A 72,089-nucleotide genomic window follows, 5' to 3' on the forward strand; every position below is an offset into this window, starting at 1 on the left:
GCCCTTTATTGAAGCTTATTCACACTTGTATATTCTATGCTTATCGTCTACTAAAGCTACACACGTAAGGATTAATAACGTAAGTGCGCCCACCAGGACTGCACAAGTCATTAGTCCTTAACTCAAGGCAGAGGGTCCTAACGCATCACAACTCAAAGCCCGCTTGCGCCTAATACAACAGCTCTCTAACTTAGTTTTTTCTCACTCTAGTTTATGATTGCTACACCTCCAGGAAAGAAAATTTTCTGCTTCTCAATTCATCTTTATACCTGTGGAAGAAAAGCAGCAGGGGAACACTGCACTCCAACCACACCACGAACACAAAGCAGACAGAAAAAAGGCTTTTCTGGGGGTACTGACCCACTGAGAAAGTGGTGTGTTCCCCTGCACCAACATCTGAAGAGTAGCTGGCGATGTGCCTGGTTATGCTGGATGTTGTGTCTGTCAAATAAATCAGCAGGCCAGATGCAAAGCCCATGAGCCAGTAAGTAGGACATGGTGAAACATAAATATTGTGACTTTTAATCAAAGATGTTATTTTGGGTAGCTATGTTATTTAAAGGAAATGTGAGGCATTCAAAGTCTTTTTTTTATTATTATTTATTTTATTTTTCAGTTTTTTTTACAAGTGACTCTTAGAGGGGACCTCTCTGACAAACTGCAGAAAAAAAAAAATCTATCACTCACATGGCATTGACCCTCAAAATTTCATCTCCACACACTGACAAAGAGGAAACGAACACAGAACATGTAGGACATTTAAGACATGTATAGTGAAGGTACTGAAATGTAACCTGTTCCTTCTGAAGCAAAGGGACTGCATCATCCTACTGGCAGAATGTGCTGTGCAGTTAAGGCCCTGTCCCTCACCAGACCACTCCATGCAGGTGACCTACTGACCAAATGACTTCTGCAGTTTCATTGTATGGCTGTTTCAGCCCAAACCTGAGGAGTTGGCAACAAAAACTAGTGAAGGCTGTGTGAGCCTGGGCAGCAACACAGTCTTAGTGTGTCCATAACTACTCCATACTTACTGTAGCACACCCCATTCCCTAATGAGTTTATGATATCAATTGTGCTGATTTAGAACCCAAGATCCATCTGTGTTGGAAATATCCTTGAGATCACCATGTCCCAGTATTTGTACTGAACTGGTCTGCTTGATTCAGGGAAGGTTCCAAAATTAATTCATAATAAATTAGGTAACATTGCGAGGTTTGAGGTTTTATTTTTATAGCTTAATGAACTAAACACTTAGTGAATGTCTGTCATAATGGAGAATTTTGCATTAATGCAGTGTGTGTGTGCAAGGACAGCAAGAAAGAAATCTGCATTGCAAAGTGCACTGCATGCATACCACGCTGAAGAACACCTTTCCAGGGTGTCTTATCCTTGAACACAAGGATGGCACCCAGGTGAGACCAGCTGTGTTCTATCAAATGGAGCCATTTCCTACCAGTGGAAAAGGGTCTCCTGTGAATTTTTGTACAGTAATACAGCTCCATGCAGCACACCACAGCTTGTAACTAAGGGTAGCTCCAAGAAGCTTAACCTAGGGCCAATAGTCAGAACACAGTGGTCAGAACACTATGGGAAAGAAGTTGTTGGAGGCCCTGAAAAAGGTAAGAAGACCCTTGGGGTCTCCATGGACCTAATTCTTCCCCAGGTCCCTAATTAAACTTCAGGTTTAGGAAATGATGTGTGAGCTTCCTTCTCAGGGATATATTATACAAGGGAAGGTTAACTATAGATAACTCTTATAACCCAAGGTAACCTGACATTTTTAACCTAAAGTAAATTGAAGTTGTGGTCCTCCACTTTTTACAGACATTTCAGTGCCCATCTTTGCCTTTCATTCAGTCTTGGAGTCAAAGATTTAATATTCAGTGTTTGTTGCATCCAATTGAAACTTTTCAGCAAGAATACATCTTTGAGAAAAAAAAATAATAATATTACTGAGAACATTCAGTGTACAGTGGAGCTAATGAATGTACTCCACTGAGAATGGGATGGAAAATTATGTCTTGAATTTGCTCTCTGCAACTGCTCCCAGCTGTCCTGCGTCTTTAAAGAGTGGATTAATAAACACCCTTGCACACAGATATGCCAAGTTTAAACATTACTATCTAATGCAACAACTGCAGCTATGCGCTAGGCCAGCCTTCTACTGAACATTTTAGCCTTGATCATTTTCACTAAGTGCAGCACCTAACCATATTCTTCTTCTTTTTTTTTTTTTTCTTTTTTTTTTTTTCTGATTCCAAAGTAATTCTTATGTCATAGAAGCCTCAGTATGCTGGAGACTCAGTATTTGAAAACTGTATTAGTGAACTCATGTTATAGTCTTTAAAATAACACATTAAGTATTTTGAAGACCAGTTTCCCACCTTCATACACTTTTTCCACTATGATCTCAGTACAGCCTTCAAATTTTCAAAGCTGAGCAGTCCCTGAGACTTTAAATAGCAATATATTCCACATACTTTCCATCTCCCACATCTTAGAGTATGACCATAAAGTGTTAAGTGAAGCCTGGATAATTTTGGACTTGAATGAGGTTTCATGAAAAGTGAATCATAAAACATACAAGCAGCACTTTCTGTAAGGAGAAGGGAAGGGATTCTTTGCCAGGGAGAGCTACCCAAATGATTTCCTTCGTTATGGTTTTTCAATTCCAAGTGCTTCTTTTTAAGTAAAGGAAGACTAGGCAATTGCTATAATCAGCAACACATTTCAACAGTGCTAGACTAAAAGACATCAAGTAGTTTGACAGGAAAAAATAAAATCTGAAAAAGACTTAATGTTAAGATTTTGTTAAAAATGAGGATGGATGCTTTTTAGGCAGAAAAAGACACCAGCAATTTACTCTCCTTTCTGAAAATGCTTTCCCTTCTTCCTTCTTTAATAAACACAACAAAAAGTCTTCTGGACACTTAAAACTAAAACTTACTGCTTACAAAAACGTTTACACTTTATTTTACAGAATTCTGCAACTTTATATTGCCCGCTGAAGCTAACCTGGTAAAGCACACAGTTTGGAGGTGATGGGGCTGCATATAAGATTCTCTATTTTCCTGTTTTCAAGTATGTGCATGTAATTTGCTGCAAGCTATCAAAACACTGTTAGCCACCTCACACTCTGCAGAAGAGGCAGCACTTTGCCAGGTTTAAATGATTAGGGAGGTTAACTCACCAGACTGAGATATCCCTCTTAGCATCTGCTAGCATGTATTTGGTAAGCTTGGGGTCATAAATCTCAGAGCACACCTGTGCATGGAACACTTTTATTTTCTCACTCCTGCTGTCGCCACATGCAGCTAATCCATATGTTTCAAAATCTTTTAAAAGCCTTCGCTGTGGAATAAATAAATAACTTTCTTAGACTGAATGCTGAAACAAAGAAACAAATGCGTTGAAGAAAAGCACATTTAAAATAGTAATAGTAATAGTAATAGTAATAGTCTCGTGCGGGTTGGAAGGGACCTTAGAGATCATCGAGTCCAACCCCCGGGATTCGAGCCTCTGTGCTGCAGAGCGGCACTTCTACCACTTGCACCACAGGGGGGATTCAAACCCCGGGCCCTGGTGTTGCAAGGCGGCATTCCTACCACTTGTGCCACCGGGGCATGAAGATGTGCTAAAAGGTAGACACCCATTTTGGATTTATGAAGTACATAGGCTTGGAAAGTGAAATGAAGGAGGAAAAGAGCTGATGTGTTGTGCATCCCAGCACATCCAAACAGCCATAATGGCATCACCCTTTTTGTTGTTACAAAGAAGTGAAAGTTTACAAGGTTTACGGCACTTCTTCTTTTCAGCATTGTTCCTTCCTCATCACGTGTGTATTCACACACAAGTAGGAGCCACGTGAAAATTCAGGGGTGACAAAATTCTGCAGGACAGACTCCTGTTCATAATGGTAAATTACTGTTGAGCACCACAATGCGATGCTGGGACAGCTCTGGTGTGAAATCCTGCCAAATACACAGCGCAGGTCTTTGCCTGCATGTGCTGCTGCTGCGGACTATGCAGCACTGCAGGACCAGCATGGTGAGCTTCAGCAGAGGGCCTACTGAGCAGCTGAGTCATGTTCTGGTGAACCAGAGCCTGGTTTTACCTCCCTTTCTCCCTCCCCTCCTATTTTTTTTTTTTAATTCTGAGTCACCCCAGTCAGCCTTGACATACTCCTCTGCTGCAGATAATGGCGAGCAGCTGTTTCTAGCAGTCATATCCATAGCACGCGCGTCCTGGCTTCTCGCAGCTTCTCCAGAGGGAAGGAGCCAGAAGAAGCAATGCCCTCTCAAAGACCCTGATAGCATCACATTCACTAAGCAAAGACTCATCTGCCAAAGTCTGCATTTATTTATTTTTTAGCAGGATGCAGTAACTGCAGTTGCAACAGTGTACTACACTCACTTTGACGTTATTAAAGCCATGCCAGGCACAAATTATTTAACCCATCCTCAGAGCCATCCAATAAACAGATGAGTTATCTTCAGACTGCAGGTGGGGAGCACGTGACACATCACAAACTCAAACCATGGCTGAGCCCAGCGGTCAGAAGTGCTCCATTTTCATAACTTCCAGGGCTCTGTCAGTGCTGTAGACATGGCCAGGCTACCTGCTGAAGGAGGAACTGGCACGGGGGGCTGAGGCTGGACTGTGCTGTAGACTTAGCGTCACAGAATCAGAAAATACCCCAAATTTGAATGGGGAAGGGACCCACAAGGATTACTGAGTCCAAACCCTGGCTCCACACAGCACCACTCAAAATCCAAACCCCACATCTCAGAGCAGTGTCTAAGCATTCATTGATCTCTGGCACTCACGGCCGTGCCTACAGCCCTGTACAGCCCATTCCATGCCCACCACCCTGTGGTGCAGACCCTTTCCCTGACCCCCACCCGCCCCTCCCTGGCTCAGCTCCATGCTGTTCCCTCGGGCCCTGTTGCTGTCACACAGAGCAGAACTCAGTGCTGCCCTCCACTCCCTGCGAGGGGCTGCAACTGCCATGAAGGCTCCACTCAGCTCCCGCTGAGCACACCCAGAGACTTGTTTGAACACCCACAGCACAAGGCATCAAAGCTGGAAGGCAGGTGTGCTTTGTGATTCTCTTCTCCTTTCCCAGTAAAAGGAAAAAAAAAAAAAGAAAAAAAAAGAAAAATGTACAAATTTTATTTTCTGTTATTATGTCATCATGAGAAGGTCAGTTTTGTTCTATGGTTAAAATCATAACCCTTCTGCCTTTGGAAGCAAAAGATAACAGGAGAATCTTTACTTAAAAAACAAATACATGGCTAGAGTATTGTGGAGGGAGACTTGAAAACACAACCAGATTGCATTCTGACGTCAAAAACTTGATATTCACTACCCATACATAGCAAGTTCAAACTTCCTCTTTTTAAGAAAAATCCACTTTTGTAATTTCTTTGGAATGTCTGGAGTTGGCAATACTTTACCCTGTAACAGACAGGAACCATGAAGTGCTAATAGATGAGAGTATGAATTTCTGCACAATTAGCAAAAAGAACATGCTGCTTACAGGAAATAGTTGATGACAGATAATGGGAAGAACAGAGAGAAAGAGATGGAGAAGGAAATGAGAATGTTACAGAAGCTACACCTCCCTTAGCTTATTTTTTACACTTCACTTTATCACCATTTGTCTTTGACTTCATTACCCAGTTTTAACTGGGTAAAAGATAGGCAAAAAAGTCAGACAAAAAGAAATCAGTTTCTCCTTCTTGTTGATTTTTTCACTGCTAGCAGTGATAAGTATTTCATATTTTCATCCTTCTTGCCTTCCATCACAAGCAGCTGCCTAAGGCAGCTTCCTCTCTCAGCTGCCCTTAAAGCTGACCTCTTGCACTCTGAGATGCACAACATCAGGGTGAGGCCACACATTACAGATATGTTCATATGCTGAGAAGGGAGATGTCTGGCAGCTTCATCTGTAGTCCTTGGCAGTATTAAATGAGTTTTAATTAACATAGGAAAATCCATCAGTCTTCATTCTGAATTGGCTTGATCATCCACAAATGCTCTGCAGTGAGGGAATTCTGAAACAGCTGGGAAGAACAGCACTGTAGATGCCCAGAGCTAGGTCGTCCCCTCAGCTGTCTCTTTCAAACAAGGACAGGGTTATTCATTGCATTTGCTTAGGCAGCAGACATTTCCTTTTCAAGGTCAGTATTGGTCCCAAAGCCCATCATAGGATCACAGAATCTTTATGTCTCCAACATACTTCTACCCAGCCCCCAGCCCAAGAGGATTGTGGTTTTATGTCAATTCAGGACACACAATAATGAGAAGAGGACCCAGAGTTTTCCTCCGTCATGAGTTCAGCACCAAGGCTGTGCTACTCCCATGTTGTTTCACTGTTAGGTGCCATTACTTTTCTCAGCTGATGAACACAACCATGTTGTACACTGACTACTAAACACTTTTTCATATGTTGACAATCCTGTAACTCTGCTTCTGTAGAGAGAAACAGGGAAAACAATCAGCTTGGCACTTATTAAACTCCCTATTCACGAAAATATTCCCTTGGGTACCTACAATAAATATCTTTCCTTTAATCCTTCTGTTTGTCTTTCCTAGTGTCATAAATAACACTGCAAGCAATAAAACTCCTTATCTGTTAGGTAAATAAAGCTTAGCCCTGTTTATAAACTCCACAGTAGGATTTGCCTTCTAGAAGGAAACCTGAATGCAAAAGCAGACTTTGTCTTTCTTCAGAATGCCCCTGGGAGTCGATGTCAACCCCCCCCCCCCTGTCCAAAGCAGCCAACAAAAGCCGGGAAGCTTGCTGTCAGCAGCTGGAGCGGGGCTCCTGGTACTGAGCGTCCTAGCTTTTGCTGCTCTCCTTCCACATCTCCATCTCCCTCCAAGCCACGCAGATGGGAAAATGTATTTGCAGCAAGCATTTAATGCACAACAGCTGAACACAGAGAACCTGCTGATTGTGTCGTCTCTCTTCAGGAAAAGCCCTGAAGGAGTTTCTGTATCCCTGTAAGGATACAGAATAAAACAAGGTAGAGCAAAATCTAAGTCACAGTCTCAGGGCTGGGCTGGCATCTTAAGCGAGTGAGCCTTTAGTACCCAATACATCAATCATTACCGTTCTCTGAATTGCAAGCTATGCCATTAATTACCTCAATACACAAAAAGGAAAGTAATTCAGCCACAATATTCAGCCACTTCTGCCCTACTCAGTGAATGGGGAAAATGGTAAAAACAACACAGGGAAAAACGTAAGAGAAAGTTTTCTACCACTTGGGAAAAAAAATATATATATATATATATAGTATAGCAACATGTAGTTTATTACCTTGCAAAAAGCTTCAGATACTAAATTTACTTAGATGACCATAACTCTCTTTCCCCTCCTGGGACTGTCCATTTGCTCCATGGATTAGTTTAAAACTGTATAGGAAACACAAAGGCACACTTAAAAAAGATTAATTTTACAAACTGCAAACAGAAATTACATGAGTTCAGGAAATAAGTAAATAAATAAATAGTGAATAGCTAGGAAATAGCTCCCTTGAGAGCTAATCCTCCAACGAGAGGAAAAGGTGAAAAAAAAAAAGTGTATCCAAAATGTTCACATTAGTAGCAGGTAGTAATTGCATAGACCCATATATGCTGAGTAATTCCTCCACATTAATTTCTGAAGATAATGAACCATACTTAGGGGACCTTAAGAACTGAGAACAATATGTATAAATCAACCCACAAAAACATTTGAATGGAAATGGAGAAAATCGAAAATAAATCAGAAAGGCTGATTTTTAATATTATTTTAATATTATTTTAATATCTTAACAATACATCTAACAAAAATGCACCTCATTAAATTGAGCACATCTTTTTGTTAGGAAAACTGAACAAGAACCATTACACATCCTCAGTATAAGCTGTCTTGTCTGAATGGTGATTCCTATTAGTATAGGAATGAAATAATTCTTCCTTTGTTAGACATTTCTGTCATTACTTTCCCAATACCTTATTGCATTAAGAAATGTGAAAAAAGTAAATGAGGGGGGAATTACCTCATGAAATTCCAACATTTCAAAAATATTCCAAATATAATTTCAAAATCTTGTATCTTAGGCATGGCACAGGAAATATCATAAACAGGTATAGCCAGTTTTCGGTTGACTAATGTACCAGGGCTGGATACAGTAGGAAAAGGCACTGAGGGAAATCCCTACAACAGTTTGCTTATTGTCTACAGGGATGTGTATACATCTGCAAATTTTTAGAAGTCAGTTCATTTTAGTTAAAACAAACTTTAACATAAAACTTTCGGCAGTAACTGACATAAATGCTGAGCCGTAGTACAGCAAAGCACCCTAATTCTACCTAAAGCACTACCAATGCAGACTGAAGTCATAACACAGCTTAGAAAGTCTCAGGAAGAGGAAATTTTGACCAAGATATAAGGACAGCACTAAAAATAGCCATAGTTTTTTGTTTTTTGTTTTCTTTTTTTCTGACAAGCTGTCTTTTCCATCCTCAGCATCAGCTATGCTTCAGTCATTACTCAGAAGGGAGAGAGCATCCAGTGAATCATCACCCTGTATCCTGTAGTAATTCTATTTTGTTGGTGGTCTTCTGTAGCAGAAATGATGAGTCCCCGCCTCTGCATGTCAGAAAGATCCAGCTAGGAGCAAACACAATTTGGTGAGCAAGTAAAGTGTAAACCATACATTATACCACTTACAGTCCTCAGTCTTGACTGCATATAAATTTGTGCCTTCAAAAAACATATGTAAGCAATCATGCTGTAATTAATTAGATGATATCCATAGAATCATTAAATGGCTTAGCTTGGAAAGAACCTTGAAGCCTATCCAATCCCAGCCCCCTGCTATGATCAGGGTAACCACCCACAAGTCAGGCTACTCAGGGCCCATCCAACCTGGCCCCAAATGCCTTCAGGTATGGAACATCCAGAGTATCTCTGAGCAGCCTGTTCCAGGGCTTCACTACCATCTGAGTTAAAAAAAAAAAAAAAAAAAAAAAAAGCTTACACTTACATTCCAACTTTAGTCTTCCCTCTTTTAGTTTGCAGATATTCTTCCTTGTCCTATCCCCACCTATGTAAGAAGCTGATCCCACTTGTGTTCCCCTTGAGTACTAGAAGGCAACAAAGAGGTCTCCCCAGAGCTTTCTCTTCTCCAAGCTAAACGAGCCCAGTTCTCTCAAGCTTTCTTCATAGGAGAGGTGCTCCAGCCCTCTGATCAACTTTGTGGCTCCCTTCTGGTCCTGCTCCAGTGGTTCCATATATTTCTTGCATTGGGGTCCCCAGACTTGAATGCAGTGGGGCCTAATAAGGACAGAATAGAGGGAGACAATTACTTCCCTCAACCTGATTATGTAATATATTTGTTAAATCTTTAGAAAATAGGATAAGAGCACTCTTTAGAAACAATGAAACGTGTTGGTTTTTACCAGCTGGCTAAATGAGTCACTCGTGTGGAAGATATCTAACAGTGTTTTGGTTATTCGGATCACTTTCCACTTGCAATGCGCAGTCCTATAACACAGATAAATGTTTTTGTATGAAATTGGTATTTATGAGAAAAATGCTGGAACTCTAGTCAAATGGTAATAGTTGCAAATCTATAGGAAATATTAACATAGCATTTTATAACATCTGTTTTGAATGCATCCTTTCTTTTCATTAAAAGAAAATAATTTCTAAAGGCTAGGTTACAAATAACATGACTATGAGATGGTAAAATTACAATACATGAATAGAAGATCTAAGCTATGCAGGGATGCTTTATTTTGGTTAGTAACTTAAGACTGGAAGTCATGTATAGAAGGACAGTTTTCCCTATTCTGCTTTTCCTATTCCAAACTAAATTTCTTCTAGTGAGAAAAGGGGGTAGAAAAAACAACATCTGAGAGCTTGTACTTCTGCATAAAATGATAGTAAGCAGCTAAGTCAGTCAAATGATTGTCCTGCTCCGTTTTTACTTGTCTTCTTGTTTCATATAAAAGTGATGATGTTTTTGCAACATATAACCTCAGTTAGACAGCCTTTTCAAAACATACCACAGACTTGTAAGAGAAAGATCAGCTGGTTCCTGGGTTTAGGACTGTGCTGAAAATAATTCACAAACAATGTAAATTTTCTAAAGACAATAAAAGAAAAAAAACATTGGCAAAAGGATGCAACCCCTCCTGCCAAACATCACACAAAATCCATGAACAAAGATAAACTATATCTTTGCACTGCAGTGCTGGTTAAAAAGAAGTACATATTTTCACAGCCAGATTAAGTTATACTGTCTTTATTTTTATATGTTATTAGCATTAACATGGATACATAAGAGTTTATAGTAGACCTACTGGTATTCACCCTTTCAAATAGCATCATAGCATAAAATTGCAAACCAAGAAAATTAAGACACTTCCCATTAAAATAGATATGCATATATGCACACATATATGCATATGTATGTAGATAAACACACATATCCACATAAACAAAAGCTAGATAATTTTGCTTCATGTCATCCTCTATTTTATGTCCAAAGTATTGGCAAATGGGACTTACAAGTAGGGAAGAAAGTCATTTTTCATTGTAGGAGAAAGCTGTCAGCAAGACAGATTACTGTCAGTCATTCTACACAGAAAGAATTTAAAGATAAGAATCAATAGCAATATGACAGCAACCTCTGACAGCACAAAATCATCTGGAAGAATCAATGAAGCAAATTTTAAAATTCTACAGGAGGACCTCTAAATATTACGTTAGTGAACAGCAAAATGGGTGATGAGTTTTTATGCAAAACAATGTACATTTGGTACTCAAGAAAAAAAGAACTCAGTCTCACACAATAACTCATCTGTATCATCCATCCTGTGCTCCTGTATGGCCCTCCACCATAAGTGCCCAGACTACCTGAGCTTCTAAAGTTTTGAAAAATGGAAGCGTATGGAGGCTCCCAGTATCACGGGGTGGGTATAAAGGAAACATTTTACAGGACCCAAGAATACATATTCCTCCTTGCATAACATGTTTTATTTCCTATTTGTGAGCAATCATGACTTCTTTAAGCAACCTATGAATACTGGTTCAAACACTTCACATCCTTGACACTTAATGGTTAATAATTTTTCCCATTCTTAGACTCTTAAATGTCAGCTTTCTCACACTCATGATGATGTCTTCAGATGTTATGAAACCTCCTGAGGCTGAAAGGAAAGCCAATGATGCAACCTCCTGCTGCCAAATGAAATTTCACAATTTGTTCTTCAGTGTTTGCTTTGACTTCAAAAATACATACTACGTATTTCTACGTCCATCTTAAATGGAACTTAACGTTACTGAGAACCAAGTTACAAATCCTAAGAAAATATTCTCTGAAGGGATAGGGTGGGGGACTCTGTTGAGTCACTGCCAGCTGCTCTCCATTTTCTTTCATTCACTGTGTGTTTATCCTTGGCAGAGATGTTAATTTCAAGATCCAAACAAGCAACCCACCATTTCTGACCAGCAGAAGAGTAAAAGACCACTGAGTCTCAAGTCTCCTGACTCATTCCTCCCATGTCGTAGTGAGGATGACAATTGATGAAGAAACTATTGTCTTTCTCCAGCTCTCAGCCTGTGCACATATGCAAACAAAGACAGAATGTTAACCATCTAACAGCATGACATTTAACAGCATATAATACTGCTTTAATCATACTTTCTTCCTGTTTTCTCTACAGATTTCTTCTACTTGTCATTTTTCTGTAACTCATTTGGAAGCTGAAATAGCTGGAAAGCACACTGAACCCATGACCAAGAATCAAATAATTTGTGCAACACTCACAGGTGAAGGAAAATTTCCTTTCCAGCCCAGATTCGTGCTTAAAGGACACAGAGTAGGTAATTTTTATGATAACAACCCTTCTCCCATGTGAGCTAATACCTACTGCTTTGGGGGTTGTGGCTAATAACCACAGGTCTTGGCCTATGGAATAAAAATATACTACAAGATAGAAATGAACTACAGCTGTGGATGCCTCTTCTTAAGTCAAAATTGTCTATCATAAAGTTTTGCCACAAAAATTCACTACAGCACTACCTTTCAGTGATTCTGCAAGGATTAGGCAGGTGTGGATATTTTTGGAGTTAATTAACACTTCCTGTTTGTGGAAAGCTCTGTTTTACAGATAGAGTTCCTAGAAGTTTGACACTTTTGCCAGCTATTTCATCTAAAGACTTGCTATCTGTATTAGTCTCAGGGACAGGCTTTCAAAAATACATTTTTTATTTTATTTTATTTTATTTTATTTTATTTTATTTTATTTTATTTTATTTTTTTCAGTGTGGAATGAAAATCCAGGCAGATTTGAACATAAGCAACCTGAACTATTTACATAACTACCAGTCCCACCAGAAATATGTAAGGGTGGTGCACAGGAACAGACTGCCCAGAGATGTGATGGAAGCCCCGTCCTCAAAGACTCTCAAGGTCAGGCTGGACCAGGTTCTGAGCAGTCTTCTGTAGCTGTAGGTGTCCCTGTTCACTACAGGAGAGTTGGACTAGGTGACATTAAATGGTCCTGACCAACTCAAAAAGATTCAATGATTCTGTGTTGGAAAGATTGCTTTTTTTTCTCAAGAATGTCTTAATTTCAGCTTGTGCCATTCATTAGTATGCAGTCTTATATCTACAAACTTAATCAGAAGATTAAAACCATACCAATGCTCAAATATAAATTGGCCTGACTCAGTTTGGAGAGAATCATTAATCCAGTATATACTCCAAAGCAGAAGCTCACCAGTACGCAGTTGCAAACAGTAATTGAACCACTGAACAACACAAATTGGAAGTCTCAGATCAAATTCTGTTATCTTAGTCAGTATTGTAGAGCTACGTGGTTACATTTTCCTATACCTCATGAAGCTCTTGACATTGACAGTTACTCCTGAAGCCTATAACAAGCCCTAAACAGTGCCAGTAGCAAAAGTACTATTAAATTCCACGGAAACAGAATTGGGTTGTGAAAACAAAGATAAGAAAGATGAAAAGGTAACAAAGATGAAAACAAAGTAAAGGGTAGTGAAACACTGGAACAGGTTGCCCAATGAGGTTGTGAATGTCCCCTTCCTAGAAGCATTCAAGTCCAGGCTGGATGGGGCTGTGAATAACCTGTCTACAGAGAGCTGTCCCTACCCACAGCAGGGAGATTGGAACTAGATCTTAAAGGTCCCTTCCAACCCAAACCATTCTATGATTCTGTGATATGAATGGTATATATTCGATTTTTGTATAGTTACTGATGTAACGCCCAAGCCAAGGGCCATAAAATTGAATTTTTACTCAAAGATGCATGCTGTTTTTGTTGCTTTCCCCCCCCTCCCCTCCAAATGGAAGTCCTGACTCTCACAAAAGTACCTTTGTTTTGCAATTTGGAGACTTCAAAGACAAGAAAACAATTGTGCAAAAGGAAAGAATTTGCACTTATCATTTAGCTTGTACACACTTAGTATCCAGTCTGTAAGGCAGTCCAGACATGAATTTGCAGTAAACATGCCTTTGGGTCCCCAGAAGCAAAGAAGTTACTCTGTGTTTCAGCTCTTTTAGTTGTTTAGAAATTTCTTGCTTATAAAAGTAGAATTGTTATGGTTGAAGTAGATTTCGCACCAGATACAGAACAAAAAAATCCCTCACCTGATAACAGATTCTGTGAAGTGTAAGGTCTGTTGACATGTGGATACTTATTAGAAGTTTCTGTGAAATAATCAAATATCATCTTATGAAAGGTTCTATACCTCAGCCCACCATTCTCCAGACTGAAAGTGACAGTTTTTCTTATTTTCAGCAGAATTATTTTCATACTTTCAAACTCCATACAAGTCTGTGCTCTTCGGCTTCTCGTTTCAGCTCCCACAATCCACCAGAGGACTTAGAATGAAATGTAATTCATATCTGAACTTACTCATTTCATGATAATTCCTTGTAGACCACCCAAAATCCAGATGGTAACAGCTTTCAATTATGGTTAACATAAAATAGATATGGAACAGATGTGGAAAGCTTAATGTAAATGTGAATAGTGGGTTGTCTGAAATTCAGTTTGATGTTTGCTGTATGAGCTATCTTTTAGCAGCAAATTTTTCCTGTTACACCCTCAATACTATTGTGAATTCCTGGTCAAGGAATATGTAGAAATAATCTATATATTACACTGAATATGCCACTTATTTCTCACTGGTGCTGTTTAGCTAAACCAGCACTTCACTTACAGGGCTTTTTGAGCTTCTTCTTCTGGCTTGATCAGGGCTCCTCATGTTGTTTCTGAGATTTACATGCCACTTGCTTGTCAGCAGCAGATTATAATGTTTCTCCATCCCACAGTTCTACCAGTTACTGTTTCAGTCTTTGTATTTACTACATGGTGCAAAGGAAATCTCCTGGGCTATAAGGTTAAACTTTTCTCTTGTTGTGTTTCTGTTTTCAGCAGTAGCGCACAATGTTTCTCTGGTTCCAGAGAGGAGCCTAAATGTTTTTCTGATTTATAACATGGAGGTTACACATACCATTACAGTAAGGTTTTATCTACAGCTTCATCATAACCATATGTCAGAAAGCAATATTAAGTTCTTTGGGTTTCCAATCTAAGTTTCTCTGCTAAATGTTTTCCCAAAATAATTACAGTAATTATATTTTCTAGCTAAAGTAATTGCAGTGTTGTAAAGTGCTGTACAAATATCCACAGAAGTTTGCTAGCCAATCCATCTTCTTCGTTTAACTTTCACTTCAACATTTTGCATTTTCCTAGATGGAGGCATGAACTAATCACCCAGGCAGAAGGTTAGTACACACACTAAAACTTGGTAGCGTGAATATTACTGGATATAGGTACAGCAGAATAGTGGGAAGCAGTGGTTGTTGATGATCAAACCTCACTGTCGAATAATGATTTGAAGCATTCACTATTATGACTGTTGCATGTTAAGGTGCTGTTTCACACTTAGAACATCTCAGAAACTATGAACCTAGTTTTGTGCTTGACTTGGTGCTTCCCTTTGATGGTCTTGCTGAAGCTTGCTCCATTAGGCCCTGCCACTATCTCACTAAAATGGAGGAAGAGGAAGGATGCCATCACCTTGCACCAGCAGGAAGTCACATTCCCATCTCCTTTTGCCTGCACGCAACCTATTGATGGCAAGGGTAAAAGCAGTGGCATTGGCAGAGCAGTGACTGAAATGTGATTGTATGGTGGTAGTATGTTGTAGAGAAAGAGGGAACACCTGGCTGAAGAATCCAAGGAATTCAAATGACCTACATGAGGTCCTGGCTCTCCATCAAGGCTAAATCTCATTAAGAAACCAGAGAAAGGTAAGGTCAGGGAGGTAAGGAGACAAACATTTCTCCCTCCGCATAGTTAATAGTTTATTTACCAACCCCTTGTCCAAAAAGTCTTAGTTTCACGTTGTGATGTTTCAATATCTTTGTAATGTCAACAGCATGAAAGATTTAAGATAGGATCATTAATGACAAAAAGCATTAATGACAAATGCTCTCAAGCCCTCAGAACAGTGGAGGAGCGTTTCTGCAGACTCCGCTCCAGCCTGAGATCTGAAGAAGGGTATGTGAAAGCTACCTTTACAGCCTCCAACAGGCAACTGCTGAGCCACGCTTGGGCCTCAGCATATTATCTGCATCAGCTGACCCACACCCAAGCCTCATTGTGACTGCAAGCATGAAATGTCCATTAAAGTGTGTTCATAGAGGGCAATTGGACTGCAGCTGCAATGAGAACTAAGGGCAGAATATTTTTGAACAGGAGATATTGCCAGCTTTTTAAGTATTAAAATATTTTAAAATCTGGGTTACCTACTTGACCAAACACCCACAATACATTCTCTATTAAAACAGCTGAAGTATAGCATTTCTACAGGGCTGGCAAAAATAAGACAGAGGGAGTAGCAGTGTTCTGAATTTAACATGTAAATTATTGCATTGGTGAAGTCCTAACTCTCCTATAAATCTGGTCCATCTGAGTTTCCAATGAAGTAAACAGGATCTGAAGATGTTTGTTGCCTCACCAGAAAGACGGAGAAATTTATGAGTCTGTGCTCTTAAGCAGATTGTTTTTGCCTGCTGAATCTTTTTAAAGCACAATTTAATTACACAAACACATTAAGAATGGGTAATAAGGCCACAGTAGATAACATGTACTGTAAACATTAAAGAGAATCAGGTCAGAAATAAAGTCCTATTACATTATTTAAGTCCTACTACAAGGACACCCTGTTATCTGAAGTCTAAAGTCTGTCATGTTTTCTGAAAGAGCCTCTTTTCTCACAGTCTCTCTTTAAGAGCTTCTGGAAGCAGCTGCCTGCCCCCTGTTCCTATGCTACATCGACTGGCTTGCAGAGTTCACAGTCAGTTTGGAGAGCACAAAGTGATTGCTATGTTTATGAAATCCTATTCCTGTTAGTCAAGGAAATGAGCTTGACTCACCAACTTGTTTATGAGTTTTGCTTTATGCAAGCTACTGCTGACCTCAAACTGCTGATCCACCAGCACCACTCAAAACATCTGCTCAGAGGTGATTTACACAAGTTTCTGTTTCTGCAAAACATTCCTCTTTCTTTAGATGTAGTGTTTTTTGCACCCTTTCAGTACTGTAGTGAAAGTGGCTGGGCTGGCAGGCCTCATACAGTTCAGGAGCATAACCACAGCAGTGCAGCTCAGCATCTCCTTAACACTCTCAGCTCATTAGCCCCATGAGTGAGAGGATGATTTACCCTCCCAGAGAACTCCCCTCCCATGCTGGTCCCTGCCAGCAAGCATGCAGCAGCAATAATTCTGCCTTTTGATTCAAGAGTGACTCCATTGACATTGAATTTAAGCAATTTCTTAGGAAAGAAAAATATATATTAGTCTTTCATAGTCAGGTTTGAAGAACTAGAAGGTGAACCCTGAAGGACTCTAAAGGAATTGTGATTATAAGTATGAAATGGCCTGAGGTCTCAATGCCAGAACTATAATGAAGTATCTAACCAGAGAAAATACAAAAATAAAAAGCTGAATAACTTGCAGAAATCTTTTTTTTTTTTTTTTTTTTTCTCTATTTTCCATTTGATATGCAATGGAAAAGTTTATTAAGTCTGATCCCCCTCTGCTTGCCATAGGGACAGAACACATGATTGGGGCTCAGTTTGGGCACTGTTCTACCTCCCTTTATCTTAGCTTGTCTGAGCCTTGGAAGCTAAGGCTGAAAGCTAAGGCCATCAAACCCATACAAAATATATTTCACTGTGAGTCGGATTTTTTTGGGCTAACTGAAGGGAAGTCAGAGAAGAGAAACCACCCTCTATCTTCTGCACATGCAGCTCACTGATGAAGATGTGATTAAAAAAAAAAAAAAAGAAAACATGTCTGCATGTACAGCTAAATGACTTATATGCATGTGCAAGCTTATACAGCAATTTGAGTCTATTTTCAAATGCTTTCTTTGGGGGATTTTAGCTTCTTAGGTAGGCATAATGTTACCACAGACTTCTGGATAGTACAAAAAGAAAAGAGCAAGGAAAAAAAAATCAGCAATTGTCAGCTGTTTTGCTTTTCAGAGGTCTGAACTCTCATTTTCCCTTCTAGAGAATAAAAACGTTCGAGCTAATTATATCCTTTTTGTCTTCATAAAAGGAATGTTCTGTGGGTGCTGCAGAAGGATGTTTAAATAAATTTTCTTTTCACCCCCTACAGCGGGTTTATCTTGTTTTCAGTTTTCTCTCTGCCTTAGCATTGCAGGGACAGCAGGACAGCCGGATGGCAGGACAGCCTGTCCTTCTCTACTCTGGTCAACCCACTGCTCCCCCCTGCATTGGCACCAGTGCCCAGCTGACCTTACAGTAAGTCAACTCAGGGACTGAAACTGGCAGAAAACCAAGTGTGTAAAAATAGTTTTCTGCTGGAAGGCTGTGAGGAGCGTCAGTGCCATGGTAGGGAAGGTAGGGGTGATATTCAGTAGGTCAGGCTGAGTAGTGGTACCTTATGCCAACTCATGCTGGATGTAATTCTGTTGTGCAACACCCATTTTCTGAGGCTTGCAAGTTCTGACCATGCTAGAAGCGCCTGGAGAGCTGCTCCTGACACCACTGCAAACAGCAGTAAATATAGCACCAAGCCAGCCTGCGCAGGGCTCTTATTGAGGTGCTCCGTCACCAGGCTGCCATCTACAGAATGTGCTCTGGACTGCTGACAAGTTCCTGAAGGACAGTGCAGAAACCAGGTCACTGTGTGCCAGGCTCGCCTGCTTCCAGCTGCTGGATCAAAAGCAGAGCTGGAGGACAGGAACCCAGCATATCTGCTGATCCGAACCAGCTGTACCCATTGGTGTTGTGGCTGCACAGACACAACAGCTGTGAAAAACAGGCTTGTGTGGCTCCTTATTGGGACAGCTTCTTTTAAGTGCCTCCCATGTTTGGAACATGAGAAAGCTTTTCTATAAGAAACTAGAAAAGAGAAATGAAACAACACAAGAGCTCCTTTAGGCATGGTCTGTGTTCTCAATTCTACATCAATCCAGTCAGGCCATATAGCCCTTTTTCTTCTTGGCTGGGTCTCTCAGCTCTCTGCTATCCCTCCACCTCCCCTTAGCCATCATCAGTCCTCAGCCTTCTCCAAAGCCTTCAGGATCACATGTACTGTCCTCTCTCTGTCCCTCAGAGCCTCTCCTTCCAACCTTATCATCAGATCACACATCAGCAGATATGCTTCCCTATGCTCAGGCCTGAGGTTGCACCTGCAGTATCTGTAAGGCCACCATGCCCAGCTAGGTGGTGAGGCCTTCCTTCCAGGGAGCCATGACAGAGCCTGGGAGAGCCAAACCCAGGGGATGATCAGATCTTGAAAGGAAGTTGCATTCCTGGTTGGAGATAAGGGAAAGTCTGGACTCCAAATAAAAAGCAATGAAGAAAAAGGAGATGGGAGTTGCTGACTTTGAACATCAAAGAATGTTAGTTTTCTTGCGGAGGCAGATTAGCACTCATCTGCAGAGAAAAGTCACTGGAGAAAAACAGTTTTAATGAAGAAAGTTATTAACAGACTGTATCTGTGATGCTTTCCAAATACACTGAGAGATTCTGAGACAAGAAGTATGGTGGTCATTTTCAATTTTTAGCATCTTTAACTTTTAGTATCCAATTCTTAACATTTTCTGATCGGTCTCATTTTTGAAAGGCTGCAGAGAAACTGAGTACTTTGACTTTTCACTTTCCTTTTTCACTATCAGCCTAAAACAGCTGACATTTTTTTTTAGCTCGGGGAAAAAAACAAAGCAAAACAAAAAGGCTGGCACTTAATTCAAAGCAAAACATGGCCTGTCATTTCCCCCAAACCCTTGCCTCCACCAGCTCCCTCTGCCAAAAATACATAAAATAATAATAATAATAATAATAATAATTTGAAAGGAGTTGTTGTTTTATATTAAATCACTTTTAAGGACCTTAGGTATTGATTGATGCTTGCTTTCTGAAAACCTTTCAGTCTGGGCAGAAAAAAATGAAGGAATTTAAAACTCCGTGAACTACCTGTTACTTTTAGAAATGCTTTTCTTTGACAAAATACACGCATGCACACAAAACAAAAACAAAAAGAAAAAACAAAAGAGAAATCCAGACTGGTTACATAAAACCGATAATGAAAGTCAGCACTGCATTCGTTTTGCATGTACATATACTTCCACATGTCTCACAGTCAAAAATAACAACAGGCATTTCTGACGCAGCACAAACTCTGCATGCTGAAGGCAATCAGATAAAGTGAAATACATCCCTCGGGTGATGCCAGACGTAAGGAGAATTACAGATACGCTGATTAGAGAAGCTCAGGGTCTGGCCTTGCACACGGAAGATTTGATACACTCCATTTAACCAGTTTTGCTTAAGTTTTGTTTTGTTTTGTTTTGGTTTTTGTTTTTGTTTTTTGCAACATACGAAGCTGAAGCTCATAGTCTCTCTCACTCTCCCAGCAGAGAGCATGGAACAGTAGTTTGCTGAGCAGGAATTTGTATAAGCATGTTCACTTACTCAGAAGTTAGTTCTGCTTAACAACGAGTCCAGGTCTCTGAATGTGCTAATTCAGACCGTGACAACAAACTGCAACTGGTTTTACAGCAGGGCAGAGTAACACGCAAAAATAGTGTTATTCACAAAACAAGGAGCTTCACTGGATTAAGCAGAGGGTTTGTGACATTCAGCTAATATTGCAAACAACCTTTCCTTTTTTCTTTTTTCTTTTTTCTTTTTTTTTCTTTTTCTTTCTTTCTTTTTTTTTTTTTTTTTTTTTTTTTTAATCCTTCAAGATTTTAACTTTTAATGGCAAACCATAATCAGGAGTTCTGTGCATAACCTGGAGCCTTGTGTGTCGTAGGGACAAAGGAAGGAGGGACTGTTGTTTTCTTCAGTCCAAGTGAATGCATACAACAGAAAAGCTTCCAACAGGCTTTTCAATCATACAAAAAGAATACACTTTTGCTTTGAGGCCCTAAGCATATGTTACATGTGAAACTCCTGCTTCCAAATTGAACTAAATTCCTCCAGAAGTTCATTAAAAGTAGGGGAGGGGGGGAAAACACCACAAAGAAGCCGGCAGGAGTCTGACGTCTTAATTCAGCGTGGGGAGGGGGTGGGTAGAGATTTCCGGTTGATTTGGATATTTTTGTTTGTTTTAGTTGCTAGTTTACTTTTTTTGTGGGGGGCAGGGAGGGACGGAATGGGGGGTTGGTTGTTTTGTGGGTTATTTTGTTGCTACTGGTTTCTTTCTTTCCGGTTTTTTTTCACCTCCCTTCCGATGGCTACTTTGTTTTGTTCCCCCCCCCTCTCCCTTCTCCCTCTTTCAGCGTAGGAAAGGGGGTGCTGGACACCGTCCTCGGGCTGTCCCCCCGTGCCGCGACGTGCGGATCCGGGCGCGCTCTGCGGCGGGGCGGCGGTGACTCAGCGCTGAGTCAGGGGACTCCCGGCGCGGCTTCCCCCGGCGCTTCCCAGCGCTGCCATTTCGTGCGCTGATTCTGCGTTAAAGCGGCTGAGTGAGCGCGTTATGAGCCGCGGTAAGGGTCAGGCTACCTCGGCAGGTAGCTGTTCCGCAGCAAAAATGCTTATCTATATACACATATCGTAGATATCTCTATCACGCCGACTTCTTAGCCTTGCCACCCCCCGAGCTGCAGAGTCATAAGGTTATCTTTGCTATACACCACAAAATTAGGGTTGGGGCTAGTTCTCCTTAGCTGTGACGCAAATCGAGCTAGTGCTTGGTACAGGCTGCTAGCACTAAGCGGCAAAATAAAACAACGAAGAACATTTTGGGTTGATAACCGAGTTGCTTTTATTCGCTTCAGAACGCTAAGTAGATAGTGTTTCTGGTGTTCTCATTTCTGAAATGCCGCTAGTGCTTCCCTGAACATGATAAGGGAACACTAATCATGCAAGTTACTTTTAGATTTTTAAATAACTTGCACAGAATTTAACAAGATGTTTGTCAGTAGCTCAGTTGCTTAATTTGAGAAGATACTGTCTGAAAATCCCAAAGCGCAAGTGCTAAATGCTTAGCTTCTATGGAAATGTTGATGCCTAAAGAATGTTGGCCTGAGCTGCTGAGGCAGATAAAGCTGCCCACAGTCCCTAGCTTTGTGCTTCCACTTTAACGATGTTAAAGACACTTGATTTCTTATTTGGCAGCTTTTCCATCTCTGAAAGAGTTAGCAATGGCAGTGTTTTCCAACATGCATTGAGAAGTGCTGTGCAAAACACTGACTGCCATTGTCTCCCCGGGATGACTGGAAGGACAGCTAATTCAAAGGTCATGTTGGTATATTATTAAAATATAATCACAGAGCTAGTTCACATACGTGCAGCAACATTCTTCAGGGGTCACTGTTTTGGTGCTGGAGAGGAGTCACTTGCCTTCCCTCTTCCATCTGCTTTTCTGGGAAGATTTGTGATTTTAGGGACTCCCACTGTGAAGGAAGGGACTGAAAACTTGAGCAAGCAAGGAGATACATTATTTCTCCTGGGAGTTGCCAGGGATATTAAGAAGAAGGTTGCAGCCAGAGCTCATTTTTCTACGGTCCTCCTTCCACAGGCAGTGAAATCCTTACAGTTTCACAGACCTCCAGACAGGAGGCTCAGCAGGTGGAGCTCACCTCCATGGGAGCAAATGGGAGAGTACACCTCCATACCAGTGCAGTGAGGGGTGTGCTCCACAAAGCTGAGCCATGAAGCTGCTGGGAGCTTTGTAGGTTCAGCAGACAGGATTGCACCATAGGTAAAGCCTAGGCACATGCACAGATTTTGGTAGTGTGTTAAGTGCCTTCTATTCTTCCTCTGTAAGAAAAAGAGGTCCTGTTCCTCTCTCCTTCCCTCATGACATCTAAATTCTGCTTTGGGATGTGTTGATGAGAACGCTTTCACAAACTACATCAACTCCTGACACATACCCACACTCACTCAAAAGAAATCCATCTGCAGCAAACTGCCTGGTTCAAGCTCCTAAAAACCAGATAGGACTAGTTAGACAGTGTTTACTTTCTGGGACTCTGCATCAACGACTGAGTCACTCGTTCTTCCTGTACTGCCTTTGTTTCAGATTAGGACATATGAAACTCATTGCCAGAAGTCATCACTACTGGGAAACTACTGGCTTTATTGTTGTTCTTTGGACTCACGTGAACTTTATTATAAAATAGCTAAATCAAAAAAAAAAAAAAAAAAAGGGAAAAAAAGGTACAAACAAGTCTCATGGAAGTATGAAAGTATGACAGAGACAGCAGTTGCACAAGGCTCCTGGTGTTGCCCCAGGGTGCTCTGACAATAGCTATCCTCTTGCTTTCCCCTCCTTACAGGGGAGTTGCAACAGTGCCTAGTAGTTGTTTAAAGACTGAGGGAGGATGGGAGGCAATCCTGTAGGACAGAAACAAACCACATTCCCCCACAGAAAGAGCTAAAATGGGTACAGACCTGGCTCTGCTAGCTTTCACCAGCCTGTCCTTCATCAAACCCATGAGTGGCAGACTGGAGAAACTGAGGCAGAATAAAGCAGCTTTCCTACCCCAGGTCTGTGGCAGTGCTCACAACTGTGCCCTTCTCACTTCCACCAGGACAAGCTTTAAGTATTTTGCACCACAGCACCTGAAATGCTCTTCTGAAGGCACTCATTCACTGTAAGCTGTGCTTTATTTCTATTGTGGAATAAATAAAGACATACATATATCATGTTGCACTGACTACATTCTTTCTTTTCAGATAAAGCTAAAAGGTTGGGTTAAAGTTCAGAATTTGTTATTGTTTCCCAGTCAAAACACATTTGGACTTAAAATCATTTTATCTAAAGGTCTTTCAAGAGTCAAATCGAAAATTTATTAAATAGTTTAGAAATCTGCATTTGTATTTCTGCTCCTTCACATAAGAAAGACAGCACTTTCATGTCATGAATCTACATAATTTGAAATTTAAATTTTGCTTTGCCAAATCCTCCACAACACTTCCATTACTGAGGAATTCCTTAGTAATGATCTTTTGGGACTAGTAGTGTAACCAATGATCTTGCAAGACAGTTGTCTTACAACATCTTTCTCCAAGTCGTCTTTCTCTATGGGATGCAGTATTGCCCCTTTGCACTTTCTTTCCCCAATATGTGTAGGAATGAAAAGCACTAAATTATGAAACCTCTAGCTCCCACAGCTGCAAGTATGTGGTTTGCCATGAAACTTCTGTCTCCCCAGAAATAGGCTTGCCAGGTCTGGCAGTTCCTATTTCTGAAGATCATAGAGTTTAGAATGACATTCCACACCCATGCTTTTCAAAATGGCAAAATATTAATCTCAGAAGGATTTATTATTATTACTATTATTATTATTATTATAGAAAAAGAAACAACTGGAAATGGGAAAGAAAAAGTTATGCAGCAATTCATCTATTCCCTCTTGCACCCTCATTTTGAAACTGGCAAGGCTTTGAAACAAGCATTACTTACTACTGCACTTTTCTGACAAATATGTTTCCCAGACAAACCATAGAGCAACTGCAAGGCTTTACTTCATGGAAATGCTTTACTTGCTAATATTCAGATCTAATGCTCCCACATATATGTCTATTATGTGTGTATAGACCATCTGATGAATCATATTTGTACATTTACTGACTATAGGAGGGATTCCAAAACACAGCACAAAATGAACTTACCACTAGTAACACCATCGTTTCTGGATTTATGTCCTGCAGAGCTGAAATGGCACATTGCAGTGTATTAATTCAAGTTTTCAGAGGGAGTGAAAGTCTGTTTTGGAGGAACAGAAAGGATAACCATCTGGTTTCCTACAATGAAGAGTTAAAAACTTCTCTAGCATTTGAAAACCCTCTCTAGCTTTTCCACAAAGGATAATAACATTTGTGATGTATTCTTTTGGCAAGATTTTGGTCTTTTTTTTTTTTTTTTTTTTTTTTTGTAGTTGTTGGTTTTGGTGTTTTTTCTTGTTCTTGTTTTGTTTTGTTTTAACTATATTTACCTCTTTCTAAGTGAAGACAGATTTGTACTGGCCAACAAAGTGACAGAGGTGACTTTGGTTTACAAGGGAAAGTTTCATAATTGTTGTGTTCTTAACGTTTACTTTGAAGCCAGAGAAGTATTTTAATATTCAGTCTACACTGAACATAATAAGAGGGATCTCTTTTACTCTGGAAAAATGCTAAGAAATTCATTAAGGATATATCTGATTAAAACTGTCTCTCTCAACAAGTAAATAACTAAGTAAATAAATGGCAATTTATTTTATCTTGAGTTATTAACTTGCTAACTATGCCTCTATGGAATATGAAAGCCTTTGGATACTGATTTATTCTATTTTGGTCAGTTAATTTGGGAGAGAGGATAGGTGAATATCCTCTGTGTGTAATCCTATCCTCTGTGTAATTTTAGCTATCACTTTTACTAGTCGTCCTGAAGAAATTCTAAGAAATGTGAGCTTTGTCTTGCACACATTCCACAAATCCCAAGTACCAAACAAATACTAGCTGCTAAAGGAAGTATTAAGTCAAGCAATGTACTTTCCTGTATATCAAGTGGGTTATTTAAGCTTTCAAGAAACAAACTAACCATGTCACATTGATTGCTAAACCACTCCAGATTTCTGAAGCAGCCTTTATGACTCATTCTGTTCTGCTCAAATATTTTTGTGTTTGTGAAACAGAAAGAACAGAGCTTAGTAAGATTATAAATTGAGATATACTAAAGGACGCTATGGGAGTTAAAGGCCATGCTGGTAAGAAAACAAAACGTGTGTATAGCACATGCATGTTAGTTAATGCACATAAAGAACCTTAAAAATTTCACATTTTCTGGGCAGCATTTCCCTGCTAGACTCCTTGAACAACAAAGAGAGGAGCACTGAATACTGGATGGAGATTATTTTAAGTGTTAGACTACTCAGCCTTACAGAAGCCTAACTTTCAAACTGGAAAATAAAAGGCGAGAAAGGTTAAAGCAGTCTGGAAATACTGGAGTTGGTTGGAATCGAGTTCTAGATTTGGACCTGACCCTTGCTGGGGATGTATGGCTTGCTGAAATAGTGCTGCTTACCCTTAAAGTTTGAAATATCCCTCAAGCATTTATATATTCCTGCCTTGTAATACATTACACACAGAAAGGTAATAACACTAATGCATTCAGATGTTGTCAGTAAACGCAATCCAATACCCAGAACATCTATTAATTAATTTACTCTACATTACATAAGTCAATCACATGCATTACAGTGTTATAATTATTAGAGGACTGGACATTTAATAGCAGAAGTAGCAGTGTGAAATTACTTCAGACCTGCCCCCAAAGTCTATGTTGTTTAACTCCTCAAGCAAGAAAACCAGCAGGTAGGTTAAAATATAACCAGCAGAAAGACAAGAATTGTTATCACTGGGGCTCTGTGCCAATGGAAAAAAAAGCAGACCAAAGTAAATCTCATCAGTCTTGTGATGATGAAAATCTAATGCAGCAGCTGTTTGTCTGGGAACAGTCTCTCAACACATTTTGATTTCACAGCACTGGATTAATCTTTTCTAGAGAGCACACAAGACCAGCAGCTCTCCTTGCAGGCAGAGTGAATATTTCTTCCTTTTTGTAGTGAAGTGACCACTTAAGGGCCATCAGTCCTCAGAGATGGCCATCTTCCTTGAGATAGGCCTACACAAAAGACCACTTAAGGGCCATTGATCAGTATCTTACCTCCCTTTCGTAGCTCCCGGACTTGTCCATCTCCTAAACAAAGGGATTTCTCGAACCTTGGTTCCTGTGTGTCTCAGACAAAGGCAGTCCTGGAACCTTGGCCAGGACTTGCCTGAACTTGTCCATTTCAGCAAACTTTGAGACAGTAATGTAAAAAGCATGGCCTCTTACACTACGTAAGGTCCCCGAGTGCTTGGGTAAGAGTTGTAATGTCCCGTGCTTGGGTAAGAGTCGTATGCACCCCCTGAGATGGCTAACTTCCTTGAGATAAGCGCACAAAAAAGACCACTTCACGGTCATTCATCTGCAGCTTATCTCTCATTTCCCCTGGCCTTGTCCATCTGCTGTCTCAGACAAAGCATTTCTCAACCCTTTCCCAGGACTTGCTTGGACTTGCTCATCTGTGTCCTTCAGCAAGCTTTGAGTCAATGGTATAAAAGAATAATCTCTTACATTACCATGACTCAAAGGTTGCTTAAAAAATGGGACAGTGACGATCCATGATGGTGAGAAAAAGACAGCAAAAATAAGGATAAAAGAAGGAGGGAGGGGGAATCAAATGTTTCATACAACCATTACAGAATATTTCCTGATGTGTTGGGCTTGTCCTTAGTTTACAAAGTTCAGAGAGGATACAACATTTTATGTAAAACATAGAAGCAAACGTAAGAGTTGCAGCAGCACACACTACCAGCTTGCCACAGACACCACCCTGTGATTCTTCAGGAGTGGTGACACGAATACTACATAATGAATAGGAAGGAGAAGTGTTAATCATACATTTAACAACAAGCATGCACTTAACAATAACAAATAAATAGAAGTACAACATTACCACCCACAACAACACAAAACAGTACGATTGCAACCAAAATACAAAACGTAATCAAGAGGTATATTCAGCATTCCAGTGTGATCAAATTTTCAGTATTTCTGTCACAAAACACAGATTGTTAGAGTCCTTTCTGCATTCAATCCAAGTAATTCTGTAAAGTAAAACAAGACACTGACTTGCCCTTTTTATGGCTTTGTTAGTATGGTTCCACTGGATTGTGACTCACAAGGGTAATGGCAAGAGTGGTGGAGCCTTGGGACAGAAGGTGTTAAACAGAGGATCTTGTTTCCCTTTGTTGTGAGCTTTCTAAAGTATCAACCTTTCATGGCCCAGCTCCCGCTCATTTGGTGGAGGGGGTGAAGGCAGCAGCTTTCCTTGAGCTTTTTGAGCTTTTGTTCTGGCCACCAGTTAACTGATTTCTCTAACCTGACTGTGGGTAATCCACCCATCAAATCTCGGGGAACGCCCTCTTGACAGCCCAGTGTCCAGAGACAATTAGGCTTATGATCAATATTTCGCCTAGTTGTTTTTACTGCCAGTGAGACCCTTTCCAGCCCCATTGAGCTTTGGGCTGGGTGGCCCAGGGGCAAGGCTGACTGCTGCAAGCCTCACTCCCCTTGGCTCAGATTTACTGGTGGAAGAAATCACCGGCCCAGGACTTACTTGGACTTGTTCATCTGTGTCCTTCAGCAAGCTTTGAGGCAAAGGTATAAAAGAATAATCTCTTACAGGCACTTAGTTGAAAAATCTTCCACTCCTGAAATAGAGTTGATACCACAGATTAATGTATTAAAAACATTGTTATTGCTGCTTCTGTAAGAAAGCTTGAAAAAAAAATGGTGACACAGTTAGACATGAAAGCTTACATACACAATATATAAATGCATCCAGCTGGAGTAGTAGTTTCCATACAAGTCCAGAGATGGCTGCAAGTTTAGTATGGATGTATTTGCATCAGCTGCGTGGTGTTCTCAGTTAATGTCAAGCAAGCTGAAGTCATCGATAATGACAAAGGTAACCAATCTAGATTTCCTTGAGGAATAATTGATCTGTGCCATCACCCTGTCTGGGTGGCCTGTGGCAGATTCCCATAACAATATCAACTTTATTTACTTGTCCCGTAACCTGACTTTATCTCTTTTCCCTTCAAATTTAATTAAAGCTCTATTGGTCAGCCTTGCTAATTACTTGGACAAAGATCAGTTTCCCCCTTTGAGTCATGTACATTGTATCAGTTGCCAGTAGGTTGGTGTCATGTAGACGAACACATGATCAAAAAACTCCAACCAAACAAATAAAATCCCTGTTAGTGACACCATCCTTGGGGCCAGGGATTTTGAAGGGATTTTAGGTAAAATCTAAAAGTCAGTTGCACAAAGTCTTAAAAAACATTATGTAGCAATATGAATGTTCCAAAACATTGCATACTTTGTGATGTTAAAAGTGCCTCTTCAGTCATTTTCTTATGGAAAATGTTTTTATTCAACTTAGACAAGGCAGAAAGGCTGCAAATTAGAGTTGTAAGATGCAGCTTTACTAATGCTGAATGTTCTCTTGAATTCTTTAGTTTATTCTGCTTAAAGGTCTACTTGTGCAAGTTAGTTAATATTTTATTTTTCAAGCTTGCATGCACACAAAACTCTCTTCATCTGCATTCTCTCCTGCTGATTTCTTCTATCGGCCAAAATTTTTGCATTCAGTTCATCTCAAAGGATGATATTTGTTCTCAGTTGCAACCCTTAATTCTTTCACAAGCCAAATGCAGACTACTTTTCCTTCTATTAAATAGTTCAAACATCAAACTCCTATGGCTTGATATTGGCAGAGAAAAGGAACATTCTTGTAGTGTCAGTTTTACATCCACATTGTTTAGCTTCCCTGTGGTTGTTTCCAGTAGTATGTTCATTTTCACACATACACACTCTCTCTGTATGAACAAAAATCCAAGGAAATAGATATTAATCTGCCAAAGAAAGATTACCTTGAGAGAAGTACACACAAGCAAAAGCAACAAAATCTTGTTGCTTTCCAAGGAAGCTAGTACATGTCTGTTCATCTGCAGATAGAGCAAACACTCAGAATTTTTAGGGAAATGAATAAAACACAAAAAATAGCAAAGTTCATAATTTGAGGTTAAGAAAGTTTCTATTCCCATTTTTGTGCTCCAAAAGACAAAGAGATACAGTTCCAAAGTTTAATAACATTTTGCCCACCAAGATACTGAAATAAATAATGGAATCATTTACAAATGAATGACTGATCTAAAGTAAACAATTCCATTACAAATTAAGAGCTATTTGTTTCTCACTTACTGCTAAGACGAAGCATGCTATTTTTAAAAGGAACAACTGCTGCACAAAAAGGCTGTCCATGCCAATCTGGCAATGTGAATTAAACAGTTTTGTGTACTTAGACATTCACAACACAAAATTCATCCCTCTGTGCACACTTATTCAGCATGTCTGGTTGAGTTTTGACATCCAGCAACACAGCTCCACTTGGGGCCAGACTGAAAATCATTAAAATACATAAACTGCCTATTGTATGTGAGACCACAACATAAAAAAGGTTTGAAAGAACATAATCTTACCTACAACCTAGGCTTGTTTTACAAGTATCTGTCAGTTGCTACTGTCCTGAACTACATCCCAAGCTGTTTTCCTGCACCGAGGCTTGCAAATCTATTGAACCTTTGGTTAAAGTTTCCTGTATGAGTACTCAATGTCACAGACTAGAAGGTGTGAAAAACCTAATGTTGGCCTCTACTCTGAAGCAGGTTTAATTACACATATCCTTCCAGAACGTTTGCCTAACCTGTTCTCCACAGCTACGTCAGACCACCAGTGCTCCACAGCAGAGTACTTCCTTTTTCTTATGTAGAAACCTTAACTATTAAAGATCCCTTTTTACAAGTTTGGTTCATTGCTTTCTGATGTACTTGCCACCTGCGTAGAAGGACATACTTTTGCTTTTGCAACTTTTTCTATTGGAGGCGTGCTTCCTCTTGGCTAGGTAAACACATTAACAATTTTTATCTTTCCTCTGAAGAACTTCTATTCTAGATCCCTGACAAACTGATGTTTTTCTTGATCCTCTCCAAGTGATTTTTCCTTTATCCACGCTAACTAAGACACAGCTCTGCCATGGAAATCTTGCTGCACTTAAACACAAGGAGGAAAGACTATTTGACCTTAATTTCACAGGCAGTCTTCTAATCTGTACATCAGGAGATTGTTTACTCTCGTCCAAATTGTGCTGTTGACTTGCAAAACCTGTAGACTACAATCATCACTGAGTCAGGTATTTATTTATTTATTTATTTTCAGAAATGTTGCTTACTCAGTTGTTCTCCATTAAACGTTTGAAGAGGTGGTAGTTCCTACTGATACACAGTGCTGTGGATTTGCTCTTGTAGACTAGTATTCGCCAACTCATCAAGATCAGCTTTAATTCCAAGCTTGTCCACACATTCTCATTCTCTGTTATCTGCAGATTTAATGAATGTACTGTTATTTCATCATTCAGTACAAAGGATTGATGAGTATTGAACAGAGGTTACAGAATCATCAAATCATGTAATCAGTAAGGTTGGAAAGGACCTCTTGTTACCTCTCCACCTTACCACAACCTCCTTTCAGGGAGATGTAGAGAGCAGTAAGATCTCCCCTGAGCCTCCCTTCTCCAGACTGAACAATCCCAGCTCCCTCAGCTATTCCTCATAAAACTTGTGCTCCAAACGCCTCACCAGCTTTGCTGCCCTTCTCTGGACATGCTCCAGAGCCTCAGTGTCTTTCTTGTATTTACTAACATTAATTTAACACCTTCAGAGAGTCATTTCAAAGCTGTTGGAGAGATCTCTGAGGAGGGTGACAAACATGATCAGAGGGCTGGAGCACCTCACCTATGAAGAAACTCTGAGGGAGCTGGGCTTGTTCATCCTGGAGATGAGAAGGCTCTGAGGAGACCTCATTGCAACCTTCCAGTGCTTAAAGGTAGCGTATAAACAGAACATCAACTTTTTACACAGGCTGTGATAGGAGAAAACTGAAAGAGGGGAGATTTGGATGTTGAGAGGAAATTCTTTAATCAGAGTGTGATGAGACACTGGCACAGATTGTCAGAGAATTTGTGGATGTATGCTCCATCTCTGGAGGCATTCAGTGACAGGCTGGATGGGGTCCTGGGATCCAGGAGCAAGGTGTCACAGAAGGGCAGTTAGAACTTGATGATCTTCGAGATCCCTTCTAACACAAGCCACTCTACAATTCTGTGATTCTCTAATTAGTATTACATCAGCCCATCAGCACATACAGCTAACTGTGATTCCTTGCCAAAAATGTGTCAGGTGAAACAATGCAACAATTTATTATGAAAAGCAGAATGTGTAACATCTGCTGTATCTATCAGTTAAGAAAGCTTTCCTTATTTTTCACAGACAGAAATTAAATTGGTTAGATGTGGTTTGTTCTGGACAAATACACGTTGGCTGTTTCTCATCTCCCTGTTTTCTTCTTGATACCTACAGACTCCACTGTATTTGCCCAGCATTTCTGCAGAAAATTATATTAATCTGCAAGATGGCTCACCACCTATTTTCTGCCTCTCTAAACATTTAATAAGGTAGAGGGATTATTTTTTATTTTTTCCTCTTTTTTTTTTTTTTTTTTTTTTAATAGCCCTCCTTTGTTTCACTCATCCTGCATAGGTTTCCAAAGGTGGCTGGAAATGGCACAGATATATCAAGACCTCCCCCCTGAGCTTCACAAACACAACTGTCATACATTTCATGGTCCTTCAGAGTCACTTGGGTAGTACTGAAAATGTTCAGTTACTCATCTAAATATGGATCCTGTCTCCAGAACAGTCTTGCAAGTGAATGTACTGGACATTACAGGATGTCCACAGTGACTGAAAAAAAAGGGAACACCATACCCATTTTTAAAAAGGGTAAAATGGATAACCCTGGGAACTGTTGACCAATCAGTCTCATCTCTGTTTTAGGGAAGATCAAGGACAGATACTCCTGGAAGCAATGCTAAGGCATGTGGAAGACAGAGAGGTGATATGGGAGAACCACCATGGCTTCACCAAGAGCAAATCCTGCTTGACCAATGTAGTGACCTCTTATGATGGTATCACTGCATCAATGGACAAGAAAAGAGCCACTGATAGTCATCTATCTTGACTTAAGTAATGCCTTTGGCATGGTACCCAAAAACATCCTTCTCTCCAAATTGGAAAGATATGGATTTGATGTGTAGACTTTTCAGCAGGTGAAGAACTGGCTGCAGGATCAAGTCCAGAGAGTGGTGGTCAATGGCTCAACATCTGGATGGAGACAAGCGACAAGTGGTTTTCCCTACGAATCAGTGCTGGGGCTGATAATCTTTAGTGTCTTTATCAAGGACATTGACAGTGGGGTCAAGTGCACCCTCAGGAATTTTTCTGATGACACCAAGCTGTGGGGTGCAGTCTATACACCAGAGGTATGGCATGCTATCTAGAGGGACTTACACAGGCTTGAGCAGTGGATCCAGCAGTTGATCATGAAATTCAGCAAATTCAAGATCTTGCACCTGGGTCAGGGCAATCCTAATTACCGATACAAGCTGGGGGGTGAAAGGATTGAGTGCAGCCCTGATGAAAAAGACCTGGGGGTACTGGTGGATGGGAAACTGGACATTAGTGAGCAATGTGTCCTTGCAGCCAGAAAGCCAGCTGTATCCTGAGCTGCATCAAAATAAACATGTCCAGCAGGGCAAGGGAGGTGATCCTGCCCCTCTACTTTGTGATGATGAGGCCTCACCTGGAGTACTGCATCCAGGTGTGGAGTCTGCAGTACAGGAGAGACATAGATCTGCTGGAGCACATTCAGAGAAGGGCTACAGAAATGATCCGTGGAATGGAACACCTCTCCTATGAAGAGGTTGAGGGAGGCTGAGAGAGCTGGGACTGTTCATCCTAGAAAAGAGAAGGCTGCAAGGTGACCTAATAGCAGCCTTTCAGTATCTAAAGGGGAGCTACAGGAAAGAAGGGAACAGACTCTTTAGCCAGGTATGTGGTGATAGAACGAGGAGAAATGGATTCAAGCTTAGAGAGGGTAGATTTAGGTTGGATATAATGAACATGTCTGTTACAGTGAGGGTGGTGAGGCACTGGAACTGGTTGCCTAGTGATGTGATTGATGTGCTGTCCCTGGAGACTTTCAAGACAAGCACTGGGTGGGTGGGTCCACAGCACTGATTTAGCTGTGGACATTTTCCATGTCACTCATTAGTAGTAACCTCCTCTGAACATGAGGCAGCAGTGTGCCCAGGTGGCCAAGATGGCCAGTGCCATCCTGGCTTGTATCAGAAATAGTGCAGCCAGCAGGATCGTCCCTCTGTGTTCAGCTGTGGTGAGGCTGTACGTCAAGTACTGTGTTCAGCTTTGGGCCCCTTGCTACAAGAAAGGCACTGAAGCTCTGGAATGTGTCCAGAGAAGGACAACAAAACTGTGAGGGATCTGAAGCACAAATCTTACAAGGACTGACTGAGGAAACTGGGACTGTTTAGTCTGGAAGAGACTCAGGGAAAACCTTATCACTTTTTACAACTCCCTGCAAGGAGACTGTGTTGAGGCTGGAGTCAATCTCTTCTCCTGGGTAACAGCGATAGGATGAAAGGCAATGGTCTCAAGTTGCACCAGGGGAAGTTCAGGTTGGATATTTGAAAATAATTATTTTCCAAAAGAATGGTGAGGCACTGGAACTGCCCAGGGAGATGGCTGAGTCACCATCCCTGGAGGTGGTCAAGAAAGGTGTACAGGTGGTACTAAGGGACATAGACTAATGGGCAACGTTGGTGGTAGGTGGATGGTTGGACTAGATGATCTTAAAGGTCTTTTCCCACCCCCTGTGGTTCTATGATTCTGCAATTCTGTGGCTAAACAGAATTACCCTTCTTGTATTTTAGACACTCGTGGTGATATGGTTCATGCAGATGGCTAAATACCAAAAGAATATCACATCCTTGTCCACAATCAGTGCATTTTAGAAGCTGGGTTGGAGGTGGGGGTCTGAGAAATGATTAAGAATTAGCTCCTCACACTTTCCCAAGAAGCCAGTTTTATTGTGTAATAGTACAAGTATTTGCTGTTTTGAGCCCATGCTGTGTTGCTCATGGGAAGAATGTGAGAATAAAAAAAAAAACCAAACAAAAACATGACAGCTTTCTACAGGAGAGAATTTTATGGTAACCTATGCAGTTCGGTACAATTTAAGGCCAAAGATAATAACTCTTTCCTCTGACCAGTATCATTCCATTCAAAATTACTCCTTCAGCAACATTTGCAAGGAGTTGAGCAAGGGAAGCATTGAATTTCTTCCCTTGTAGGAATATGCTGTCTCTCACTGTCACCTGCAAACCTGGGAAGATATCTGAACTCAGAGTTAATTTTGCTGGAAGCAGTTAGAAGCAAACATATATTTATTTGTACAAGTGACAGCTCTGTTCCTCAGAAGCTTTCTAATAAAACCAAAATAAATCTCATTCTTCAAGTCATTTTTTCCCCTTTTCAGTCTGTCTTCATGATAATGACTATTTTCCAACTGTGCTCTCACATTGGTTCTGCCTACCCAGATTTTCCGTGTTGATGAGGAGCCTGATTTCCACAGAGAGAGATGCTTTGGCTGAGAACAAAACCAGTACTCCATATAATAACAGTGTATATAACTAATCAGAAATTCAACATTCTCAAATGATGCTGAATGGGCACACTTGACACAACTGTGCTAAATGTAACCCAGCTGCCAGTAGGAGTAAGAGCCTTAGGAGGAAAAGGAAATAGACAAGGAAGGGGATATCTACCTCACCACTCACTAAATAAGCAGAAGTTCCCTCAAGTGGAAACCAGGGCCCTCTAACCTGTTGGACAAACTGTACAGTGCTTGAAGGAAGTCAAAAGGGAAAAACTGACAGGAGAGCAGAAATCAACTTCACTCAAAACTTATTTCACTCTTTAAAAGTATGATGATAAAGGTATTATCATACAGGCTTAACAAAAATAAAATAAAATAAATAAATAAAATGAAAAGGAACAAAAAGCCTTTAAAGGACAGCATGCCATTTCATTACTTGATTTTATGTATGTTGAAGGGCTATTGCAAACATCTCTCTACAGGATGTCAGCAAAATTACATGGAGTCATTCAACTATGCAAGCCATTTGGCAGATAATTGGCACATCCAACTGCTGCAGATAGGCAGTTAACTCCCTTCTGTATACTACACATTTCAGACACAAGGTGAAGGTATTACCAAATATCTTTTCATGTTAGTTCTGTTGAGCCATTTGGTAATTTGGAAAACTAAAATAAAAGGTCAGCTTTATTACAAGACATGAGGTATCTCTGCTTGATGTACTGGATATGTTGTGTTAAAAATACCTTCTCTGCTTCAGTTTGCTGGAGGGAACTTTAGAGTTAAGAGCTAAGCAGTTTCATTTGGCCCTGGTCTTTGTTAAGTATTAGAAAATTATCATTATGTGCTCTTGAGCAGAAGAGTTTCAGCAAGAAAAAAATCTGTAATTAGTTACTCTTGCCCTTAAACCTCCAGGGAGGTACAGCTCTCTGCTCAGAGATGCTTATCGGTAAGGACTGCTTGAGCTCCTCCAGACAGGCACATTGCAGGCCTGCCCTCAATCTCACAGCCCTGCAAGATCCAGGTGCTCTTTCTCAAATCCAAAACCCAGTGAAGGCAAAACATGCTGGCAGAATGTTGAGCACAGAATTATACTCTGTTTGTGGTAGAAGCTTGTTGTATCACCCTTCATTACAGCCAGTGCTTTCAATAAAAGTGAGCCGCACATACATTAAAAAGAAGTGGTTAGCTTTGGATTCATCCACAGGGATGACTGCCAAGTTAACTCTTTCCAAAATGAGCTCTGTCTCTAAAGGGCAAGAACAGGACTCATATGAACTGTAAACAAACTAAGGAAGTTGGAGGCCTTTCAGCCTTGGAGATGGTGTCAGCCCATTGAGGCAAGCAGCAGGGTCAGGCCTTGTTGCTTGCACTTGGTGTGGCACTGATAAGTTCTTCCCTCAGCAGTGGCTGCCTTAGTGCAAGCAGAAGGGAGCACATTACCCAGAAGCCACACACTGCTCCATGACAGGGTTACTCTGAGCATCCATGGAAGAGCAACTGGGGTTAAACACACTCTTTCTGTTGCCTCAAGACAAGCCTATTGCCCAAGGGCAGTGCCCACCCCAGCATCTCATCCTGATAAAGGGCAGCGACTGGCTTGCCTGCAGCATGGGCCCAGACACAGTAAGCTCCAAAGTTGTGAGTCACCCTTCCTGATAAAATTCCACATGAGCAGGCTGTTCCTTATCCTGATCCCTCACCTTCAAACCAAACACTTCTGGCCTCTCAGCAAAACACGGCTGGCCTGCTCTCTGAGGTATTCTTTACCCAGCAGTGAAACCAACATGGAAAAGGCACAGAGCTGCCTTTGGAAAATCATCCATCTTACATATCTTTCAGTTGTTTGTGTCTTGAGCTTGATCCTAATTGATGCAAGAACAGAGCCTCCACGGAATAGTAACAGGCAGCAAGAAAGTAATTAACAAATGCCATGGCAGATGTTAAGAGTAGCCTAAATTACCAGCATTCTGATGACTGAGTGCCTAGCAGCTTCTTAAAAATGAAAGTTATTCAGCTTTGAGTCACCATCAGTCCCTGTTTCATTAGTCAGTACAGCATATTGGGACAGAACACATACAGATTCCTTTTCTTCTTGCCAGTGTCTGTTTTTTCCTGATGCAGAAAGTGTGTGAATATGAGACAGTTCCCCTTAAATTGACAAAATTCTGACCAACTCCTCTGAAAAACAAAAAAGTTTAAAAAAAAAAAAAAAAAAAAAAAAAAAAAAGGACAAGAATTGCTTCAGGTCAAGATGCACTGATTAGCCTTAGAGCCCTACTTACATAAGATACATAAGATACATGCTGTCCTTCCTACCCCAAATGCTAGCAACATAGCAAGAGAAAAGAAAGTCAAAAGCAGCTTTTTTGGAATCTCAGTTTGGGAAGCAGCAAAAATCATTCATCTGAGCCAGGCAGAGAAGGAAACTGCATGTGCTAAAGCAGCACAGGAAAGTTCTGTGTTTTCTCCATATTTTTTAAATACACCATTTAAGAAGATTCCAGATCATTATTACACTTCAGTGTTGTATAGCTCTGCTTTAGTTGATGGAACTTTGACAAGGAGGGGTAGGACCTACTTTTGGTTAAGTCCACATGTGTTTTATAGCTTTTCAGTGACAGCTGATCTTATATAAGCACAAGAAATATCAAAGTACCTTTGGAATGAGATGTATGTTAACTAAGGAGCCTAATGCTGCACTGAGGTTTCTTTGTTAAATGAGCTGAATTCCCTACCCCAGTAAGTGACAACCATGTAAGTTTTTCCACTCTAAATGACTAATGGAAAATTGAATACCACACATGTTTGTTTGCCTGACATTTGCTTAATACTGCAGGATTGCAACATATTTGTATATTTATCTTGAATGTATTGATTTTTCTTGTTAAGATTTGCTATTCAAAGTCAGCAAAATCTAGTTACAAAACAGCAACAGCCTGATTGTTTCTAGGGTACAGAGACCTCATAGCCCTCATGAGGTTCAGCGTGAACTAAAGGTGTTCTATTTTTCCAAGGGGAGGAAAATCAGGACACAGACCAATTGCCAAATTCCAACTATTCTGACAAAAATATCTTGCAATTTTTGTTGAAGTTGTCCTTTATCACTAGTTTATGCTTATATCTGGTTAAAAATAAATGTAAGCTCCTTCCCTGTATGCACTGGGTTAAAAAACAGTAGTTCTCTAGACTCCATTTTGAATAGGCTTTCTCTTTGTGTGAGACCTGGGAAATACGCTGCTACTCAGTGGGTGTCAATACCATATAATGTACCAGAAGTCACCTGTCAGCTTATGATTTTGATCAAGGATGATAAGGAACCAGTTCAACACCATAAAGCATCTTACTCTGCTGTGGTGGAATTTGGACAATTTGTCTTTGCTTTCTAAACTTTTGAAAATAATAATAAAGTAAACTGGTGAAACCCTTTGGGAACGTAAGTAGTAATCATAGTCTGCCTGACTCCTCCAGGTTTAATATATCCTTGTCAGAATACCACAACTTTCCCATTCAATGTTGCAGGCCACACTGAAAAGCTGTTTCCAACCCCGCCCACTACCCCTACCCCTCCAGCTTCCCCCACAGTATATCAAGAAAAGAGGAAAAAAGGGATTCTGTTACTATTTTCACCTAGCAGCAGTGGTCTTAAATCAGTAGCAGCAACTGTGGGACAAAACTGTAAAGCATCAGAGCAGATCAGCATGTCTTTCCGTATCAGTGACTTGAGTCCTTTGTGAATTTCACCTTAAAATTTGACAGGGACAACCACCTCTGGGCAGGTAATGGAGGTAATAAAAGAAGAAGATAAAATTACAAAGTACTCTCTTCCAGTTATCATCCTGAAAAAGCTTATTGAAAACAAGGATTTTTAGAGTAATCGAATATTTGAACATAAATTCACCACATAATCATGGTGATTGTTTCATTCACCACAAACTCAGATTTCTACACTAAATGCTCCATCAAATCCAACATTAACATGACATTCAAATTTAGTCACCTGAGATTTTCAAACTTTTTGCCTCACCTCTGCCATTTCCAAAGCATTGAATCTCCATTATATGGAAAGTGAATTAAGGATGGAAAAGGTTGGAGCCCTCACTACAAAACAACAAAAGGCAAATTACAATGAGAAGCACCACATGGCTGTCTTGCTGTTCCACTTTCATCAGAATATTTTCCACAGCCAAATTAAGAAATGTGCTGAAATTATTCTGTATATCAAATTGGTGACAACTTTTCCAGATGAAGTTTTCCAGTGCTCTATTCATTAATCCTCTGGGAGATCACATCCTCACACTGCAGCCTCTGAGCCGACTGAGTGACCTTCACTCAGTGCAGAAGGGTTAATAACCTTCCTGGCTCAGTCGCATTTGTGATAGGAGACACAGGGACAACCTGTGCTCAGATAGTGATAGCACAGAGAAGGGGATATCATATCATGCATTCTGAAAAAGAAACACATTCCTTCTATAAGCTCCCAGTGATGTGTCCCAGTGACACTGGCCAAGATGGAGGGTTTGGCAGACACTCACAAGAATGTTTTACTGTTGATAATAACTTCATATTGTTGATCAAGAAGATCACTGCCATCTGTTTAAACTATTCAAATAAAGGTTAAACAGGTTTGGTCAGTGCATATTTTCTACAGGCCATTACAGGTAAGTCAGTTCCTTTCCTCTTCTACCCACTCCATTTTCTTCTCCTCTCTCTCTCTTGCATGCAATAAATAAATAAATAAATAAACAAACAAATAAAAAAAATTATACTGACAGTTTTATTTAGCAGTTTGGAAAAAGTAGGCATTTTCCAAGCTCCTGGGGACAGGCTTTTCTCTCCAAGATGGGAAAAATGCAATGCAACTTCACTGTTATTTCAGCTCAATGCCATAATACTGGAGAATAGCATTTAGCTCCTGCTGTTTTGTATTTCTGAAAGAATATTGTTGTCTTTTAGACTTATTCTTTAAAAAAGAAAAAAGAAAAAAAAAAAGAAAAAAAAAAAAGGTTAAAAGGAGGTTGAGCCTTGTTCTAAAAACACTGCCAAAGTATAGGTCACTTTGTTAACATAGCCTCTTATTCATTTCCATGGAAGCTACAACAGATGCAAAAAGCAGATTAACGTTATTTGATAGAGAAAATTCTCAGCTAAAAAATACAGTTTATTAGTTTATTTTTTCAAAATAGCTACCAGCATTAGCAATGCTCTTTTGCTGGTGATGAACAAAAGTCTGCATACCATGCACATAACAATTGGCACCAGCGGAGGTGACCCACTGTCACCAACTGTTGGCACTGCTGAAACGTACCACCCACTGCCCCACTGTGCTCACATCCACTGTTTGGTCTCTATCAACATTCAGCAAACATCAATGAATATCAGTGGGTTCCATTTTTCCTGGATGGAAGAATGCAGTGACACTTTTGCTCTATGTGCTCTTCCATGTCAGACACCATTCCATCAGGCTGCCCCTCTGCTGCCATCTGTTGCACAGCAACATGTAACAGGATATCAGTGGGAAGGTTCAATCTCTGCTGCCATACCACCAACACCCGCCTCTGACACTGTGGGCCAACATCATAAAATAGGAGGCAGAACTTTTAGAGCAACCCCTATAGTTTGAAAGACAAATGTTCATTTATTATTTCTTTTAAAACTGGGTTTCAACTGCAAAGCAAAGCCTTAAATCAGGGCATAAATATGCTTATCAGCATTCTAGTCCAGTGTATGATGCAACATCAATTAATTAAACCTAAGCCCTTAAACCAGTTTATGATTTTTCCACATACTGCTGCAAGTCCCAGTGCAAAATAATATGATGTATCAGTCCAAAAGCTCATCTACTGATAAAAAACCGCTTTTGGAATATTCATTACTGAACTCCGTAAACCTTTATCTGTTCTGATCTCCATCAGGGCAGCATCCACCCACGTTTGCTGAGGACAGCTCCAAGGCAGAAGTTACAAAACAAACCCTCCCTTGCTGTTTGGAAACAATGTGGAAAACAGGAAGATGCAGAGAGATGAAAAGTAATGTCCTCTCACAGAAATCAAGCTCTGTTTTGACATCCGTACCCAACAAAAGGCACACAGAGAAATGAACAGCTGTTTCTTTGGCCCAGGAACTGAGCTGAGACTCTGTGTGATTCCTCCCAGCACAAAGGCTGGTGGACATGCACTGCTCTGCTGAGCATCCTCCTGGCCATGGAATGGTGGAAACCTGCACTGCTTCATGCACTGTGTGTGTTGTATTGAATTATCGAAATATTTAACTTATTTAGTGTAACCTTTGTAGGGGTTGTCTTTATCACAACAGAAACTAGTTAAAGCATGGACAATTGATGCAAAGAAACAAGAGAGTAATTATGGCACTGTGAACACACTGGTAAGCAACAAGTTAATGACAATTTCAACAAAACTTCACTCTTCAAGGAAGTTCACTAAACACTTTAGTTTTCCCAGGAAAACAATAGCTGCATATACTTACCCACATCTCCACTTTCTTTCTTGTCTAAAGTGTTAACTCTGTGTTCAAAATTGCACTCTAAGCATCTATGAACCCTAAGCACAGAATCTATGATCTCCTGAGATGTGGTTCAGGTGCCTTTAGAAGCAGCTGTGCTTGTTGTGTTTTTTTTTACACAGATGACACATCCTACCTCAAAGGCACTGTGAGAATTCCCTCACTGGTGAGTGGATGGTACAGCATCACACTTTCAGACAGAATTCTTAGCAGAACTTCATGCTGTTGTCAGTATGTTGCTGTTAAAGTTTCCTGTTCTGCTGCAGCTGAGTGTGCACAGACCAAACAGGCATGAAACTGATCCCTTCAGGAATTGTCCCCACAACCTTACCCTGAAAACTGCACAGCTGAGGTGATGGTGAGGAGAACAAGACCTCAGGAAGCAGTGCCTCTGCAGTGAGATCAACCACAGATGACTCAATACCTTCTGCAGAAAGTGAGTGAGTGACCAGTGTAGGCAGGAGGAGACCATTTCAGGAGATCTCTGAATTCCTGCAGTACAGATTCCCGGGGAAAATCTTTACATCTGGTCTAGAGTACGTGGTTTGGTACAAAGAGTTTCCCTGCCTTGCAAAGGATGGTTCTGACAAATGCAAAAGCTTAGACCCTTCTTCACAAGGGCAGTAAAACTAGAGGCTAACAACCAACAGCCCCCCCACCCCCCCCAGACCCACACACCTCAAATGCTCTGACCCAAATAAATAAATAAATAAATAGGTAGATAGATAGATGCGTGAATACATACAAAAATACACACATAAATCTGTTTAACCAACAAATCATAGAATCACAGAATGTTTTGGGTTGGAGGGAACCACAAAGCCCACCCAGTTCCAACCCCCTGACATGGGCAGGGGTGCTCCCCAGTAAAGCCCAGGCTGCCCAGGGCCCCATCTATCCAGGGATGGAGCACCAACAGCTTCTCTTGGCAGCTGTGCCAGGGCCTCACCTTCATCTAAGTAAAGAATCTCTTCCTTTTATCTAATCTAAATCTCCTCTCTTTCAGTTTATAAACGTTCTCCCTTCTCTTATTACTATCTTCCCATGTAAAAAGCCAACCTTCCTCCTGTTTGTAAGCTTTAAGTGTACAATGAACCTAATGAAGAAGAAAAGGCAAGCAGGAAGAGTTCATATTCAGCCATGCCAAGCTTTCACCAATAGCAGCGGCGGAAAATTTTCTTGTACATCATTCCCTGTTGAAAGACAAAAAAGGCAACAGTAAAATTGTAACAGCTTAGGCTGAAGCTAAGGGAAGGCTATCAGCTCTTAACAGGATCTTGGAATGGAGCTAATAGCTTGGCAAAGAGTATCTACTTAAGTAAGGCACAGTTGCATGACATTACAACTGTATCACCACAGGAAAGAAACCTCTTGACACCAAGAGACATCTACAAAGCACCAAACCTTACTGAGCATCAACAGACCACTGAGCATTACATGAAGCCCTTTCAGATTACACAAGTGTAGACATTTGGATCTGCTGATGAATCAGAATTTTTCTCTTGTGCTGTCTCATTGACTCATTTATTTCAACATGGCACACTGCCAGCGCAACAGTGTGCAGGGATGCATGATAAACTTCACAGATAAAATAATCTGGAGCTCTGTATCTGTATCATTACAGATATGAGTGTTTCATTAGAGAAATCTTCAAGGCTGGTTAAAGACAACAGAAAGCACTAATCTTCAAAACTAGTATGACTTAAAAATAAGGTACCAGAGAGTACTAGCCTCACCAACACTTGAGCCAAAACTGAGCAGAGATCTCTAAAAGAAAGAAAAGATACAACTGAATTGCAAACTAGTTCACCTGCAAATTCATAGACATGCCATGGGAGCTACCAGCCAGCTGGCCTCTCCTCAGTGCATGGGAAAATCAAGGAAGAGATCCTCCTGCACACTATGCTAAGGCATATGTAAGACACAGATATTTCAGACAGCCAACATGGAACATCATGTACAGAGTGACTGCAAAAGACATATTTTAATGCTTATCAAAAGTTTTGCTAATTATTTAGCATCAAAAAATGCCTTTTGCAGTCAGTCTGTACATGATGTTCCTTGTTGGCTGTCTCATATCTCCTCTGTGCCTTAGCAAAGTGTGCAGAAAGAACTTGTCCTTGATTTTCCTCTGCGCTGAGGAGAAGCCAGTTGGTTGGTAGTTCCCAGAGTGCTCCTTTTTAATCTTATCAAAAAAGATGTGATATTACCTTTTCCCCAGTCACTATGGACTTCGATTGTTGCAGCTTTTCAACTATGATGGACAGCAGCTTAGCAGCTGTACCTGCCAGTTTCCCCAGGATTCTGTTCTAAATCTTGTCTGGTTCTACAGGTATTTGTGTGCTCAGGTTCCTTAGATGGAATAGAGGAAAGCTGTCCTTTTTCTTTTGAGATGCTAAGCAGTTACAGTAAAGAGTCTCACAGCCCTTTAGCAGGATAAATACAGAATGCAGTGGGACACTGGATCTGAAAAATACTCACAACATGAAAATCTTCTGCTCTTAGTACACCCTGAAGCTACCAGTGTTCAGATTTACCTCTGGTAACTAATGAGCTTATGAAACGGAGCAACCATCTGAAGGAAAAATTTAGAGGCTCAGTTGTTGAGCTGCAATTTTCTATTCTGTAATAGAGTTTTCCTGTATGTATCAAAATGGTTAAAAGGCTCATTGAAGGGACAGCCAGTGTAAGCAGAGGTCTATTTGACAGAAATATGTTCACTGACTTGCAGTGCCATCTACACATTATTCATGTGTGTTCACTCAGTGCTCACGTATTTTATTCTAAGTGTTGTTCACAGACACTTGCTTTGACTTGTTACTTGTGGAAGTACAACTGTCATATAAAATGTTAAGTTTACAAATAATCTGATACTTTTATATTTATATATAAACTCTTATATATAAATATAAATTATATATATATATATAAACTTTTTATTTATTTTCTTTTTTTGCAAGTAATAAACCTTTCAGTTTCAGAAATAAAGTATATACGGTTGCCTGAACAGACTAACAACAAATGTGCTCTGTGCCTACAGTAGCAAAATGGAGGTCCTCTCCAGCCATTTAAAGACAAATAAACCAAGTTTCCTATCACTTTGCCCTTCTAGACTAAACTTCTTCGAGTATGATCTTGCTCCTATCTAGCATGGTAGCAAAACTGTTCTGTGGCCTCAGATCAGGCCTTGAAAGTCTTGAATATTTCTTCACTTAGAAGACTGCAAAGTAAATGTGCTGCACTTCAGCCATAGCAAGGATTTACTACTATAAACACACCTATGTGTACGTGAACTTCCAAATTAAGCTGCTCAGAACAGCTAAGTGTTGTACATATAATGTGCCAAAAAAATAAAAAAGAAAAAAAAAGGAAAAGAAAAATAATAGGAGGTACACAAAGTGACTCATGAGCAGCTTAGTTAATTTTCTTATTTATGCTCTTACACTTGACTGAGCAATGACTGCCTATTAGGCAGTGAGCTAACTTCCTGCAATAACAAAAACAATTATTGGAAGATTTCTTAATAATGATTATTTTCTGAAATGGAGCTCAGAACACCTGCACATGGAGATTTAAGTTCATCCTCCCCAGGGGACCCTCTCAACCATGCCAACATCTGTTTTGTCTTTAACCACTGGGGAAGTGTTCTGTTGAGCAAGCATGGCTGCTTTCTCTGATGTGTGTTTGTGCAAGCTCTCTTCTTGAAACTCCCAAGGTAAATTCTACTTTTTCTTTCTCATGTGTGTGTTTTGAGGGCTTCGTTGCACTGTGTAGGTTTGTGCAGGCATGACAGTAAACCTCTAATTTCACAAGTTGAGGAAAGTGGTACATCTGCCTTTTGGGCAGTGCTCTTTTCCTGGACCTGAGCCCCAGTGGCTCAATTATTGTATAAAAGGAAGGCCTGAGATGACCTCCAGAAAAATCTGGATTTGTTTTTTGGTAGTGTAAGCACAATCCTGATCCTGCAAATCCATGTTGTTCTTCGCTGTGGTACAAGCATCAAGTTCATGAGTATTTCAGGGCAGTAGATGAGGAAGTGGCCCTAGTGCCATTTCAGGGCAAGGGGGGGAAGCCCAGAGGCTTTGATTGGTGTTTTGATGGTAACATAAAAATTCTTCTTAAATCCCCGTTTAGGTACCTAAAACTTTTATGTCTGACCAGGAGAATGTGCCCTGCCCTGCTGTAAATCCCTGCAGCACAGATGCACTTTGAGGAATCCAGAGCTGGCAATGCAATGAGAAAATTCATCAAAGCCACGCTCTTTCCATTCTTTCAGAAAATGCCATGTTTTTAAGAATATCCCATCTCTTGGCTTCTCTCTCCTTCCTTCCCTTTCTTGCAGGGGAGGAGAGTTGTTGTTTCTCTTCACTTTCCTTCACAAATTCAAGTTATGATCTGATCGCTGCCAGAATCAAGGTCAAGAACAAACTTTGCCTGGAATTTCTGTGTGCATTATCAGAGTATGTTTATTTCACTGAGTACACTCTTATATCAAAGTCACAAATAATCCTGCTTGCTGTAATGTTCAATGGCTGTTTGCCCCACCGACTTTTAGCAGAATGACAGTAAAGCAATTGAAAATTGCTGACAGAAAGCAACCACTTGAGAGCAATGCAAACAGGAGAAGCTCTGACCTGTGTCTGCAGAAATATGAGTTTGGGAATATTGATGAAAATATCCATAATTAGTGGTTAGAAATAAAGCACTTTTGGCTACCCATAATTTATGACACATCTAACTTTGGTGGAATGGTTGAAATTGATTAGCTGACTTCTACCATGTGGTCATCAGTTCACATTCAAACACTGAATGGAAACTGTGGAAAAGGACATAGCCCTTTTCAGTCCTGACAGTAGCAATCACATTATAGGAGTACTGCACTGCTAATATTTTACTGAAACTGAGTGTTTTTATATACTGTTGACACAGTGAATGATTTACTAATTAATATGCCCAACTAGTCACTTTAATTATAGTTTACAAATTGTTTTAGATTACTTAACCAGTCTCTGGCTTCCTGCTGTTTGTTTTCCACACTGTGGTAGAAAAGAGGTCAAAGTACATAGTACAATTATGATTTATTGATTTAAACTGTAGAAGGGTAACGGTATTCTTGGCAAGACTTTACTTTTTTAGTGCCTTAAAAAAGGCTATTAGGCAGTGGCTAATATTGTTATAGCTCTTATTTAAGATGATTAAATGGTTATATTTTATTTGGCAGTGTCTGGTACAGTTTGAAAAACAAGGGATCATTAGAGTGATGGGTGACTTGGAAAGCCTAAATGAGGCAGGTAGGAAGTTGCTATGCTTTTGCTTTGGTGTGGGCTTTGTAGATGTTGGGCACTTTCTTACAATTAGAAAATTCAGTATGTTTCATTACTAATTAGTTGTATGGAATATGGAGGTCCAAATCACTTTGGTTCACCTATGGCACAGGGGTTCTTGCTGGTGCAGAATGGATAGTCTGCAGTCAAATGGAAACTGCAGCAAAGCCTCACGTGATAGGCTTGTATACCTAGTTAATTCTGACTAAATCCTCTTGGATGTGTATGGAAGGTACAAGCCAAGTTCTTTTGGGCTGTTTGTTTTGCAAATTAATGACTGATTATTCAAGTGACTTTCCATGAGAAGAAGCGTTCACTTTCAGTGAAATGCACTATTCATAAATATCCTCTGACTTCCCATTTGGCCACAGAGTCCAAACAAATACATTATCTCCAAGCAAAATGTAACCTAGATCTTTAGATGATACTGAAGACCCTGTATTTGTGAACGATCAAATATATCAATAAGAAAAAGAGAAAGAAAAAGAGAAATAAAAAGAAGAAAAAAGAAAAGAAGAAAAGGGAAAGGAGAAAAAGAAAACCATACACACACAAAAAAGGAACTCAGCATGTTATCTACAACATTTCCTAACATTTCCTTTCCCTTTCCTTTAACATTGTGAAGTATGTTTGCTTTTAAATCAATGTCAGGCATTCTGGAATGAACTAAGTAAGAGTGTAACAACAAGAGTGATTTACCAGACATTAACAAAATCTATATCATTGCTGTGTTTCCAACTTAGTGATGCATAGAAAAACCTTCACATTTTCTGTGGTTACCAAAGCAATATTATAATAAACTGCTGCTTTTTATTATTAATATTTTCCCACTATTTTTATACAAATTGATAACTCCAGTACCCTGAAGCTTCTACATGAATGAAGCAAAAGCTTAAGAGAGTATTTTCTAATTCAAGAAAAATAATGTCTTTGGCAGAAGCTGAATTCTGAATTCATTGAGCTAGTGGGCTCAGAACCAGTTGTGCCCTTATTTCAGCAGGCTACTGCAGTAGGCAGGATGCATACTCCCATTCACAACATACCACAATACCATCTGCCCTCACAACACATACGCTGACCTGTTTCTGCAGGCACCAATTGTACAGCATTTATATAACCTCCTGATAAAAAAAATGACAGAAAGAACCAAAAAGTTATTCTTGCCATAGGGGACACCATCGTATGGAAAACCAAAGAGAGGAAGAATTAATTAAGATTATGTGGCCAGAGTCAGACTTTCAGCCTCAGACTTGACAATCAATCAAAAGAAGAGTGTCTCTCTTCAGACCATGTAGTAACTTTGGAAAGCAGTTAAAGATCAATCTAGAAAACAAACCAAGCCTGAAACAACATTTCAGAATCAAACAGAGCTCCTTTTATGGCTTCAAAGAAAAACTTGCCAAACATCTGAGGGTAAGCTTTGTAACACAACATTTTAACCCATCTTTATTGAATGTCTAATCTAGCTGAGCAAAGATGGGGAAAATTGATGCCCACGTACTCCCTAGGTCCTGCTTATGAGGAAGCCAGACCTGACTTTCCTGGTGCAGGGCTGCAGGCTGTGCTACACAGTGAGGTGAGTCCCAGTGGTTGACAGTGACTCTCAAAAACCAGTCTTAAAGCCTCCTATGACCTTTCTCTTTCAGCTTGTGCCAGACCAGTTTCCAAATCTCTTTCTTTACAATGCTAGTCATTCCCATGCTCTGCAGGTCCAGACAACAAACCTTTTCCAAAACATGACAACAACATACGTTGTTCATGATACTACCCAAACTGAAGACTTAAAGGTGGGTTTGCTCAGGTGCAACCCATTCTTGTTCAAGAATTTTGCCCTCAAGATACTGAAAGCACTGACTTACTGGCAGTGTTTTATCTCTGTCCCATCTAGGCCTGCTATCTGGATGCAAGCAACATTCCTCTGAGAGTAGTTCATCCCTATCATCTGATCCTAGACATAAGAGATATCTCCAGAGATCAGGGGAGGCAGGAGACCCGAGATGTACCCTTGGCACTGCCCAGGGCTGTCACTGTGGCTGCAGAAAGCAAGACACTGGACAAAGGAGGTGACAGAATCAGAATTACTTTTGTCTCTGCTTTTATGCAAACACCTCCCAGAGGGGCAATCCTGCTGCAGGCACAACTGTTGCAAACTAGAGAGCAGATAGTGCATTTCATGTCACTAAAGTCTTTGCCAGAAATAAGAGCAGTGGCTTCAGACAAGGACTTGACTGTCCTGTTTCTTGTGGAGCTATGTTAGTTGCCAAGTTTTATACCATGCTCTGCTTTTAATACTGACATGCACCTTTTACTTAAATCCTTCATGTAAAAAGGCTATGTGAGAAGGGTGGGGGTGGAGGGTCATGCACATATTCTTCAGCCTCAGCCATCAACCTCTGTAGGTTGGGACACTGTCCTCAGTGTCCTCAACATTAGAAGGTGCTCCCAAGACAGTGGCCTGTCTGACCAACTATTCCTGCTGCAGAACTAAGGCTGACCCAGCCTAGAGAAAGGAGGAAATGCACTGATATCAGAGGCTCAGTGTTTATCTGCAGCCATCATCACTCAGTTCGGCTTGAGTAACAATGTGAAATCAGCTCTTAAATGGTGTGGGCAACACTCTCACTGTGGTTCACCATCAATACACCTCTGGTCTAGCATATGTTCATTCTTGATGTTGTCAAAAACAAGGCCCTCAAAACCTTAGGTGGGGATGTGAGCATTAGACGCTCTGGGGCCTGTCACACTTCTTTCTGCAGGGTAAAGCCAAGGCTGACATTGATGCTGGGACATGGTGAGAGGGCCTAATCCTCCTTGGGCACCCATGTGGCCTGTCCAGGCAGTGCTTCTCACCTTCACTCATATCAGTGGAGCCAGGATGGAGGCCAAGTGTACGCCAACACACAGGATCATAGAGGACAACTGATAAACTCCAATGTAAACATGCTGCTGTGATCAGACAAAGTGTCTCCAAAACAGATGTGTCACTCACAACATTCAGCTGCCTTTGTTGAGGTTGCACTAACCCAAGCCTTGGGCTGCATTAACTAAAGCTGAATGTCAGGTTTTTGTGGGAGATTTGGAAATCCAACTTCTCCATCTGCAAAACAGAAGTTGCATTCATATTCATAATAGATTCAGTCAAGACTTGATTTTAAAACCTGTAAATATAATGTATAATTCCCAATTGGTGCAATTCGATGTTGAGAAATGTATGAGAGCAGGGGGGTCAGTATCTGACCTTGAGGAGCAGCAGAGTGGTCACTGTCAGCCTCATGCTGCCAGCACAAATGAAAACGATTACTGCAGGCTAAGTCCCACAGTTGTTAATAACCAGGCTAAAACTAAGATAATAATGCCCACTGTTGCCGATCTCAGGTTTGTTTTTAGTTTTGGCCTTCTGTGGATTATATCAGGAAGACACTTTCTGTCTTCTTCATACTGAGTGAGGTTAAACGTCCAATTCCTTTCCTTTCCTCTGTGTTGTTCTGTCTACAAAAACACAGTAATGCAAATTTCTTACTTTCAAACCTCCCCAGAAATAAGTAGCGGATTATTTATTGAAATGAAATATGAACTCACAAAATACTGAACTACTAGAGAAGTTAGAGAAGTTCTCTCTCTCCATTACAAGGAATTAAGCATTTCTTTCTTCCCCACTACCCCTGAAAAAGAACTAGAATAATGGACCTAATTTTGAACAAAACATGTATTACCACCACCAATATAGAGCTTATATAAGAAAAAAAAAGGAAGGTCTTTAATTAGTTTCAACACAACAATTTTCCTTCTAGAGTTAGATCATAGAATCATAGAATCACAGTGTTGGAAAGGACCTACAAGATCATCTACTCCAACCGTCCTCCTTTTACCATACCTACAGAAAACAGCTAAACCATATCTCCTGGCTCCCTAGGATACCAGGCTGAAAGAAGTAACAGGCAGTTCAATTAGTTGGAACTAATGAATTCTGAAGACTTGTGCTCTGCAGGCAGTAAATTCGTGTTTTGTGATCTAGATGTTAACTGACTTCATAAGATATGTAAAACATTCCCTCTGTTTGGCCAGTATTTCTGAAAATGAAACAAAACAAAACAAACAAACAAACAAAAAGGAGTAATTAAAATAAATATTTCTCAGAGTATTTTGCTACAGCCAGAGAAGACACGAACAGAAATAAGCACTTTGTTTCTTTGCTAATTCAGTTTCAGAATGTGAAGGTATTTTTAAAATCATGTTACGTTCATTTTTACAAGAAGGAGAAAAATCTCAGCTTCTGTTTCCTTTGCAATAGAAGAATGTTTTCATGAATGTTCAAGGCTCCTTTTCTGGGTTACAAAATCAAGACGATATTGTTTTTCCATTTACTTTCTCCTCTAGAGCATACTGCTTTCAAAAACAAGGTCTGTGTCCCTGGGGTCGGATGGCATAACTGTGTACACTGGCTCCGAGGATTTAATTGTCCATCTCCTCAGGCTATGGAGGATTCCTTTTAACGCTCTGAGGATTACCTTTAACATTAATCTACCAGCGTTTGCAACGATCCATGCCATTTGCATATGAGTGGGTTCCCCAACCGGCATTTGCCCTGCTAGTTCTCTGTGCACCACAGCAGAGCATGCCTCACCAGAGGAGCATGCCTATAGGTCAGCCATCAGCCTAACCCTTACTCCACCTCTGTGTGCAACATATCTTCATCTTCTTTTGGCATTTAAAGGGTTGATGCACTCTGGAGTCTGAACAGCCTAAAAAATAACCTGTTTCTTCCTAAATCTGGCTCTGAAGATGCAAGAAAATGAAACCTGTGGTCAAATTCTTCTTGGAGAACTGGTACCCTTGTCTCAAGTGTTCTGCTCTGGCACACAGTGCTGGCAGGAGACATCTGTGTCAGACCTGCACAAACACACTGTTCCTTCTAGAGGGTGGCAGAAGCTGTAGACACCTCATCTTAAATGAAGTATCCTGCTAATCTGAGCATGGTTCACAAATGGGACTACAGCTTCAGGCCCCCTGCAGCACCACAAAGTCACCTCTTACTCCTCGAGGCTAGGCTAATGATGAGAACACAGTGGAATAACCAAAGGTAAGGATATGCTTAACACTAGGGCCATCCTCATGTGGCTTTGTCTGGGGTAGGAACTGACTTCGTAATGTAATAACTGCAGATCAAAAACAAAACAAAACAAAGTAAAAAGAAAGCTACTTCTTTCTTAGAAGATGGAAAAATAGACTATACAATAGACTATTTATATATTCATATTTGGCATTATGTTTTTAGGGAGGCCTGGGTAAGGAAGAGGGAGCACAAGAAAATTTTCTACTCAGGCAGAAGCTATTAGAAACAGTAAGCAAATAGTGAGTCTCCCTGGCCAGCATACAGCACAGACTGAAAAGCTGAGCAAGTGGGATGGGGGAGAAAGGTCACTCCTTCAGCAGAAGAAACTCAGCTGGTGCTATATTTTTAGGTTCCTGCAGGGAGATGCATGCAGACATCTGTGGCATGGGGAGCAGACACAATGTGGGCGCAGTCAGAGGCAGAGGGGACCTCACAGCTCCTGCATCTCCCAGCCCCAAGAAGCCAGTTCCAGGCAGCTCTGGGCCCAGAGCACCTGAGCTCCCAGCACCTCCAGCCTGGACAAGCAAATCTCCCGGTCCTTTGCTGTTTGGATGCTGCTTTCTGTTGCAGTAAATCCCTGTCTCAGTACAAGGACGCCACATATTCCTAGCTGGTGACCTGCAACAGCTCTCAGCTGTCACTGCTGCCAGCCCCAGGCAGGGGCTGCTGCCTGCCAAGGGCCCAGCACCACCATGAAGAAGCCCTGCTGGGGATGGTGAGGTCAGGCTGACCTTCTGTCCTCCAGTTGTGTGGCAGAGAAGTCACTCTTGCTGGCTTTATGCCATATGTGTCCCTACACTCCTCTGCTTGTCATTGCCTCTTGAACCCAGTGGTGACATGGGCTCATGTCTGCTGTTCACACCTCCATGGCACTTACCAGCAGCTAGCAAATTCTATGTTGTAAAGCAGTGCATTAATAGTAACTTTGGTGACAATACTGATGAGCTGCAAAAGATGGATGTTCCAGAACTGAGGGCTGCACTCAGAAATAAAGTCTGTACAGAAGGTAAGCAGTGCCAGGAAACATTCCTGTGACTCCGTCTGTATTTTTAAAGTGTTAAACTGTCCTGGCACCAGCATGGCCTGCTCCATCCCACACCCTCTCAGAAATTCCCCAGCAGCAGCTGGAGGTGGCACCCACCTTATCTGCCAGAAGGAAGGATCACAGGCCTGCTGCGGCCCTTTCTCTGTCTCCCTTTATCAGGACTCTACAGCATTGATGCAAGAGGGATTTTGAGCCAGGTCACTGTTTGTTCATTCCTTTCCCCTTGTTCTCCTATCTCCAGGACATGCTGTTCTTGCAAGGCAAGAAGAAATATGGTGCTGTGTGCATACGGTGTAGAAATCTGTCTGGTCCTCGTCAGATTGGAAAGTCCTTGTATTTGCTTCTCTGCTTCCCCACTGTGCGGAGCCAGATACATGTAGGCCTGAGCTGTAATGCTGTGGTGGGTCTCACTCACACTCGTGTGCACCTCTGTGGGCTGAAAGTAAAGAGAGGTTTCAGACATCTTCACGCATCCCTGCTGGCAAGTACTGGTGTATCCCGTGCCTTAGGCTCAGCACTCATTCCAGTGAGGAAATGGGGAAATCATGCGCTTAGGAATTGCCAAGTAGGAGGCCAGACATTTCCAGGGAAAACCAGTTCATAATCTGGACCATAGTGTTTTAGCTTTCAGATGGAAACTGGATTTGTTTATATTCATTAAATTCCTGTTCTCCGTAATTATTTTCTGTCTCTGTATGCACGCTGATTTATACTTGTGCTTCACAAAAGCTGGGGCAGACAGATGCTGCGGTTTGCTCTGTGTGAAGTGCAGAGCTGTGCTGGAGGTCCCAGATGTGGGAGGTTAGGGTGTCTCTGGATAAAATCACTGGGTGTTCAGACCTGCTGAGCTGCAGCACAGGAGTGACCATGCCGCCTTCAAAGACTAACTGCTGAGCTGGGGAAAATCCTGACAGCTTCAGTAAAAACATTTCTCTGCACTTTTGACAACAGCCTTTGATGTGAGGCATTCCTGGGGCCTTCTCCAAGCTGTGAGCTTTAGCCAGGGAGTGGAGTGAGGGCAGATAAATCTCTATAAGAAAGGATAGACTCTTTAGCAGGGTTTGTTCCAACAACACAGGGGGAAATAATTTCAGACCAAGAGAGGGAAGATTTAGACTGGGCATAAGGAAAGAATGATGAGGGTGGTGAGGCGCTGGCACAGGTTGCCCAGTGAGACTGAAGAGTAAGAAAGGATTCACAGAAGCTAGGAAATTGGAGGGTAATAAAAAGTCCACAGAAACTGAGGGTAGAAGGGAGTTAGAGATAGTTTACAGAAGCAAATATGTAGAGGCCACTAGAAGAATGGGATAGTAACAAGCTAGGATTAGAACAATGCAGGGGATGGAAGAGATAAAGATAAGGGTTTGAGAACAGCTCGAGGACACCCGGAGAGGAGGTGATAAGATGTTCACAGAGCAAGTTAGAACTGGTTCGGGGGCTACCCCTCCCACAGGGTCAGAAGTTTACAGTGAGGAAGACTACAAGCCTTCATGAGGAAGATGATGAGCCTTCATCCCATGACCACCAGGAGGAGACCCTAACTGCTTATGATGTATGTGAGAAGGGGGGAGGGACTGTATACTAAGGGATTCTCAGAAATATAATGAATATGTATACAAATTCCAGGAAAATCATTGATTATGCATCAGTTCTGCCTATATCTATACCAAGCTTTTGCCCTATGGTGTGCAATTTAGGAAGAGCAGTCCCTCTTGCACCAGGATATATGCGCATCACTGATTAAACATACCTGCTTTATAACTACTTTGTACTTATAGAGTTTTATTTCTGCACTTCAAGGTAGTGGATGCTCCATCCCAGCAGACACTCGAGGTCAGGCTGGACAGAGCTCTGGGCATCTGCTTGAGCTGTAGGTGTCCCTGTTTGCTGCAGGGGAGTTGGAAGTGGCCTTTAAGGGTCCCTTCCTACTCAGATGATTCTTTAATTCTATACATTCAAGTTTACAGTTGATAATCCCTGAAATCTCTCTCCCTTTCCTGCATCTCCAGGGCCGTTTTGGCACTCCGCAGTATCAGCTGCCAAAAAAAATAGGAAGAGCAAAGCCTGCTCCTGTGCATTCACCTTCATCTTGACACCAAACAGAGTGGCAGCACCAAAGGCATGTCCCATCAGTCTCCGTGTGTACAGAGAATAAAATGCTTAAAAGTAGCAGGAAAAAAAAAAAAAAAGAAGAAGAAGAAGAATTACTAGCAGTTTTCTCAAAATCTTGTGTATTTGTGAAGGTGCTATCAGGAACACGGCTCTGACTTAGTTTAAAAAAACAAGCCGACAAGAACATTCTTAGTTTTTAGGCCAGTTTATACAACTGAGTTGGTTTCAGTTTCAGTGCAACATTACTTCCAGGTATTTCATTCAATAATGCTCGAGTACCATACTGCAATTATTTCTATCTAACCAATTCATACAAGATAATGTTGAACAATGAAACAAAATACATAAATGCTTCTTCATAATCTGAAAATTAACAGAAGCATATTGAATTAAGCAGATTCATGCAAACCCACATGAGGCAGTTTCACCACACTATTACCCATCAGAATTCAGAGATAAAGTCTGCTGCCAGCAAACTAGGGACACGTGCTGATTTCTTACTGGTTTGAACTGGTGCTGGGGAAGCAGAATCTGTAATAGTTGCCCAGTGTCCACAGTACAGCATTAAGGAGGTGTATCCAAAGGCAGAATATGCCTGAAGTTAAGCACTTTTCTACATGGTCAGTCAATTTAACATAATTTTATGTTGGGCACAGGTACCCTTTGTTGCTGGGAAGTAAGAGTACAGTTTCATCTTTTGCATTGTGATATTCATTACAGGATGATGACTTTGGATTTGGATACTGGCAAACCAAGCACTTGTAGAAGCAGAACATGGATATGACGAGGTTCTCCTACAGGCTCTAAGGGAAAAAAACAAAAAAACAAACAAAAAAGAACTCTGAAGAGTTGTTTCCAGATTATTGTCATGAGTTGACTTATTTTGTATATCCAGGAAAAGAAGCAAAACCAGAATAATCCACATCAGCTTTTACAAAAACTCCCTAACAATGTGTGTTGAGCTCAGTAATTTTCACCACTTATTCACTTGAATTTTATTCAGATGTCTTTTAAGGAAGTGAGTTTCCTTTTGTTGGCACATAAGTCACAATAAACTCCTGAAACACATCCGCTCATTCATCTGCCTTACAAACTCTGTGCCAATGCATGCAAGTAGCTTTAGGTATAGCTAATTAGAAAAGGGACCTTCTATGTGCAGTGAGCTGTGAGATGTTGCTACTAAATACTAGCTCCTTCTGCCTCTCAAAATGGCTTCTTGCAGAAGCACAGCAGCTCCTTCCCTACGAGGAAAAAAAAAAAAAAAAGGCATTGAGTGTCCTGGTATATTCCTACACAGGAATGAAGCTAAGGGTGTCATGAATTAGGAACTGTGGTCATTCTTCAATGGAAAACCATCTAGCTGTAAGTTCAGTCATCTTATGAAAACAAAGAAATCTCTGTACTCTCTATCACATTTTGGGTAACGCCTGAAATCAGAGCACTGCAGGAAGCACACAGCCCTGCTGGTGTAAGCCAAGCCGTCCGTAAAGGTGCTGCTGCCCAGGTGTGGCCATCAGCACACCTGAGTCACAGCACACACGGTGTGGCTGAGACCTGTGCTACCAAAACACCAAATTTTCTACAGACAGCATAGCATCTATACAAAAAGAGTGTCTAGAGCTGTACCTAGTGTTTATCTTGTGGTCTCAAGCCATGTGAGCACCACCTAGAGATGGAAAATTCAGCAAGTGCTGGCAGCAGACAGGATCCCTCTGATCTACTCTGAAAACGCTGATGCATTTACAGTAAATCCCTTACCAGGCCAGTTGTGCAACAAGCTGAAGTGACACAAAGTATTAACATTTATGGTGGTGAGTCAAAATCAAACAAACATCCTTCTTTTATAAGCTTTCTCACAGCATGTAGTAGCATGTACTGCAAGTAATGAAGCATCTGTTACAGCCCCAGCTCTCGCAACTGAGCAAGTGTTGCAATCATTCTGAAGGGCCAAGCTTCTGTTAAGGATTAGTGGATGGATGAGAATCTATCAGCTATGACCGATGCTCATCTCAGTTGGTTCAGGAAGAATGGAATTTTAAAACAGCCTTAAAGAGCCAGGTTCCCCATGCAGAAATTAAAAAATATATATAATATAGTATCACTGTATTGCAAACTGTCCCAAGCCAGTTTTAACTCCAGACTGAGCATCTTATTTCAGTGATACTTGCAGTACATTCCAGTGCTCAGTGTGCTGCTATAGGAAATGGTCTGGTCCCATATAAAACTGACTTATGAAATGTCCTTAGGTGACTTACTCTCTAGCAGGTCACCTATTGCAATTCAGGTGCCCTGCACCCAGTGTTTGAAGTTCCCCTTCTCACACTGCTGTGCCCCATCTGCCTCCTGTGCTGCAGTCAGGGTCATTCACACACTCCAGGTCAGCTTACTGGCTGCAGGGATTTGGCTCCATTTACTCTGCAGCATGTCGAGCATAAACAGAGTCAACAAAATTCCTGGGAGTCAGAAACGTAACGCTCAGTGCAGCAGGGCATGTGTGCATTAAATACAGGTATAGTTTTATTCCTCAGCCATTCAAACGTGCACTTAGAAAGCACTTTTTAAAGGGCCTTGCTGTCTAGAAAGTTACTTGTGTCCTTCCATTTTAAAGATTCTCTCTGCATCTAGATATGAATGTATGCTGTGCGGTCTGATCAGTTACTACACAGCAGGGGCAATGAAAACTATTTGATTTCCTTTGTCCCACATACATAAGCATTAGCAGTAAAATTTGTGCATTGCTATACTAGAAATCATAGAAACATTTCCACGAGAAAAGTTTTCATTTAAAAGGATGGGCTGCTGCTCAGAGCTTGCCCAACAGACAGCCTTCTGGCAAGATCCTGCTGAAGGTATGAAAAGCTTGCTTCACAGATACTGTATTTCCTTATGTGCTCAGAAACATTCAGGGAAAAATTCCCTTGGTGTCATGCTCTAGTGTGTTTTTGTCTCAGAGTAACTGAGAAGATGCAGGGGGTTAACAATTCCTGCAGGACCAGCCTGCCTCCCCCCTGGGCTCTGAAATACTTCCTCTGTATGTTTTTTTTCTAGGGGAGGAACTTTCTTGCTAGTTTATGACCTCAAACTACTGAACTAACTCTGCGAGTAATGTAAGACACCAGGCCTTCCATCAGAACAGGGCTACGCATGTGGCTCCCAGTGACACTGACAGAAAATTCAACTCTCTGGAAGTCCTCCCTTTGTTCTACCTGCAAGGAGAAGATGAGAATTCAGCACTAAGAAAACAGCAAGCTAATGCAATCAGCAGCATGCATATGCCCTGTAATTGCCTTTTAGTCATTTCATTATTAGTTCTTCTTCATCTCCCCTTTACTGTTTGTTATAGATCATCATATATTTTATCAAGACAGAATGTGGGTCAAGATTGCCTTTATTTGCAAGGTCACAGATTTGGGTGTTTTAAAGCCAACCAGAACAGTACAGTGTAGGAAACTGAGAACTTTTCAATTTAAATGCCTTCCTGTCTGAGGGTTGTCTGTATCACCTTCCAGCCCCACAAGCAGCCAGGAGAAATAACAGGCTTGGTTGTATCAAATGGACTCTATTGCTTTTATTAATCAGTGTTACACGTATAGGTTAATTTAAAAAAGCTACAGTTCATGGAGTATGTCATCTCTACTACACGATACAGATCTAGGCCAAAAGACACTGTATCTACTGATGCTCAGTGTAAAAAACCTACAGTTTATTTTCTGAAATACAAAAACTCAAACAAACATCCTTTGTTAAGTGCTCATTACAGCTCACAGCATTTTACTACAGAGTTTCATACATTGTTTTCGTGCAAAGGGAAGTACAAATAAAGAAGTACGTAGGCATGAACTGAAATCAAAATAAAAAGGGGGAAACAAAGGAAAACAAGCAAGCAGAGGAGTTAGAGATGGGTGTCTGCTATGGGGATTCTTCTAAGCTCAACAATCTGAGAGTTCACCATGCTACCCCCGTCCTGGCTGCCATGGCAAGATTCGTTGTCACTGACGCTGAGACCGGCACCTAAAACAGAGAAGACATAAAACTCTTAAGAATCATAGAGGCTGGAGTCCTGAGACAGAAACAGTAACACTGGGCCCTTTTACAAGGGCTGCTCTGCTTCATTCTCTTTGTTGAAGTTCTTTGAAACACTACAACAGCACGACAAGCTGTCTGGTATTGGTCAGCAATCCTGAATACGCAGATTACAACATTATCTGACACAATTTTGTGCCACCCAGACATGCTTTTTACAGTTCCACTGTCAGTCACTTTAATTCCCCTAGTAAATGTCAAAACAGCTATTCGGCAGTTGCCTTGAAATCACAAGAGCGTAAATCAAGGCCAGTTTTAGGCTGGGTTCATGGACTGGCTGTTAGAATCTGGTACTTCCAAGGATAGTTTCATGAAGAATTGACTTTTAATGATATAATTTCCCCGTTAAATTATAATTCCAGCTGTTTTAATAGGACTGTAATTTCAACATGAGAAAATATGCTGAATAAATATTTTTTAAACCCACATTTGGCACAAGCTGGTGTATGGTGTTTTCCTTCTGCTGTGCAAGAACTTCTGCTCTGCCTTTGGACAATGGAAACTTCCACAAGACGTCTGGAATAGACCTCCAGAGGCCACCTTCTCCATCTTTTTGTCACAGCAGTTCTGCTAGCTAGCTGCTTCCTTGTTTTCTTTCTTTTTTTTTTTTTTTTTTTTTTTTTTTTTCTTTTTTTTTTTCCTCCCATTTGTGTAGTGTGAAATACAGATACCTGCACTGCTTTTCATGAAATGAGCATTTTAACAAACTACTTCACAGTATATCAGTTGCAACTATAAATTCCATTGCATTTCTAGTTCTTTCTGTCCTTGTGTTGTAGAGAGAATCCTAAAATGTACTTGGGTTGTATTAGTGTTCATATCACCTGGACTTTACATTTTGGGCTGTACAGCTCAAAGCTGCACATCAGTGCAATAAAGCATGATGATTTCCAGACTGACTGATAGTCTTTCAGTAATGCCGCTTACACATAACTAGGAAAGTTATTCATTTCAGGCAGAAGTAGATCTACAATGGAACACAGTTAAAGGGAGTTGCAGAGGAATGACACTTGGCACAGCAAGCCCTAAACAGGGTATGCCAGGGGAGGCAATGATTTCCATTTTCATACTGAAACACAGCTTTAGAGATGTCTGTGTTGATGCTCCAGGGTTTCCACCTCACTTTGTTCTGGTGTTTGGGTCTTGTGGAGAAAGTGCATTCAATCACATCTGTCAGAGGAGGCCCAAGCTTGGGTTTGTATGACCCACATTCTTTAAAGACCAGCAACTACTGTCAGACCATGATGGGAGTAAAGAGATATGGTCGGATTGATATTGTAATAAAGCTGAGGAGATTAGGGTCTGAGTCACTACAAATCTTGTTAATAAGTGTACTGAAGATAATTAAACCACACTTACTCATTTAAATTTACATGCATATTTAACTTTTTCATCAAATTATGGTCCTAATGACTAAAAGCTGTTTCAAAGTTCTGGGAAAAACAACAATTGCATGAGCAAATTATTTGGTTTTTTTTTTCTTATCTTCTCTAAAACTGTTTGCTTTATAATGGAAACATGAGTGTAATAGAGAAGAGAAATCTGACTGCTGTATTTGCTATTTGGTGACAGAAGGACAAGGTGATAACTGTGACATAAATAAGGTATTTCCAGTGAAGAAACAAAAATTATTACTTTGCATCATTAACATCGGAAGTCACATAAAAAGATTTATTTTGGCTAAAAAGGACACGAATTTCAAAAATGGAAAAAGACCTGACTGAAAACATTCCAAGCTATATTACAAAATTTTCTTTTTATATGCCCAAGAACATTTCTTGCTGATGATTTTAGGGCAAATATTGAACTGAACAGGGTTAGAAACACATTTGTCTTACTGGTGGTTATACTGCAATTATTCAGTATGAGGTTTCCAGAAGAATCTTGTGCTGGTCACTATAAAAAGATCAGATACGAGACTAATCTGCTGTTACACCACACTTATTCTGAGATTTCATGTGTGCGTGCCTTGTGGGAAGTTATGGAGGGATTTTTTGTCATTAAGGACATTCTTATCAGGGATTTGGTAAACCTGAGACTGGAGCAGACTACTTGGGGTTTACAACAGCCCTGTTCAGCTGCTGATACAAAGACAAACTATTTAAGAGCTGATCCTTTTTAGGAATGAGAGCTGAGGTGTAACCAGGATACCAGCTCACCAAACAACTGACTGGCGGGGAAGGGTACAACTGTTTACATGATGGAGTTTCAGAGAGTTCATAGGTTCAGCTTGTCCTCAGATTAGAGGAGAATTCAAACATAATCCTATCCAAAAATGCATGTACTTCCTTAGAGATGCTGGAGCTGGGTAGCTGGCAGTATTACTTCTCCCCACTTTGAAGCAACTACTTCACAAAAACAAACAAACAAACAAACAAACAACAACAACAAAAAAAGGTAAAAAACAACCAAAACAATCAAACAAGCGAACAATCCGACACAAAATGAGGCCCTTTCGTATCGCAGGACTCGCTAGAAACTGAGAAGTCACGGAGCTCTGCAAAATCAGCAAGATCCCTCCAGTGACATCTGCTGGTTGAAAGACTATCAGTGCATGCCTACGTGCACTGAACTGCAGTTGCTATAGTTTACTTTCACTGAAGTAAGATGTGGCTTGTTTTGAAATGACTGTAGCCATTTCTTCTTGGCGGAGGTTTCTGTTTCATTAGAACTTCTATATTGTTTCAAAAATTAATGATAATTTATGTTGAATGTGTAAGGTGCATTAGATAGAAAAAAGCTGTATGGGCCAATAGAAAAATGCTTACATGGGCCATTCATTGATACTTGTTCATTACTACTTGTAGGGATTTGACTTTGCAGAAATTACACCAGTGGCATTTTGCCTTTGTATAAAGCTTATCACCCCACTGACAGTCTCCAGGGCAATTCTACTGCGTATCTTTCAGAATGTGACATTGCTGATGGAGCAAAATCATATGTTGATACTCTCTGATATGTATTTGGAGAGTGCCATGTGCTAGGCTGCTGTTCCCAGCTCTAACCCATAAATACCTTTGCAAGCAACTTGCTACACAGGTGGGTCATCAGTCAGGACAGGAGGGTCTTAGAACCTCTTTCAGAGGTTTTGCCATGTTTTGAAATAGAATGGTTTGGTTTAGTACTGTGCATGATAGAAGGGGTGGGGTGGTGGTGGGGGGGGGTGACTAAAGCATTTGTGGTGGAAACATGGATGTAAGGTAAGAGACCAGTAAAGCTGTCATGCATTTATGGTATTTATGTGTTACAGCAAAGCTGATGGACAGATTGCTGTTTGGAGATTCTATCTATATTTATTTGGTTGGCTCAGTTTTTATCTCCCCAGACCTAACCAACACAGAATCCCCCAGAGCATCATGTTATAGTGGGCTTTAGCCTAGATGTCTGCAGCATACAACACTTTTACAATCAGAAAGGCAACTGTCTTATTAAATTGTATGATGACAGAGACAAAATGAGAGGCAAAAAAGGATCTAGTTCAAAATTATAACATTCAAAAAGTTAATTAGTGCAATTAGCAATAACAAATTAATAAGTAATTATGGCTTTAGTGACAGAACAAGTCCATCTTTTGGACAATTAGCACCACAAAAAAAATTCTGTGGCTGTATGATGCAAGGTTTGTGTAACATTAGCATAAAAGCTGGATAAAAAACTGCACATTGTTGTGTGCCTAATTAGCTAGAGACACAGCTGTCTGCCTTCCTCTGATCCAGTTCATATTCCAGGTTAATCTGTAATGTGGTCCGGCATTAATGATTACGGAACCAAGGGCTAAGTGCATAGTTCTGCCACACGTCTCTTTAGCAATCAGGTAAAGTGTGCCAGTGCATCTATTTGTGCAGCTGCACTGCAAACTGCAAATTACTAAACCACTGCAAGGCAGAGAAGAAAGTTGTGCAGTGGAGGTTTCTGTGATGGTGTTTGAGCTGTACTGTTTCAGCCATCTTTTATTAATACCATACAGTGTGACCAGCTGCAGTACAAGAGTGAAGCAGGATGAAGGAATGAGATTTTAGCTTTGCTGACAGCAAAACAGACCTATGATTGCACCCTCTTTCTCAATGATCCTGGCTGCCAGAGTAAATGTCTGGCCTGCAAGCACTAAGCATAAATTAAAGTAACCTTCAGACAGCTCAAAACTACATAAGCAAAAAGGACAGATGAAATGCAAGGAGGCAAAAAGACATTTCTGCATATTCCTCTGCTAATCAATGTTGATCTTCACCCAGCCTTCAGAGTAGGAGCTAATATTTTAGCACAGCTAAGGCTGAGTTTGGTTACAGATTGACACTTTTAAAAAATGGCAGATAATGAAGGTCTCTATTTCTGCTTGTTAGAGGTAAAATTCAAGGAACAGCAGAGCAAGCATTTCTCTTCTACCTCTGTCCCCAGGAGCCACACTTCTCAGTTCAGGAATGATAAAAACAGCTGATATGCTGCAAAAAGCACCTTTCTTCCACTCTCCCAGGAGCTTCTCTTTTCCCAGACAAGAAATTATCAGCTGAAATAAAGTACGGACTACAAAGGTGAAGGAGAACTACTTATGGGCAACTTTGCTGCTGATATGTTTGAGTCAATTTGGTGCTGGGCTGCTGCTTTGAGCTGGGACTGGTGTATGCAAGCAGCACACTGACAGCATGGAGAGGCTGGAGGAGAGGAAGAGGGTGGGGTGAGGAACCAGAGGAGAACTCTCTGACCTGAGCCTCTGTGGTTTCATGTGAGAACAACTAGTGATGCAAGGGAGGAAGAAGACGTGTAGGGGACTGGGGACTGGCTTCCATCAGTGGCTGCAAGCTTAAACCTATCATGAAATTTCCTTCAACTCAGTGGATGTAGTAACAGCTGAAGCCTGTCTTGAAATGGAGAGAAGAAATGTCACTTTATATGACCTCTTGTCCTTTTTCATTTGTCCTTTTTCATGTTGTCCCACATGCCATTGAAGCACCTTGACTCATTCGCCATGCACCGGATTGGAGAGTAGGTTTGTCTGGTAGTAACAAAACAGCAATGATTTCCATTTTCAGAGAAACTCACATGTCATGGTTTAGAGCACGTGCTGAGCTGCAGCTTGTATCTAAGGCAATAGCTGATAAACATTTACTTTGGTGGTTAAAGCAACTCTAACCTCAGTACCTCCTCTTCAGTTTGGTTCGTTCAAGTGTATGTGGGGCTGAAACTAGATGGGACAAAAGTTTTTTCTTAGAAATAGGGTAGTTGTGCCCCTGTAACACTGCCTGGTCATGAGAACAGGTGATGAGGCAAAAGGTACAGGTTCTACTTAAACAAGTAATGTAAACAAAAGTCTTTTCTCAGACTGTGCCCTGAGGTCCCAACATCAAATCTTACAAGCTTCAAAAGGCTCACAAGAACAAATGATAATAGTTATATAAATACTTGAGAAGACAACAGTAAAAGTTAGGGAAAAAAAGTCAAAAACTGGTTCAAAAGTTACTTTTTTTTTTTTTTTTTTTTCCCATAGGACAGTAAATAAGTAAGGCTGGAACCTGGATATTTGTACAATAAATAAATAAATAAAAAATCAACCAGTGCTAAAAAGAGTTGTGTTGTATTATGTCAACTGTCACTTTCAACTATTGTTGTTGCCTGGATTGCATTACATGATTTAATGTTCATTCTTCCATAGCGCAGTGTTTACCCTTGTGAATAGGCCAGTTGATGTCAACTGAGCTGCTCAAGCAGTAAACTCCATATGCAACAGTGGGGATCTTAAATTTAAATGGTTTCCTATGACATTACCATGCTATGAATAATCTAATTTCCATCAAAATATTCTGAAAGGAGTGGAAAAAAAAAAAAAGAAAAAGAAAAAAAAAGAAAGTTAAACATTTAAAAAAGGGTTTGCAGTTCTAAAGTTATGCATCCACATTTGAAAATCTTGCCCAAAATCTTTAACTGCACAACAAAGAATTTGTAGTCTGCATAGTTTCTGGGAAGATCAAAAGGTAAAACAGAACATCTGTGACAATCTTTATTTAAAAAAAAAAAAATAAAAATCATTACATATCACTAGCTAAATTTTAAATCATCCAGTTATCTTCATAATCAGAAGTGTTTTCTGCAGTGGCTGCTGAATTAAGAGATTAAATGTTATAAATAAGCTGAACAAACTGTCCCTTCATTAGCATTCCTAGTATTTCACCCGGTTCAAATATTCTCACTGGTGTCACTGAGGGGAATTATTGGTAAAGTGTCAGAATACTTAACCAGATAATACAACCACTTATCTTTTGCAGGTCTCCTGGAGACCCACAAGCTTGGTGAAGCCCTCAGGAATGTAACAGGAAGTTGCCTGAGTGATCCTGAGGACAGCTTCACTGAGCTAGCACACCCATATTTCACCCAAGTCTATTTCTATTAATATAAGTCATATTTCACCCAAGGGAGAGGGCTTGGGTTAATATCTGCTATATTTTACCAGTTGAGGCTCCTTTGCCTTTATGGTCTTCTTATCAGACGTCCTCATGTTTACTTATCTATGAATCAGGTTTTGCTTCATTTCTTCCACCGAAGGCCATGCCTAGCTGCCTATTTATGTCATCACTTGAATAAACTAAGGTTTCATTGGTGCAGTGGGTGAGAAAATAAAAAAGCAGTACTACAATGAGGGTAAAGCTGGGAATTTTAAAGACTTGAACTCTAAGAACTTTGAGAGGACTTGGACTACAAATTATTTATTTCACAGGTGTAATTTGAGCATAGATATTTAGAGTGCCCTCCCCATAGCTTTGTTATCCAGAAATACGGTGAGCTCATCAGGTTTGGCTGTTGTGTTTAGGCAGAAATCTATCTGGCTTATTTTTTTTTCAGGGTACACAAGTTTCAGTCCCAAATACTCTATACATCAACTCAAAAAAAAAAAAAAAAAAAAAAGGAACAGGAAACAAGATGGCCAACATCTAAATGCAGCAGGTTAGCTTATTATGAACTTGAGAAAAAATGTCAGAGCCTCCAATCTGCTGCTACATTCTGTATGTCTGTGAATTATCATGACTTAAAACCTATTTTTGCAGTCCTTCTCTGTTATTTTAGATAGTCCACATAGTATTTTTAGATCATAGAATAGTAGACCAGGCCAAAACAATTCCAGCTTGTATTTACAACGGTAATCAGATTAAATTAACAGTAATTGGATCTCATGAAATGGTGACACCATTAGAGTGAAGAACAGTGTAACAGACTGAGGATCAAGGAGAGGAATCACTCACCAGTCTTTAATGCAAATATTAGGTCATCAAACTCCTGTGATTCTTCATCAGCAACCAGGGAGCTGTTACTAAATCCTCCAGAAGGGTGGAAAACATTGCCATTTTGCGGACTCTGCTTAAAGGCAGAACTAGCTTGACTAGCAGGCTGCAAAGATGCTCTCTCCCAGTCTGCTGGCACCTGTAAAGTTTAAAAGGACACAGAGAAGTAGTAATCATAAAATCTACAATGTAAAAATAATTTATATGACTGCTGTCTTGGGGTAACAGACCAGAGTCTATAACTAGAGCTGAGTTCAAAGTCAGATTTAGAGCCAGCTATTCAGTCACTTCTGTATTGAACTAGGTAGCTTAATTTCAGTACACAGATACATACATAAAAGTCTGTACTCAAAACAAGTCACTTAACCTTGTGCTTACTACAACCTGCCTTACATATCTCAAAATGTTAAAAACATTTTGCTATTGCTGAAAATTGTCCCCTCCCTGGTATGGAGAACTTTTAAGTAAAAGCACTGAATAGTTGCAGCCAGAATATGCTCTATGACTCTCCTCTTGCAACTGCTTCTTCCTTCACTGGAGCCCACCTCTTCCTTCTACAGCCACAAATCAGCATTACTTTGCATTTGATTATTTGCTGCTGTCAACCTGTAGCTTTCTAGGATCTACCATTACAACCTTTGAAAGTCATTTTTTCAGTCTTTGAAGGTTCTTCAGCTTTGATATCAACTTTGCTATATTTCATTTGCCACTTCATTTTAAATTTAAGCCCTCCCCACACACAAAGATCACAATTTCAATTCATTAGAAAAAGGTGTTACTTTTTCCTTTAAAATAAATAAATAAATAAATAAAATAATCTTTTAAATCTATCTCCTCCATAACTGTGGTGTAAAGCCAAAGCTCTGAGCTCTAAACTCATATATTTTATGACAATCAAAATACATTTTCTTGGCATATTGCTCACCCATTTTTTGAGGTACAAGAATATAAGAGATTGCTACATGGAGCTGAGAAGCTACACTGCCGACTATTCCAGAGAATCAGGCACCACCTTAAGTGACATTCTGAGAAGCCCAATCAACTTATCAGTCTGCCAAGAGGCAGCTGAGAAGTTTTAAAACACTGACAAACCTACAGTTGAGCAGGCAGAGAAATAGACAAAACAGACACCTGTTGAGCAGGTTGGTTTCCACGAAAAAGTATTACTAGAGCTGACATGAGTATTTGAAATATTCCAATTCCATTAAATGAGCTGGAAATTTTTCATCTTCATCAACACTCAGCAAACATACATTGCAGCAAAAGTCACCTTGGTTTATTACAGATGGTAAAAGATAGATATCAGCAGCACTCCAGTTCCAGAAATGAAGAGACTGAAAATTATCTCCCTCAAAATTAACAGAGCATGATTCTGTGAAATTCAGAACTTAGAACTCATCTTAAGGCCTATAGCTAGTTGAAGGAATAATCCAGATACTTTTGACACTCTTGTGTCCTGCTTCTGACAGCACTTTAACCAACCTCTGTAGCAAATTAAACACACAAGTAGAAAGAGAAATTCCCCAGATGGGATGGTGCCAGCAAATTGTATGTTCCAAGAATAGTGTTATGGCCAAGGACAATATTTTTTTACAGTAAAAGGAAACTTTTCTCCCATACACACCCAGTGGGGGAGGGGTGGGGGAGAGGTAGGAAAAAGAAAGAAAGAAAGAAAGAAAGAAAGAAAGAAAGAAAGAAAGAAAGAAAGAAAGAAAGAAAGAAAGAAAGAAAGAAAGAAAGAAAGAAAGAAAGAAGAAAGAAAGAAAGAAAGAAAGAAAGAAAGAAAGAAAGAAAGAAAGAAAGAAAGAAAGAAAGAAAGAAAGAAAGAAAGAAAGAAAGAAAGAAAAAAGAAGAGGAACTGTAATAATTATTATCTCATTCACTGCATTACTACTTAAATGTACATTTTTTAACACACAATGCAATGACTATAAAGCATTGTTACCTCTTCCATAGCACTGATGAGGTTCTGAGTAGACTTGCTGATCTCTCCACCTGAAGCTGGCAAACCACTGCCATGAGTGAAGAAAGCTGATCCTGGAGTGCTATGTCCGTTCATGTCTACAGTGTAACTTGCTTTCACAGGGCAACAAAGTTGATTGTGCAGTATGAAATACACAACAAAGACATAAAGACCCTGGAACATAAGGAGAGAAAAAGAACATCCATATGTGAAAAGAAGGAAGCTTAGATCAGATTTTGATCACAGTTACAGCAAGGTCCAATATGCTGTAGCAGATGCCTTCCTTTATACCCATGCGAATTTCTCTGGATAATAAGGTGTCACCGTCAATCAGAGACCTGGAATAAAACAAAGTTCACATCCAGAGGCCTCCAGTTAAATGCTATCCTTCCCATAAAAACAAACAAACAAGCAAAAAACCAAACACAACCCAAAAGATTCATTGAAAATGATTATTTGTTTGAACCCACATAGTTCCACAGCAAATCCAAGTTCACAACAACGAAAACAGTTTTACAGTTGTCATAACAGTGAAAATGTGGTTACAGGCTGCCTTTGCAGTAGGCTTTGGCTGTTGGTCCCTAGTTACAATTTTTGTTTTATTACTGACCTTGCTAATTCTTACATTCTTGCCTCAACTTCAGTCTGCATTTCTGCTGGTACAGACACCAAGTAGATAAATTATATTCTCCATGGTATCCACTAACATAACACTGTCTTTCATTTGTGATTACTATAAAGCCTGTACTGTGTGTCTCTACAGTTCTTCTTTAAAAATTGCTAATTTTGACCTTTAGGCTTAGCCAAGAAGAGTATCATAACCATGTCTTCTGTTTGCATGGAAATCCAGTGATCGAATTTCTGAATATGCAGTCTGACTTTCTCCTTCTCTAATTATTAAATTGTACTGATACTGAGTGGAAATTATTCATTTAAATTAAGGAATCATCCAAATCAATAATTAATAAAGAATGAGTTAACCAGAGTGTGCATAAAGAAGACCTCAGGAATCTTCTGGATTACTGCAGTTCAGTTATGCTTGCATTGCTTTTTATATTTCATCTTGTCCTCTAGATCCCTATAACCAATTGAACTAAACAGAACAATTTACTGGAAAGGAGCCCAGTGGCATGACAGTAATAGCTGGGATTATAAACAGTAAGGACTTTCATCTAATTATATTTGGGAATTTTTAGTAAAAGGAACTTCAAATGTATGTTGAGAGAACGTTTGTAGCCATTCCTATAAAGCAGGTGATGCAAACCACTCTTCATCCACATATTCATAATTTCTAATGCCAGAACTACATAAAACAATGTACAATAACAGTTTGGTACGAAGGTAACAGAAGCAAATGGGACTTCATGGGATTTCAGTGTCAGCTAGTAAAACTCTGGAAATGCCTTCATGCAGCTGCTATAAATCCAGACAGCTACACAGTTCTGTACAAACTTTTTTTTTCTTTTTTAAAAGAGAAAACAGAAAAAGTGTTAAAAATAATTGCTTAGAAAAAAACAATTCTTCACTTTTCCTGATAGGGTTGGGTTTTTGTTGTTGTTGTTGTTGTTTTTGTCAAGAAGCACTTAACTGAGAAGCTTACAAAGGAAATTTCTTGGTGATTCATGTAAGTACATTCCAAAAAAACTGATGCAAATACATATTGCACTTAAGAGACACTAAAAAGGGACTAATATGTCCTTTCTTTCTCTAAACAAATCCAAGGACTCTCATGTAGGTCAAACATAATGGGACCAGCAAGTGGATCTCTTCTAATTTAAGTTTAATGGATGTGTGAATGATAAGAGTTCTAAGAAGAATGGATAGCAGTGGTGACACTCAGCTCCAAAATTCAGAACAGTTTCTGCCACTCCTGTCTCTAAGGACATAGCCACAAACATACATTTTAAGTGGTTTTGTATTTTTTCAAGGAAACCAATTAGTTGCAAGCTCTGCACAGCTGTCTTGCAGAACCAGAAGGACACCAGGTTCCTTTGAGAAAGGCTGATGCTTTATTGTGCTCCTGTGCAGGTCTGGGTGTAGACACATTCTACCAAAGCAAACTAACTCAGAATAGAGCACCACAATTACCTCTTTAACGTCAGTTCCCTGATTTAAGTCTCAGTGTGTTTCAGGCAGTGCTATTTCTGAGGAACTGTTGCTATACCAGCACCACAAGAAGCATTTTGACAGCTAAAACACCCTTGCCTGGTCTCACTGCTGCCAGGACTGAGGCCTTCTCCCAGCAGCAAGAGCCAGCAGTGCCTGGATGCACTGGCTCACAGCTGGCACCCCTCCTTTTATTCAAGCTTCAGCCCTCCTTTCATTAATCTAGATTTAGAGATAGGCTGATGAGATGTGATCTGTAGAGTTCAAGCGGTTTTACTAGCCTTCTCTTGTTTCATAGTAATGCATTCCTAAAACAGGGGAATGGGCATCAATCATACAATAATTTGTCAGCTACCACGATACACATTTTCCAGTTAAGATACAGACACAATCTTGTCAGGTCAAACTCAGTAACAAGCTGCAAAGAAAACTATTAGGGACCAAGGACCCCATGTAGAATGATCTTGTGATATCTCCCCTTGCTAATACTGAAGACTGAAGGAATTTTGGCATGCGGTGTCCAGGGTACTTCCACATACTGATGTGGAGCAGTGATGAGGCTGCTTTGGGTTCTATCACAATGATCAAATTGGGAGGTTGTTAGACTGGTCTAAGGACAGCAAAATTCACAGTCTGAGGTAGGTAACAAAAGCAAAAATGTGTGTTTCACTTCTCTTACCCAGCAGAATATTACAGTACTGCCTTACAAGCAGAAGCTTATGAAACCATTCTATCTAAGAAAACCAATACTCCTAAGTAAGTTACATGTATCACACAGGATCTGCACTGTTGGGCAGACCATTACTTGCTTAGGTGGATAAAGAATGGATCCTTCTTCAAACCATTTTCCTGCACAGTTCTACAGAGTTAACAATCTATAGCTTGTAGAGATGAAGTTCTGCATAGCATTGTGATTCTGAAGTATACAAGGAGCTTATGTTCTTATTCTCACTATTCTGTATCACTACCAGAAACCACTGAAAATGAATGTTGTCAACCGAAAATTAGACAAATTGTTCTGACAAACAATACTGAGTACCAACAGTCATAAACAAAAAGATGCTGTGGATCAAGCCATACTGATCTGTCCTTATTTCAGCACCAGCAGCTAACAGACCGCTTACACTGCAAGAGCACAGGAAGTATGCAGACATCCTGAATGTTAGTGCAACCACAACTCTTATGATATGTCTCAATGATTTTTTAAAAAAGCACTCATTTGAGAAATGAATTGTCCTTCATTACATTTTTTTTTGGATACTCCTTGTTCTTTTTCACTTCATCCTTTAATACTGTAGAAATAGTCTTAAGGTATTATAAAAATAAAGCTCTTGACACTGTATTGGATGTTTCACTGCACCTATTATGAATGGCCTTGGCCAAGTTGCCACCAATTTGCTTTTTCAGAGACACATGAACAGTATCCTTACTAGTTGGACCAAGCATGAAAGACAAAGAACTCTAAAGAATAGCCAAATTCTGTTCACAGGCCCACCAGACCTACAGGGTGGTCAGAGAAGAAAGCTGAATACTCCAAATGTACCAAAAGAAGATAGCTTTTTTTTTGGACTGTGGCTATTAGGAGCCCAGATAATTACAACTTTGGTAATAATGTAAACACTAATTTTATGTTCTCAAGATTTAATTTCATGGCTTCCATTAAAAAAAAAAAAAAAAAAAGTAAGAAAGAAAAAGAAAAGAAAAAAGGAGAAAAGAAAAAAGAGGTACTTGCCTACTACCTCTACTTTCTGCTGCTGCATGCAAATTCAGAACTATTGTGCAGACATGTGCAGGGAGGTC

The 72,089-nt window shown here is 40.3% G+C and overlaps 1 protein-coding gene and 1 long non-coding RNA gene across 6 annotated transcripts in view; both read right to left on the reverse strand.

The window, feature by feature from the left end:
• Positions 1-5,159: 5,159 nt before the first annotated feature.
• LOC107306492 lies at positions 5,160-26,291 on the reverse strand. 4 transcript variants are annotated; one of them, XR_004305652.1, is made up of 6 exons: positions 26,241-26,291; positions 11,504-11,624; positions 9,045-9,334; positions 8,582-8,668; positions 7,331-7,425; positions 5,160-6,477 (listed from the first exon to the last, which is right to left on the reverse strand). It is a non-coding gene; the product is annotated as an uncharacterized LOC107306492 (long non-coding RNA). The 4 variants fall into 4 exon arrangements; XR_001552146.1 differs by having other exon boundaries at positions 7,331-8,668; XR_001552144.1 differs by having other exon boundaries at positions 7,331-8,668; positions 9,460-11,624.
• A 31,948-nt stretch (positions 26,292-58,239) lies between these two features.
• Positions 58,240-72,089, reverse strand: part of ADGRV1 (adhesion G protein-coupled receptor V1) — a 248,806-nt gene continuing 234,956 nt past the window's right edge. For both annotated transcript variants that reach the window (XM_032441289.1, XM_032441288.1), the window contains 3 exons: positions 68,166-68,357; positions 66,182-66,359; positions 58,240-58,880 (listed from right to left, as the gene is read on the reverse strand). In XM_032441289.1, coding sequence (XP_032297180.1) covers positions 58,762-58,880; positions 66,182-66,359; positions 68,166-68,357 — 489 coding nt within the window. In that variant the 3' untranslated portion in view covers positions 58,240-58,761. The remainder of the gene's footprint in view (positions 58,881-66,181; positions 66,360-68,165; positions 68,358-72,089) is intronic.

The sequence above is a fragment of the Coturnix japonica genome, chromosome Z (genome assembly GCF_001577835.2).
Source record: "Coturnix japonica isolate 7356 chromosome Z, Coturnix japonica 2.1, whole genome shotgun sequence".
NCBI classification, from domain to species: Eukaryota; Metazoa; Chordata; class Aves; order Galliformes; family Phasianidae; genus Coturnix; species Coturnix japonica.